The following is a 69,442-nucleotide window of genomic DNA, read 5'->3' as shown; positions in this document are numbered from 1 at the left end:
AGTAGCTGGAATGGGGCAGAGGCTGGAGGAGATGTGTGACCTAGGACCATACATAGGAAGCAAAGTGGCAGCTGTGCCTCAGAGCAAGAGGGCAAAACCAGGAGCAGTTTATGAGAGATTGGGAGATACCCCTTGAGATAAGTAGAAATATTTGTGATGAGGAAGGGGCCTTTAAAAAATATTTCATTTCCTAGATGAAAAAGTGGGAGTTCAAAGGTAGCTAAGCTCATGACACCAAATAAATGTATTTGGTTAATAAAACTCAAGGACAATTTGGCTGCCTTAGTTCATGCAGTTCAACATTAGTTCAGTGCCTACAGGAGCATGTGCTAGGCTGTGTACTTCATGTTTAAGATCTAGTGTAGGACTACTGGGCATATTCCCAGAACAAAAGACATGTGCATCCCAATGTTCATAGCAGCACTATTTACAATAGGCATGACATGGAAGCAACCTAAAAGTCCATCAGCAGATGAATGGATAAAGAAGATCGGATACATCTATACAATGGAATATTACTCAACCACAAAAAAGAACAAACTGGGTCATTTGTAAAGATGTGGATGGACCTAAAGAGTGTTATACAGAGTGAAGTAAGTCAGAAAGAGAAAAACAAATATCATATATTAATGCATATACGTGGAATTTAGAAAAATGGTATGTGTGCTCAGTCATGTCTGACTCTGCAACCTCATGAACTATAACCCACCAGGCTCCTCTGTCCATGGAATTTTCCAGGCAAGAATACTGGAGTGGGTTGCCATTTCTTACTCCAAGGGATCTTCCCAACCCAGGGATCGAACCCTGATCTCCTGCATTAGCACAGATTCTTTACCCACTGAGCCATTGGTATAGATGATCCTATTTGCAAAGCAAAAATATAGACACAGACATAGAGAACAAATGTATGGATACCAAGGCGGGAAGCGGGGGGTGGTGGTGGGAGGAATTGGGAGACTAGGGTTGACACATGTACATTATTGATAATATGTATAAAATAGATAACCAATGCAAACATACTGTAAAGTACAGGGAACTCTACTTAATGCCCTGTGGTGACCTGAATGGGAAGGAAGCTTAAAAGGGAGGGGAAATATGTATACACACATAGCTGATTCACTTTGCTTTACAGTATAAACCAAGACAACATTGTAAAGTAACTATAGTCCAATAAAAATTAATTTTAAAAATCTAGTGCGGAGAAGGCGATGGCACCCCACTCCAGTACTCTTGCCTGGAAAATTCCATGGACGGAGGAGCCTGCTAGGCTACAGTCCATGGGGTCACTAAGAGTCGAACACGACTGAGCGGCTTCACTTTCACTTTTCACTTTAGTGCATTGGAGAAGGAAATGGCAACCCACTCCAGTGTTCTTGCCTGGAGAATCTCAGGGACGGTGGAGCCTGGTGGGCTGCCATCTATGGGGTCGCACAGAGTCGGACACAACTGAAGCGACTTAGCAGCAGCAGCAGTGTGGAAAGTGAGGCAGGCATTCATCATATCACAATACAAATCAAACTGTGTAAGTGCTATGATAAAGGTACAAAGAAGAACACAAATGAGTGACTGATTAATTAAATCTGATTAGAGAAAGTTTCATGAAAAAGGTAGTGCCTGAGTAGGGTCCTGAAGGATGCTAGTAATAAAAAGCTTTGTCATATATTACAAAAGGCATTACTTTAAAATGCCTTTTTATTTACTTAAAAAATTCAAAGTTTCACTAGTAGAAGGAGAAACGTCCCCAGTCTCCTCTGAATGACTGCCTAGTGAAAGTGAAAGTCGCTTAGTTGTGTCTGACTCTTTGCAACCCCATGGACTATACAGTCCATGGAATTCTCCAGGCCAGAATACTGGAGTGAGTAGCCTTTCCCTTCTCCAGGGGCTCTTCCCAACTCAGGGATCGAACCCAGGTCTCCCACATTGCAGGCAGATTCTTTACCAGCTGAGCCATAAGGGAAGCCCAAGAATGACTGCCTAGGGTCCCACTCATTTGGAAGAGCTGTGCAGTGGTGCTGACATCACTGGCTAAGGCAGACTTGGGCTCTTATCAGCCCCATCGATTTCCAGCTTTGTGATGCTGACAAGTTACTTAAACTGTATGCTTTGATTTCCTCATTTGTAGACTAAGGTTAATGATAATATGACTACCTAGTAGGGTAATGGTGAGAACAAAATGAAATAACACATGAAAAGTGTATAATTCATTGTACAGCACATTTTAAGCATTCAATAAATCATAGCTATTCTTTTATTAATGTTTGCATACTGGGCAGGATTCCAACCCTGTATAAAGTTGTGAATTTTAGTTTCAGTTCTTACTCCAAATTGGTCTCTAGGGCTAGGCCAGTGACCCAGATTTTCCACTTCTCAGCTCTCTGATTCATCATAGGAGACCAAGACACTGGCAAGGAAGTTGAAAGACCTGGTTCCCTCACTTCCTGGTTGGAGTTCTAAGGACAAAAGTGGTTATTTCCTCTGTCTTACATTCCTCCCTTTATCTCAGACCTTCTTCCCTTGTCTTGAGGACTCCGTGTGTGTGTGTGTGTGTGTGTGTGTGTGTTTATTCACACTTCACTAGTTAGCTTTGTCTGTCAGCTGTAACAAAAACCTCAAGGAAAGAAAGTATGACCAAGCCTTCAGACAGCTGGTGGTAATTTAATTATACAATCCCCCTTATCCTTTCAACACCCACTATTTATGTGTATCCCATGTTGGAGGAAGGGGAATCATACAAGAAATGTGGTACATAAATTTCTAGGAAAAAGGGGGTTGGAACACTGAAGAAAGACTTGTAGGAATTAACTGGGTACTTTGCTTTGCTTTGAACGTAGATATTGGGCCTTAAAAATGGAAGGGACTGATGTGAGAGTTAATAAATTTCTGGAACCAGAAACAATAGAGGAATAAATTAATCAAATAGTTTTCAAGGCATTCATGACAACTGCACCATCACTAAAACCTGATCATTTACCAGGATGGGACAAGGAGCTCCAGTCCAAGGCCAAGGAGCATGTATCAGGCAACCTAGGCTGCTTAAAAAATCCATGGAGGTTATAACTAAAGGCAGTGATGATTCTGGTTTAGAGCTCAGATTGGATTCTGAATTAGAAAGCATATTGCTAAGGACAAGGCCGCCAAACAGCTATGGTCCCTGTTCTTGTTTCTCATATCACGCCATCTACTAGCTTGTCCCCCAAGTGACCAAGGTGGATTTCTCTGGCTTTAAAATTCTGGCAGACACTAACAATCCCATAACATATATAACAAACATATATGTTATGTTTCACACACACATATATATATATTTTCATATATGTGTATACATATTTATCTACAACATGAATCAGCTTTTAAAACTTTCTATTTTGAGAAAATTTTTAAAAATTTTAAACATATGGCATTTCAATCGTGTCCAACTCTTTGCAACCCTATGGACTGTAGCCTGCTCCTCATCCATGGGATTCTTCAGGCAAGAACACTGGAGTATGTTGCCATGCCTCCTCCAAGGGATTTTGACAACTCAGGAATCAAACCCGTGTCTCCTGGGTCTCCCAGATTGCAGGCGGATTCTTTACCCACTGAGCCACTTGGGAAGCCTATGTTTCATGTTGCTACTACAGCTAAGTATTAGTGTTAGTAGCTCAGTCGTGTCCAACTCTTTGCGACCCTATGGACTATAGCCTGCCAGGCTCCTCTATCCATGGAATTCTCCAGGCAAGAATACTGGAGTGGATAGCCATTCCCTTTTCCAGGGGACAAATTCTTTACCATCTGAACCACCAAGGAAGCCCTGTTATGTTTCATATATATGTATATATACATTTTCATATATGTGTATAAACATTTATCTACAACATGAATCAGTTTTTAAAACTTTCCATTTTGAGAAAAATTTTTAAAAACTTGAACATATGGCAAAGTTGCAAAAATAGTACAATGAAGTGATATAAATCCTTCACCAGATTCACCAATTGTTAACATTTACCACATTTGTTTTTCTCTCTCTCCCCTGCAACACAGTTACTGATGAGACATATGAAAGATGCAGACTCTTCATCCCTAATATTTCAGTGTGTATCTCATATTGCTGCTGTTTAGTTGCTCAGTCCCATTCCACCTCTGCAACCCCATGGGCTGTGGCCCACCAGGCCCCTCTGTCCATGGGATTTCCCAGGCAAGAATATTGGAGTAGGTTGCCATTTCCATTTCCAGGGGATCTTCTTGACGCAGGCATTGAACCTGTGTCTCCTGCTTGGCAGGTGGATTCTTTTGCCACTGAGCCACCTGGGAAGTCATGTATATCCTGCTGCTGCTGCTGCTGCTGCTAAGTCGCTTCAGTCGTGTCCGACTCTGTGCGACCCCATAGACGGCAGCCCAGCAGGCTCCCCCGTCCCTGGGATTCTCCAGCCAAGAACACTGGAGTGGGTTGCCATTTCCTTCTCCAATGCATGAAAGTGAAAAGTGAAAGTGAAGTCGCTTAGTTGTGTCCGAATCTTAGCGACCCCATGGACTGCAGCCCACCAGGCTCCTTCGTCCATGGGATTTGCCAGGCAAGAGTACTGGAGTGGGACGCCGTTGCCTTCTCTGCATGCATATCCTAAGAATAACTAAACTTATTATCGCTGTTACTATGTAAAAGAATATTCCACCTCTCCCAGGTCAACTTTTGTCACCATTAAACAGAATCTGATTGACATATTTGCCTTGAGTTACTTAATTAAAATCAGGAGCTCTCCCTGATAGCTATTTGGTTCAAATTTGCACAACCAAGAGGACGCATCAAAACATCACTCCCAGGACAAAGGCGAAATATACAACAAAGACAAATTCCCTCTTCTACACTTAGAACTACGGAAGTCAATTTCTTGGCAATTTAGACCAGCTGTTTGTCCTTTCTTCCAGCTGGCAAGGGTTCAAAAATATTGAGATAAAGCCTCAGAAAGCCTCATACAATCAAGAAAAAAATTTTAATGAGAAAAATCCCTCATTTGTGTATGCACTTTTGTTTTAATTTTCATCTTAGCATTTAAGAACCAAGATACTGAGCTGTGAAGTTCAACATCAAATATCTGGCAATCCTAGACATAAAATGAGCATACCTCCACAGTCCTTCATCCTTACAAAGTTCAAATAAGTAGAGTGGCTGTAAAAGTTAATCCCATTCTAGGAAATAAAAGCAAAACTAAACAACTGGGACCCACTTAAACCCATAAGCTTTTGCATAGCAAAGGAAACAATAAAAATGAAAAGACAACCCACAGACTGGGAAAAAATATTTGCAAACGATGTGACCAACAAGGGATTAGTCTCCACAATTTTCAAACAGCTCATGACACTTAACAGCATCGAAACAAACAACCCAATCAAAAAATGGGCAGAAGATCAAAATAGACATTGCTCCAAGGAAGACATACAGATGACCATTAGGCACATGAAAAGATGCTCAACACCACAAATTATTAGAGAAATGTAAATCAAAACTACAATGAGATATCACACCTGCCAAATGGCTATCATCCAAAAAATTCACAAATAATAAATGCTGGAGAGAGTGTGGAAAGAAGGGAACCCTCCTACCCTGTTGGTGGGAATGTAAATTGGTATGGCCACTATGGAGAACAGTATGAAGGTTTCTTAAAAACTAAAAATAGAGCTATCATATGACCCTGCAATCCCATTCCTGGGCATATATCCAGAGAAAAGCATAATCTGAAAGGATCCATGTACCCCAATGTTCATTGCAGTGTTGTTTACAATAACTGAGAAGCAACCTAAATGTCCATTGACAGAAGAATGCATAAAGAAGATGTGTTACATACAGACAGTGGAATATTATTCAGTCCTTAGAAAGAATGAAATAAAACCACTCTCTGCCACACGGATGGACCGAGACAGTGTCTTACTGAGTGAAGTATGTCAGAGACAAGAAGAAATATCGTATGACATCCTTCGTATGTGGACTCTAAAAAGAAATAACACAAATGAACTTACTTAACAAAACAGAAACAGATGCACAGACGTACAGAAGGAACTTATGGTTGGGGGTGTGAGGACTAGGGAAGGAGACAGTTTGGGAGTTTGGAATGGACATGCACACACTGCTATATTGTAAATGGATGACCAACAAGGACGTACTGTACAGCACATGGAACTTTGGTTAATGCTCTGTGGCAGCCTGGATGGGAGGGAGCCTGAGGGGGAATGGATACACGTATATATATAGCTGAGTCCCTTCGCTGTTCACTCGAAACTATCACAACATTGTTTGTTAAATGGCTGTACCCCAATACAAAAAATTTTTTAAGTTAATTGCATTCTAGATCATATCAGTTTAGTAAAACAAGAAGCACACTCAATACTAACCACTATTATTCCTTTCAATGAAAATAATCTTTAAATAACAAAAGTATTTCCCATTTTTTAGGCTAGGTCTGTGATATACCATTAGGTATAGAAATACTGTGTGTTAGTCACTCAGTTGTGTCTGAGTCTTTGTGACCCCATGGACTGTAGCCCACTCCTGTCCATGGAATTCTCCAGGCAAGAATACTGGAGTAGGCAGCCATTCTTTTCACCAGAGGATCTCCCCAACCCAGGGATTGAAGCTGGGTCTCCATTGCAGGCATATTCTTTACTATCTGAGCCACGAGGGAAGCAAAGATCACACCAAGTCCTTCTAGCTGGAAATGAACCAGTGACCTAAATTGCTAGCTGACTCTAAATCAAAAGTTGTGATACAAAGAAAAGAATTATTGTATTCTCTATTTGTTGGCTTCATTGTGTTCTCAAGACTTAGGGGAAGGGAGAAATCAAGGCCAGAAGGTCCTGGTGCTGATGGACTGATTAACTGGTTCAAGCTTTTGATTTAAAACTGTGAAGGTATTCAGGGCTGGACTTAAGGTGAGGGGAGGGGTACTCACCTGTGGTGCAAATTTTAAAAGATGACCAGAGCTCAGCAATCACAACAAATGCAATATTTAAGGACAATATTTTAAAAAACCAAATTATCACAAAAAATCCATAATGAATAAGATGTCAAAATCTTAAATAAAGACAGGATCTACTCCCACATTTGCATGATCCTGGGAGTGAGTGCTTCACTTGCTTCCCTGTGGTTCATCCCAGATGGTGTGACAAGAGCTAAACTTATACTCTCTAGTGCTGTGTTCTGCTGACCCTGTTGGCAGTATCTCTCTGTGCATTAATGAACTGCCAGACATCAGGTGGGACCTCTAAGACACCACAGGGCAAAAGCGATTATATGAGCCAAGGCCAGCTCTTGCAACCACCTTGCCAAATAATTTCAAGGCTCAATGGAACTTTTCTGTTTTATAGGGCATCAGGGAAATGGCAGAACAGATGAGAAAGGGAGCTGTTGGAAGAGGGGAAAAAAAGAACAGTTTACCTCATTAGTTGCTGCTAATTTAACCAGAATGGAATTTTCAAGAACCTATGCTTTTAGAAAACCTTGAGCGCCAGGCCTCAGTTTGAGGTACCTGTCCACTCAACTCAGAAGCCAAACCTGCCTCACCTTTAGTCTTCCTGTCACATGAAGTGCTGTTGGCTCCGGAAATCAAAGTAGCCATGTGACATCCTCATAAAGGCTACAGTGAATTCCAGCTGCTTTAGGACACTTCATCAAACTCTGGAGGATAGTGAAGGACAGGGAAGACCGGCGTTCTGCAATCCATTCAATTACAAAGACTCGGACACAACTTTGTGATTCAACAACTCCTTTGGCAAGAGCTGCTCACCCATGAGTACCAGACCTGATGGAGCAACAGTGTAAAGCACCTACAGGCGCCCCCTGCTGGCAGAACCTATCTTACAGAATCAGCCTTACAATGTATTAATCCCTTGTGGGCCATTAGCTGGGACATAAAAGGTCCAGGTTTTCACAGTCACCAACATTCCCCTATGAGTGATCTTACACCTGACCTGCTTCAAAATTTATGTTTCCTTCTAGGCCTTCTGTCGGCACCAGGCATGTGCATGTCCTTCATACAGCTTGCCTAGCTCTGAAACTTAGCCTGGAGAAGTGAACCATTTATCAGGTTCTCAACAGTCCCTTCACCTAGGGCCAGACTCTGTGTCTGGTTTTCTTTTAGGGAAGGCAGAGACAGAACCAGTCATTGCCAGCAATATCTGCCAGGGGTGCTGGGAGAGCTGACTGTGTGAGCCAAGTCCGAGGTTTTTCTTGTTCTGAGGATACAGTCAAAAATCTTTAACATGACATACATAGCTTGGTATAGTCTTCAGCCTCAACTCTGGCTACACTTCTCCTTGACTTTTTTGTGCTTCATTTGTAACAGTCTCATTCCAGAAAGAAGGAATGGAAGGTATAAACCCTGTTGTTCCTCCACTTTCCAGAAGTTCAGGTAAGAGATGCAGACTGTGGTAGGCAATCTCCAAGAGGGCCCCCAATAATCCTTGGTAATCACACTCTTGGTATTATAAAGAGATTTCTTATAAATGTTTGGCTCACATTATTACAGAGGCTGAGAAATCCCAGTATCTGCTGTCTGGAAGCTGGAAACCCAAGAAATCTGATAGTGGTGTTCTGAGAGTTAGAGGGCCCACTGTGTAAGTCCCAGGCCTAGGGACTCTGCTCAGTAGTCAGGCAGAGAGAGAGAGAGAGAGAGAGAAAATTCCCCCTTCCTCCATCTTTTTGTTCTGTTTAGGTTCTCAGTGGATGGGATGGTGCCCACCCACATTGTCGGGGAGGCAATCTGCTTTACTCAGTCTACTGATTTCAAATACCGATTATATCCAAAAACACCCTCACAGACTCACCCAGAAATAATGTTTAGCCCAACATCTGGGCACCTTGTGATCCAGTCAAGTTGACACATAAAATTAACCATCACAGATCCTAAGTTTTGGAGTGGTTGTCTATGCATCAATACGTAACTGATACACATAGTCCTGAACCTTCCCTCAATCCTAGGTCATGCTGCAGAGTTAGAGATCCAGCCCTTTCATTCACAAAGAAGCTATTATTCTTCTTACAGTAAGGAAGGACAAAGAATTCAGAGCCCTTATTTAAGGCTATACAACTGGAAAGGAGATTTATGGCGAAAATGAAGGAAATGGTAAGTAGTTCTTTTGTAGGATCATATATTTTGTGTATTCTATAGAATACACTGTCTAAGCAGACTCTTTTCTTCTTTTAGAAAATATGTGAAACTCATGACAACTCTTCTTATTGAGACAACAATAAATCTGTACATTTTATATTCAATATTTAGTTAGTGATTTCAAAGTCAAGATTTACACAGCAATGAGGCAAAAAGGTGTGGATTGGAATACTGTGGAGACTAAAAGGATGCCAAAATATGGCACTGCTTCTGTCTGTACACTGAGGTCACTTGTTCATGTTAGCATTTCTGTTATTGGCTCTACTTTCTCTGAGCAAATGTTGCATGATTGAATGTGGGTGTGCATGAGCACACACACGGTGGACAAAAGCCCCCCATTATGTGAACACATGTGCCCACTGCTCTGGGCAGTGAGCCCAGTTTGCTCGAAGTCTTTGTTATTTGCCCAGTGTCCCAGATTCTCTTTTGAAATGTGCAATTCACCCAATTTTATTAACCTGAATATGAAGCTATCTGATGCTTTTTGATAGACTCTAGCTCATGTCTAGGTATGGTGTTTTGTTGTAAACAGGTCATTCGTTTCTCTGTGTTGACCTGCAAGCATTTTGCCATTTGAACTGAAAGCAAATCCTTGCAAGGTCAGATTTTAGTAATGCAGGTTATTATTTTAAAACAGATGACATGTTAGGCTAATTTGGAGACGGAACCATGTTTGTCTAAGCTCTACCAAAGGCTTTCTGTTGCTTTTGTTTGCGTTGATTTTTTTTTAAGGAAAAGCAGATCAAGGATCATTAAAAGGAAGGAGATTTTAAAGCATACAAGATGAACAAAAAAAAATTTAGCACCTGCCAATTGAGCACCACCACTACCATTTTTTAACTGTGTGATCTTGTCAAAATATTTAACCTTTCTAAAAAAGAGCAGGGATAATAATAGCATCTTTCTCACAGAATTGTAGTGAGGATTAAATGAGATTATGATTATATGTTGCTTAAGATATGTATAATACTGGTACGTAGCCAGTACTCAACAAATATTATTAATAACAAAATTACACATGTAGTAATGAAACAATGATAATGCTGCTGCCATAGACATCAGTGATCAAACATCTAAATCACAGGATGCTGTTTGGAACTCATTTGAGATCAAGTACAAACCCTATACTTATGAGGTTGCTCTGGCAAACAAGACTGAGAGAGCAAGTAACTAGAAGAGGTTGTAGTATCCTGAGGCAACTATTTCCCTGCCTGCTACACCCTTCCACCAAGAACTGGTTAACATATGCAACCTTCTGGGAAGGGATTTTTTAATATTATACAAGGTATTTTCTTTGGCTCCAAAATCACTGCAGATGGTGACTGCAGCCATGAAATTAAAAGACTCTTACTCCTTGGAAGAAAAGCTATGACAAACCTAGACAACATATTAAAAAGCAGAGACATTACTTTGTTGACAAAGGTCTGTATAGTCAAAACTATGGTTTTCCCAGTAGTCTTGTATGGATGTGAGAGTTGACTTTAAAGAAAGCTGAGCACCAAAGAATTGATGCTTTTGAACTGTGGTGTTGGAGAAGACGCTTGAGAGTCCCTTGGAATGCAAGGAGATCAAACCAGTCAATCCTAATGGAAGTCAATCCAGAATATTTATGAAGCATCATGAAGAACTGATGCTGAAGCTGAAGCTCCAATACTCTGGCCACCTGCTGCAAAGAGCTGACTCATTAGAAAAGACCCTGATGCTGGGAAAGATTGAAGACAGGAGGAGAAAGGGACAACAGAGGATGAGATAGTTGGATGGCATCACCAACTCAATGGACATGAGTTTGAGCAAGCTCCAGGAGATGGTGATGGATGGGGGAGCCTGGGGTGCCGCAGTCCACGCGGTAGCAAAGAGTCGGATACGACTGAGCAACTGAACAACAACAAAGCGTCTCCTCCGAGGGCATGACCACCATCCTTTTGTCCCCTCACCTAACCACCACCACCCTCATGCTGATGGGGGGAAAACTTCAACTGAGGTTTGGCAAAAACCTCGACCAGAGGTTTCAAATACAGCTTAATACAGAGACTCCAATAAGGGGTTTTCCCTCCCCTCCTCTCAACTGCTTTCTGTGCTAGCTTTCTTCTCAGTGTCTGAAAAGTTTAGCAAGGTGTCTGCCAGAAGTCCCAGACCTACATTCTCCTTCAAGTTTCATCATGAGGAAGGCTGCCACTTTCAGGAGACTCCTGAAGAACCCTGTCTGTTCACTTCTTATCAGCTCCACTGCTGCTACCGTGATTTAAATCACCATTTTCTTATATCTATACCATTTACTAGAATAGTTTTCAGAGCTCCCTTCCTGCTTCTACTGTTAGGAGCACTCTTTCACTCCTAAAGTCTGTATTGCAATAGCAGAGTGATATTTTAAAACATTTTCCAGATCATATAATGCTCCTGCTTCCTGGTTTCCCAATGTCCTTAGAATAAAATCAACTTCTTATTATGGCCTACAAGGTCTCATGTACCTAACCCAGCCCACTTCTTCTCCCTTATCTTCTTGCCATTTTCCTTTTTGTTTAACATGTTCCAGCTGCCCTGGTCTTCTTTGTGTTGCTCAAGCATAACAAGTTATTTCTACCTTAGGAGTTTTACAATTGCAGTTCTCCCATTGTCTGCTTCTTGGAGCTTCTTGGAGCTTCTCTGGTGGCTCAGTGGTAAAGAATCTGCCTGCCAAGTTTGATCCCTGAGTTAGAGAGATCCTCTAGAGAAGGAAATAGTGACTCCAGTGTTCTTGCCTGCAAAATCCCAGGGACAGAGGAGCCTGGTGGGTTACGGTCCAGGGATCACAAAGAGTTGGACACAACTTAGCAACTAAACAACAACATCTGCCTCAGTTCCTTTCTAGCCAATGGCTTAATTTTATTTATCTTTTAAACCACTTTATTTGTATATTTATTTACTTGTTTACTATCTATCTCCTCACCAGTCCTGATACAGCTTCATTAAACTTAAGCTTGTGAGGGTAGAGCCTTTATCAGATAATCTTATTCTTCATTCTATTCTAGCATCTAGAATTATGCCTGACATTGAATATAATTTTTTAAAAGATGAATGAACTAAATTTGGCTAAATTCAGTTTCTAAAAAGACAATACTGAAAGGGGAGACCTAGAGAATCAACAGAACAGTTGAAACTGAAAAAAAAAAAAAAACAGGTTCAGAAGGGACAGAAGTAGGGGAAGCAGTAAGAACCCATTGGTCCCAACCATTTTTTCCACTCTTGTCTTGCTCCATGAAGACACGATGTTAATGTAGAGAGTTAGGTTGTACTACTGTACTGTGGGTATCATTACCCTCATCTATCTAGAAGGGGGCAGAATGTTCCATCAAAACTTTAATAAAGCAATAGCAAAGAAGAGGTAATTCTCCAAAGGAAATGGAGGGTTACTGTCCAAGTAAAGGAGGAGTGAATAAACATCTCCCCACCAAAAAATAAAAGAGCCAAAAAAAAAAAAAAGGAAAGAAAAAGAGAAACAAATGTCTGCAACAATCCTTGATGTGATATCTTGTCACCTAGGAGATATCAACTTTACTCTCATGTAAACTAATATATGCTTAAGAAACGCAAATAGATTTTAATATTAACCTAAATCAGATAAAAGCAGAAAGATACATCTGTTTGAACATCTGTTCAAAACCATACAACACACTCAAAAGATATACTCTTAAATGTTTTTTTCTCTTTTATGCTTCAGAAAAATTTAGTGGTCAGGAGACAGTTCTGTAAGGCATCTCCTTCTGGATGTCCCACATGAAAGCAATTCATTTCCCTGATATCTACTTTTCATACCACATTATCCCTCAGTACCTGACATTAGTAATCATTCCATAGTTGACCTAGAAATTTAAGAGTAATTCTTTGTTTCCTTTCTCTTCTTCATTTCCCGTACTTCATTGATTAACAAGTGCCATCAATCCTACCTCAGAAATTCTCAAATTTATCCCTTCTTCACTGTTCCTACTACCACTAAGTTCAGAGCTCATAACCTCAGACCCCAAACCATTCGTAACAGCTTCTTCGTTATCCCGTCTTTTCAGTCAGCCCACTTCACCTCCCCTCCCATACAGCTACCACACTTACAGTTCGAAAACAAAGATCTACAAACATCAATGTCCTGCTTTAAAACACTCTACAGCTCCACACTGCTTAACAAAAACAAAAACCCAACCACCTTTTGTCTTGGTTGGAGTGACAGAACACAATTTATTTTTTATTTGCTTAATTCAGTGGTTCTCTAAACTTGCTGTACATGAGTGCTTTTGTACATGAGGTTAGGACCTCAGTCCGAAGGAGTCTGATTTAATTGGTCTAGAGTGGAGCCTGTACCTCAGTTTTTTTTAAACCTCCCTAGATAATTCCAATGTGTAGCCAGGGCTGAAAAATGCAATTTAAAAGATAACTAGAAAGACAATTTTACTTCCAAACAGCATGAAGTAACAGTGCACATATTTATTACCACACAAGTCTGATGGGAATAACTGAAAACCTGGACAAAATATATGAAAGAAAGATTTTCAGACACTGGATATTAGGCAACACAGATAGTGATCCCAGAAAAGATAAACCAAAGAAGTGAAGCACACAAGTGCCCTAGTTTACTTCTTAGAGAAAGTTTATAGTTGGCAATGATAAGAGAGGGAATCAAGGCAGAGCCTAGTTATCTCCCTAAGTTGAAGTAAAACTAGGAATTTGGGAAGGCCAACATAGCAAATGTGGAATAGCCAAAATGGCCAAATGTGGAACAACCCAGATGTCCATCAGCAAATCAATGGATAAACAGAATATGATACATGCATATAATGGTATATTGTTCAGCCTTAAAAAAGAACAGAGTTCTGACACATGCTGCTACCACACAGATGAAGCTTGAAGACATTATGCTAATAATTTTCCTTAGAAGTTCATCAAACATTTAAGGAAGAAATAATGCCAGCTCTACACAAACTCTCCCCCAAAAATTGAAGAAGAAGGACTACTTCCAAACTCATTTTATGAGGAAAAAATTATTCTTATATGAAATCCAGACAACGTGAAGAATACAAACCAACATCCCCCCTGAATATAGATGCAAAAATTCTTAACAAAATTTTAGCAGCTCTAATCCAACAATATAGAAAGGATAATATATCATGACATAATGGCATTTATTCCAGGATCTCAATGTTAATTTTAACATTCTTAAAAGAATCAATGTAATTTATCATATTAATCAAAAATAAAAAAGAAACATTACATAGCATCTCATTCATATGTAAATCAAACATCCATTCCTAGTGAAAACTCTCAGAAAATTATGAATGGAAGGGGACTTCCTCAATCTGATGAAAAGTGCCTATGAAAAACTTATAGGTGACATTACACTTCTTCTTAAGATCAGGAACAAGGCAAAGTATGTTTGCTTTTACTATTTCAATTCAGCTAGAGGTGCTAGCTGGTGCAATAAGGCAAAATAAATAAATATATAAAAGACATAAATTGGAAAGAAAGAAATAAAACTCTTTCTCTCCCTCCTTTCCTCTTCCTCTCTTTGTGTGGATGACATAAGTTTTATGTATAAAATTCTACAGAATCTACCAAAAAAAATCTACTATAACTAAACAATGAATTTAGCAAAGCTACAGGATTTAAGATCAGTATACAAAAATCAATATAGGGCTTCCCTGATGGCTCAGTGGTAAGAATCTGCCTCTGCCTGCCAATGCAGGAGACACGGGTTTGATCCCTGGTCCAGGAAGATTCCATATGCCGTGGAGCAAATAAGCCCAAGCGCCACAGCAATTGAGCCGGTGCTCTAGAGCTCAGGAGCTGGAATTACTGAGCCCAGGAGCTGCAACCACTGAGCCCACATGCCACAGCTACTGAAGCCCGAGAGCCCTAGAGCCTGTGCTCTGCAACAAGAGAAGCCAACTCAATGAGAAGCCTATGTACCGCAACTAGAGAGCAACCACTGCTCCCACAACTAGAGAAAAAGCCCATGCAGCAATGAAGACTCAGCACAGGCAAAAATGAATAAACGAATAAAATTATTAAAAATCAATATAAACTAGCAAAAACAATCATAAATTGAAATTTTAAAGACATTATCATTTATAAAAGAATTACAAATATGAAGAATTCAAGGATAAATGTCTCATAAGATGTGTAAATTCTATATAGTAAAAACATAAAACATTGCTGAGAGAAATTAAAGAAGAACTTAATGAGGATTTCACAGCCTCACTAATTATTGATGTTTTAGGCCATATAGTTCTTTACTGTTAGAACTGCTCTGTGCAATGTAGGATGTTAACCAGTATTCCTGACTTCTATTTACTAAATGCCAGAATCACCTTTGCTGCAGTTAGGATAATCAAAAATGTGCCCAGACACTGTCAAATGTCCTTTATGAGGCATAACTGTCCCTGTTTGAGAACCATGGACCTAAATAAATGAAGAGATATACCATGTTATGGATCAGAAGACTCAATATTGTTAAAAATATCAATTCTCCCCAAATTAATATATAAACTTCAGTACAATCCCATTCAAATCCCAGCAGACTTTTTATCTGTATTGACAATTGGAATCTAAAATGTATATGGAAATGCAAAGAACCTAGAACAGCCAAATAATTTTGAATAAGAAGAATGAAATTGGAGAATTTGTACTACGTTATCTCAAGACTTACAAAACTATAGTAATCAAGATATTAATAGTAGAGTATTGGCTCAAAGACAGACACAAAGATCAATGGAATAGAATAGAAAAATCAGATATACAGTCACATATCCATGGAAAAAGTGGAAACAGTGACAGACTATTTTCTTGGGCTCCAAAATCACTATGGACAATGACTATGGCCATGAAATTAAAAGACACTTGCTTCTTGGAAGTAAAGCTATGACAAACCTAGACAGCATGTTGAAAAGCAGAGACATCCCTTTGCCAACAAAGGTCCATCTAGTCAAAACCGGGTTTTTTCCAGTAGTCATGTACAGGTGTAAGAGTTGGACCATAAATAAGGTTGAGCACTGAAGAATTGATGCTTTTGAACTGTGGTGCTGAAGAAGACTCTTGAGAGTCCCTTGAACAGCAAGGAGATCAAACCAGTCAATCATAAGGGAAACCAACCCTGAGTATTCATTGGAAGGACTGATGCTGAAGCTGAAGCTCCAATACTTTGGCCACCTGATGCAAAGAGCTGACTCACTGGAAAAGACCCTGATGCTGGGAAAGATTGAGGGCAGGAGGAGAAGGGGACGACAGAGGATGAGATGGTTGGTGCCATCACTGACTCAATGGACATGAATTTGAGCAAACTCCAGGAGATGCTGAAGGACAGGGAAGCCTGGTGTGCTACAGTTCATGGGGTCACAGAGTCGGAAAGACTTAATGACTGAACAACAAATACATGGTCAATTGATTTCAGTAAAAGTATCAAGGCGATTTCATGGAGAAAGGATAGATTTCTTAACAAACAGTGCTGAAAGAACACTATATGCAAAAAATGAACCTTGATCAAAACCTTGTTCTATATACAAAAGTTAACTCAAAATGGATCATAGACCTAAACGTAAAACATAAAACTATGCAACTTCTAGAAGAAAACATAGGAGAATATTTTGTGACCTTGGGTTAAGTAATGGTTTCTTAGTTATATTAATAACATTAAAAGCAAAATCTTTAAAGAAAAATGTGACACTTTGGACTTACTTTAGCAAATTTTTTAAAACTTCTGGCCTTCAAAAGACACTGTTACTAAAATGAAAAAACAAATTGTAGATGGGGAGAAAATATTCACAATGTACATATATAATAAAACTTGTATTTGGAATAGAAAACTCAAATTTTACAATAAAAAAGCAAACAACTCCATTAAAATGGGAAAAAAATTTCAACAAACACTTCATAAAAATATACAGATAAAAATAAAGCACATGAAAAGATGTTCAACATCGGTAGTCAATGGGAAATGCAGATCTAAGATACTATTTCACATTTACTAGAATGGCCATAAGTAAGACAGTAACAAATGTTGACAAGGATGTGGAGAAACAGGGACCTTCATACATCTCTACTGGGAATGTAAAAGGTAAAATACCTTTGACACAGAATTTTGCAATTTCTTAAAAAGTTAAACATCTATCTACCTATTGTTCTACTCCTAGAAATTCATCCAAGAGAAAATAAGCATATGCACACACAAAGACTAGCACTCAAATGTTCATAGCAGCTTCATTCACAATAGCCACATTACAGAAACAACCCAACAGTTAGTGAATCAATAAACTGTGGCATAGCCATACAATGGAATACTTCTCAGCAATGAAAGAAAATGAATGATTACTACCTACAACAGCATGGATAAATCTTAAAATAACTAAGTAATAAGTGTGTGAAAGAAGCCAGGCAAAAACAAAGAATACATACTGTATGATCCCACTTATATAAAATTATAGAAAATGCAAGCTATCATGTAGTGACAAAAGGATCAGTGGTTCCCTGTCTGTTAGTGGGGCAGGAGGCGATGGAAGGTAGGGATTATGAGAGGGCAGAAGAAAACTTTAGGATGATGGACATGTAATGCTTTCACAAATATATACATACATATATATTTCACAAATATATACCTGCATAAATATATATAAACTTTTCAAATTGTACATTTTAAATTTGCCCGGTTTATTCTATGTCAATTATATCTCAATAAAGCAGTAAAAAAAAAAAACAAAAAGAGAGATGGCTAAAGAGACATAATGGCTGACATTTGATGTTAGAAATGCACTGATCCTTCTCTGACACCATCCTTCACCCTTAACTCTGACAGTTGTCTGCTGGTTCCAGGCTATCCACCTAGAATGTGCAATCTGCTAGGCTTCAAAAGTGCACATTATAGAATATTAAACATAGTTCCTTCGCTGTACAGCAGAAATTAACACAAGATTGTAAATCAACTACACTTCAATAAAATTTTTTAAAAGGGGGCAAAAACAAGTGCACATTAAAGCGCATTACCTGCACTGGCAACTCACTTAATTCTTTTTTAAATAGTTATACAATTGCAAGAGGGTCACATCTGAATTAAATCATCATAGAAAAGTTCTAGCACAGCATGGGTCTCACCTGAATAAGGCCTTTTTCCCAAGGCCATACATCCACTTATATCCCTCTGCTAAAATGTACTTCCCACCCAACTCTGGCTTCCTTATCTTGCTAGGCTAGAAAAAGTTCATCTCGTGTGTGTGTGTGTGTGTGTGTGTGTGTGTGTGTGTGTGTGTGTGTGTGTGTGTGTGTGTGTGTGAAGCCCTCTCTAATTCTCTGCCTCTTAGCACTGTATCCAGTTGCCATTAACCACGTGGTTCATATTACCAGCTTATAGGGGCTTTGGCAATGTCTCCCAACCCCATTTCCCTTTCCCCATGATGACTTTTACCTAAGCAAAGTCACCTTGCCATTTGGAGTTTAAACTTGACAGTGAAGACAAACTGGTTCAGAGCAGAAATGTGCAGGCACTTGAAACAGACATAAAGATTCCCAAACCAAACAAACTATTACCTGAAAATATTAGCATGTCAGATAAAAAAAGAAGGTCCACATAAGAAGAGAGGTTGATCCTTAATGACACCATCCAGGGAAGAAAGAACCCGTTTGTATCCTCTGATACTCTGTTCAAAGCTATTTTTCCTTAATTTAGAATTTACTGATTAATTCTCCTGATTCTAAATTTGGGTTTCCCAGGTGGCTCAGAGGTAAAGAATCCACCTGTCAATGCAGGAGAAACAGGAGAAGCAGGTTTGATTTCTGGGCCAGGAGGATCGCTTGGAGCAGGAAATGGCAACCCACTCCAGTATTCTTGCCTAAAAAGTCCCAGGGATAGAGGAGCCTGGAGGGCTATAGTCCATAGGGTTGCAAAGAGTCGGGCACGACTGAGCACACACACAAAACAGCAATTCTAAATCCAAGTTTCACAAACAACCTTTTAATTACAATTTGGCTTCCAAATGTGCCAAGCATGCCAAAAGAACTCACTGACATAAAAAAAGAGGACCTAGTTCCCTAAGATGACTCCTCATTGTAAATTAGTAACTTGCCATCCTGGCTTTATATAGTAGCCATATGAATGTAATAATCAGTCTGAGAAACAGACTCAACAACTAAAGCACGGTTTGCACAATAATACCACCTTGCATGATCTCTCGGGACAGAGTCAGCTTTCCTTGGAGAGATCTTTGCATTTATTTATTTATTTTCCATAGTCCATCTTACTATTATAAAACTTATTCCACACTGTAGTTACATAGGTAAGCGGAGTTTAGAATGATAGGTTCTCAACTACCTCAGGGTAGTTTGCATCCAATTTTGTACTGACGTCTACCATCATTGCTTGATTTAAAAATACTGAATTAAAATGAGCTGCTTTCATATATACAATGGACTATTACTCAGCCATAAAAAGGAGTGCATTTGAGTTAGTTCTAATGAGGGGGCTGAACCTAGAGCCTATTATACAGTGTGAAGTAAGACAGAAAGAGAAAAACAAATATCGTATACTAATGCTTATATATGGAATCTAGAAAGATGCTACTGATGCACCTATTTGTAGGGCAGCAATGGAGACGCAGACATAGAGAACAGACTTGGGGTCACAGTGAGGGAAGGAGAGCGTGGGGTGAATTGAGACAGTAGCATTGAAACACATACATTCCCATACGTAAAATTAGATAGCCAGTGGAAATTTGCTGTACAGCAGAGCTCAAATCACTGGCTCTGTGACAACCTAGAGGGGTGGAGTGGGGTGGGGGCTGGGGGGTGGGAGGGTGTTCCAGAGGGAGGGAACATACATATATCTATGGCTGATTCATGTTGATGTATGGCAAAAACCAACAAAAAATTGTAAAGCAATTATCCTCCAATTAAAAATAAATTTAAATATTAAAAAAATGAGCTGCTTTCTTACATTTTTAGTTGATCGGGAGTTAGAAAACTGGATACCAAAGATACTTTCTCCTAAGTGCAAGCCTCTAATACTCATAAACTTCTAGTACTAGAGCTAAGATAGGTATGTTTTTAAAAGTATGTTGCACATTCCTGGAGATCTGATTTTTAAATGAGGTCACAGTAGCATCAACCTCAGTGAAGTTTCTGACTTCAGGGCATTCCTGAAATGTTTAAAAACATTTCAAGGTTCATCATCACATCAACTAAGATGAATGTAGAGATCTGTCAGATGAATAATTATTAAGGGAATAACAAAAGCGTATCCATCTATTTTAACAATTAAGCCACAATTTAGAGAACCTAATTCTAAGCCACAATTTAGAGAACCTAATTCTAACCCAACAAATTTTTTGTTACGAAGGACAGAAAAATCACATGTTTATGATACAGAGTCATGACTCATTTAAAATTTTGTAATGACAATGCTTCTTTTCATGAAAAGTGTTCACCCTAGCATATATAAAATAGTAAAGAAGAATTTAAAATTTAAATATATTCAGATTAATTTTTTGTTTCAAGCTTTAAACAAATTTCCAAAGTATTGTTGAAAAATATTCAACACACCATCAGTAGAGCATGTTTAAAAAGTAATTATGTTTGGGCTAAAATTCCACTTTATAAAAAATCAAATAATGACTACTTCTTGCCTCTTTCCATCTTTCAAGGCAGTAATTTATCCTGGATTTCTTCATAATTGTGATTCCTTTAAGCACTGTTAACTGAGTAGCCTGACTCAGTTTTCCCAAATAAACAATGAACAGTGTAATGAATAAACACAATTAAGTGTCTGAATAAATTGTTTCCTCATTCACATAGTCTTGAATACAAAGTACAGATCCTATTAATATGCAGATCTGTAATTAATACTCAAAAGACCCAAATTCTGATATTATGCATAGGAAACAGGCCTACAGAAATGAATTTTTTTCAGATCCCCCCGTTAGTTAATGGCAGCCTCCATGCTGAAATCAATATTGCCCTGTAGTTTGATTTATGAGTACTAGCTTCCCATTAAAGGATAAGCTAAAGATGCTCCAACAGGGAGAGATTTATTTCAAGAAGTCAGCAGCACAATCTGTCTCTTGTCCAAAAAAAAAAAAAAAATTATATGGCAGATTTTCATCCTGCTGCTGCTAAGAAAATTTGGGCCTAATGGGTGGGGTCTTCCACGCCAGACCAGTGGAAGTGACTGGGTTTAGGTGGGGCTCGTCCTGGTAGGCATCATCCATCCAGCCAACAGGCAGGGCCTCAGCTCTTCAGGAAAAGAGAGCCTAGGAAGAAGGAACCATCACTACCCCACCCTGCTGCCTGTATCTAAGATGGGGCGGGGAGGAGGACGGGGCAGAAATAAGATAAGGCAGTGCTTTCACCTGTACCCCCACATGCATTTCCCGGTCCTTTATCTTCTTTTAGCTTCCCTAGTGCTTTCAACCTGGCATGGCCTTCTGAATCCTGCGTTCATCTCTTGTTTGACTTGACCCAGCAGGCACGGCCTTCAATCTCATCTCTGCCAACGGAGCCCTAGACTACACGTTAAGCAAAGACCTTAGGGGTAGAGACTGAGTTTCCTATGCTTTAGTCCAGCGCCAATCCAGCGCCACACCTGTATTTCCAGGCAACTCCCTACTGTCTCTCCCCCTCCGCCCCCGCCACCAGCCCCATCATCCCCCAGTCCCTAGCCATGCCCTTCAACCTTCTCCAAACTAATGTCACTCTGTGTCAACCCTCCGAAGCGCCCGAGTCTCCAGCCCTGATTCCCAGCCCCAAAGGCGAAGGTTCCCCTACACCAGCGCTTCGGGCGCCGCCACTCCCGGCGCAGTCTGCAGCCTCCGGGGCTCCCGCGGTGCTCTCACCTCATCCAGGGTGCGGCTGCCGCGGCTGCCTCTTCCTCTTCCTCTTCGGCGGCTGCTGCCCAGCTCCCGGCCGGCTCGGGATGCCGTCGTTCCCGGCCGGGAGACTGCCGCGAGGACGGCGGGATTCGCGCCGCGTCCCTGGACCAGTAGGGCGCGTGGTGCGCCCGGCGGACCGCGCGGCAGCAGCAGCCGCAGTCGCAGCGGCGGCGGCAGCAGGACCCGCAGTCAGTCCTCTTCATGAATTTCCCGGTCCTAACCAGCCCAGTCCTAGTTACCGTCCCTGCTTGGTTTTCCTAAGGTCTTCCCGCACTGCCAGGACGCATCATCTCGGCGAGGATGCTATCCACTCCAGCTGCCCCCGGCGCGGTGCAGACCTGGGAAGACCAGGCCTCCTCCGCGCTGCCTCCGCCACCTGCTCCGCCCAGATTGCCTCGGTCCCTCTCCCACAAACACTCGCCGCTGCCTCTGCACCCTCTGTCATCTCCCCCTTCTCTCCCACCCATTACCTCAACCTGGAGAGCTTTTCATTTCCAGACCTCCTTTCTGTGTTCTTCCTATCTGCTCCATTGTCACTGTCCTCAATTTCCAACCTCAAAAAGTTTCTCCTCTCACTCCTCTCCATATTTTCCTGGGTTTTGTCCTCCACCCTCCAAATCCATCACCCTCTTATATTTTACATTATTCTCTCCTCAGAATCATTACTTCTCTAGGTTTGTTGTCTAGCCTTCTTTCTCTCTTTTAAAATCTTTCTTTTCAATTTTCCCTTTAGTTATTATAAAAACCTTTCTCATAAACAACCTCAATTTTTCTTTAAATTGAGACTTTCTGATTGCTATTTTCCATGAAGAGCTCATAGTAAAATATATATAACTTGGTATCTGGTATCAAATCAAAAGCGTGTTTTCATGGTTTAAAAAAAAAGTTCATTGATCAAATAAATCTTCCACTCAATGTTTGTTCGGAAAACCCGTTTTCTTATATTCCAGTCTTTTCTAAGAATGGAAACTGAGTCTCCAGCAAAGCAGAATGCTTCTACTGTACCATTCTATATCAGCAGTCTCAGCTTACTGGTTCCACTTAATGAGTTTTGGACTTTACCATGGTGTGAACATGAGATGCGTTCAGTGGAAACCAGATCTAGAATTTTGAATTTTGATCTTTTCCTGGACTAGAGATATGGGGTAATACTCTCTGGTGATGCTGGGCTCCCAGTCAGGTACATTTATAACCACTCTGTACCCATACAACCATTCTGTTTTTCACTTTCAGTATAACAGCCAATAAATTATTACATGAGATATTCAACACTATTATAAAATAGGCTTTGTGTTAGATGATTTTGCCCAGCTGTAGGCTGATTAGGTGTTCCGAGCATGTTTAAGGCAGTCTAGGCTAAGCTGTGATGTTTGGTCAGTTAGGTATACAAAATGCCTTTTGACAAGATATTTTTGCTTTATGATGGGTTTATAGGGAGGTAACCCCATGGCAATGGCACCCCACTCCAGTACTCTTGCCTGGAAAATCCCATGGGCACAGGATCCTGGTAGGCTGCAGTCCATGAGTCACGAAGAGTCGTCGGAGACGACTGAACGACTTCACTTTCACTTTTCACTTTCACACATTGGAGAAGGAAGTGGCCACCCACTCCAGTGTTCTTGCCTGGAGAATCCCAGGGACGGGGGAGCCTGCTGGGCTGCCGTCTATGGGGTCACATAGAGTCGGACACGACTGAAGCTACTTAGCAGCAGCAGCAATCCCATTGTAGCGCTTCCTTGATGGCTCAGTGGTAAAGAATCTACCTGCCAATGCAGGAGATGTTGGTTCTATCCCTGAGTCGGGAAGATCCCCTGGAGAAGGAAATGGCAACACACTCCAGTATTCTTGCCTGGAGAATCCCATAAACACAGGAGCCTATCGGGCTACAGTCCATGGGGTCACAAAAAAGTCGGACATAACTTAGTGACTAAACAACAAGAAACAAAATCCCATTATAATTTGCAAGGCCTGAAAGGGACAAGGTTTATCTTTTAGTGGGTAGTATGGATCCCAAGGTTCATAGGCAATAGTCATTATCATTAACTCAGTGAGAATCAATCTGAACACTTCTTAAGTCATTTTTTTCCTCCAAAATCTGCTATTCATTCTTCTGGTTTATTAACTCCAACACTACCATCCACAAAGTTGCTTGAGCCCCCAAACTAGGTATCATCAGAGATGTATCTTCCTCATGCAACTCATCCGGTCTTTAATTCCACTTCTTGACTATTTCTTTAAGTGGTCTCTCCCATCGTGATTCCAGCTGCTTCCAGAAAATGACACTATCAGGTATCTCATCGTTCTTTCTTTCAAACCTAACTTAATCTGTATCTTTACATATCTTTATTTTCCCCCTAATCTATCTTACTGAAGCCATTTATGACTCTCATCTCTACTTTTTGTTCTTGTTTAGTTGCTTAGTCATGTGCAACTCCTTTCTGACTCTTTGGACTGGAGTCTGCCAGGCTCCTCTGTCCATGGAATTTCCCAGGCAGGAATACTGGAGTGGGTTGACATTTCCTTCTCCCAGGGGTCTTCTTGACCCAGGGATTGAACCTGTGTCTTCTGCTTGGCAGGCGGATTCTTTACACTGAGCCACCTTGGAAGATCCTTATCTCTACTAGAAAATTCTTAATTATCTTTTGTTGGCTTAATATTTTTTGGCCACCCTTTTTCTGTTAGCTCCATACTGAGCCTATAAACATGTTCACATTTCTTCATCCCTAAAACAGAGACTTCTTCCTCTAAACTCTATCATATCTTCCATTTCCCTTCCCCCTCTAACCACCACCATATCTCTCATTTCCCTTCATAACCAGTTTGCTTACATACACTGTATACATTTGATGTCTATGCCTCTTGACTTACATACATTGTTTACCACTTAATTCTCTGAAATCTGGCTTCTAATCCTATTAGGCTGAGCACCGAAGAATTGATGCCTTCAAACTGTGGTGCTGGAGAAGACTCTTGAGAGTCACTTGGACAGCAAGGAGAACAAACCAGTCAATCCTAAAAGAAATCAACCCTGAATATTCACTGAAAGGACTGATGCTGAAGCTGAAGCTCCAATACTTTGGGCATCTGATGCAAAGAGCTGACTCACTGGAAAAGACCCTGATGCTGGGAAAGATCAAAGGCAGGAGACAGGGATGACAGAGGATGAGGTGGTTGGATGGCATCACCAACTCAATGGACATGAGTTTGAGTGGACTGTGGGAGATGGTGAAGGACAGGGAAGCCTGGGGTGCTGCAGTCCATGGGGTTGCAAAGAGTTCACTCGACTGAGCAACTGAACAACAATACTATTATTTAGTAGAAGTTGCTTTCCTAGCAGACCCGCACTTTGGCTTTGCCCATAGACTAGAGGTAGATTTTATCTAATATACAAATTAAAAGGAGTGGTGTTCCCAAATTTAAAATGTATATGCCATTTTCATTAGTTGAGTCAGATAAAAAGTTCAGTGAAGTCACAGCAAACTCAAAAGCTAAGAAGTATTGAAACATCCAGTTTTAGCTAGGATGGAGGAGCATGTATCAGAGTGACTTTTTCCACCTTGGGTGGGGGAGTAGGATACAATAGAATATATAAATACTTATAAATATGTAAGTATTACATATATATATATACACATACATACATATAAATATGTTGTTGTTCAGTCACCCAGTCATATCCAACTCTTTGAGACCCTATGGACTGCAGCACGCCAGGACAAAAAGATATAAATATAGAAAAATACAGAAACAACTCTTGGAAGGAACTGATGAGTAACCTAAGCAGGCAGGATTTGAATCTATGATTCTTAAGGAGAGAGAAGCACATGAAATGAGCTCCATATTCATCCTGGGATTTCTTTCCAAATCAAGTGCTAGAGAATAATCAGGGTTTCCCAGGTGGCACTAGTGGTAAAGAACCCGCCTGCCAATGCAGGAGACATAAGAGATGCAGTTTGATCCCTGGATAGGAAAGATCCTCTGGAGGAGGTCATGACAACCCAGTCCAGTATTCTTCCCCAGAGGATCCCACGGACAGAGGAGCCTGGCGGGCTACAGTCATAAGCTCGCAAAGAGTTGGACACAACTGAAGCGACTTAGCATGCACATATGCCTACACCAATAAAAATTTTTTAAGAAAAGAATATTACTGTATATGTTGAGAAAATAAAGTATTGATTCAAAAGGAAAAACAAGCTTATTTCTTTTGTTAGATTTACCTACATATTTCATTTATTTTGGTGCTGTTATAAGTGAAATTACATTCTTAATTTTATTTTGGAATTATTAATTTCTAGTGCAATTACAACTGATTTTGTACCCTACAATTCTGACAAATTCACTTATTAATTACAATTTTTTGTGTGCGCTCTTTAGAATTTTCTATGTACAAGATCAAGCCATCTGCAAATAGATTTGGAGTTACTTTTTCCTTTCAAATGTTGTTGGCTTTATTTCTTTTTCTTGTCTAATTGCCCCAGTAAGAACTTCACATGTAATGTTGAGGAGAAGTAGGGAAGTGGACATTTTTGTCTTGTTCCCAATTTTAGAGAAAAAGCGTTCAGTCTTTCACTTTTAAGTATCATATTAGTTTTGCATTTTTTTATAAATGTCAATTAATCAGGTTGAGGAATACCTCTTCTAGTCCTAGTTTGTTGGTTGTTTTTAAGAGAAAAAAGTTATATTTTCTCAAATGCTTTTTTCATTTTTTTGAGATGAACAGTTGAGTTTTGTCCATTATTCCACTAATAGGTACATTACATATATTGATTTTCATATGTTAAGCCAACCTTGTGTTCCCAGGATAAATCTCATATCATCATTATTGTATAATCCATTACTTGCTTCTGGGAAAAGTTCACTACTATTTTGCTACTTATCTTTATATAAGGTATATTGGTCTGTCATTTTCATTTTTTGTGAAGTCTTTGAGTAATAGTGGCCTCATAAAATGAGCTAGGACATGTTCACACTCTCCTTTTTTTTTTTTTTTTGGTAGGGGGAAGAGTTTGCAAGGTATTAGCATTCTTTAAACAATTGCTAAAATTCACAAGTTAAGCCAGTTGGACCATAACTCTTCCTTGTGTGAAGTTTTACTACTGCTGCTGCTGCTACTACTGTTGCTGCTGCTGCTGCTACTACTGTTACTGCTGCTGCTGCTAAGTCGCTTCAGTCGTGTCCGACTCTGTGCGACCTCATAGACGGCAGCCCACCAGACCCCGCCGTCCCTGGGATTCTCTAAGCAAGAGTACTGGAGTGGGTTGCCATTGCCTTCTCCAACTATTACTATTACTACTCATTAAATTGCTTGTTATAGGTCTATTCAGGTTTTCTGTTTCTCTTTGAATCAGTTTAAGTAGCTTGTGTTTTTCTTGGAATGTGTCCTTTTCATCTAGTGTATCTAATTTGTTGGCATACAATTATATATAGCATTCCCTTATAATCCTTTTTATTTCCATGGGCAATACTAATATGCCCTCTTTCATTTGTAATTTGACCCATGTATTTTAATTTGTTTAAAGAAGGGAGGATAACAAAGACTAGTAATAACTGAAAGCTCTGACCCCTAAGGTTGTAAAGAAAATCACTCAGAAAGAAAGTTGTTTGCTCATTTCCGACACACAAGTATGGATGCTGCTGCTGCTAAGTCGCTTCAGTCGTGTCCGACTCTGTGCGACCCCATAGACGGAAGCCCACCAGGCTCCCCTGTCCCTGGGATTCTCCATGCAAGAACACTGGAGTGGGTTGCCATTTCCTTCTCCAATGCATGAAAGTGAAAAGTGAAAGTGAAGTCACTCAGTGGGTGTCCAACCCTCAGCGACCCCATGGACTTCAGCCTACCAGGCTCCTCCGTCCATGGGATTTTCCAGGCAAGAGTACTGGAGTGGGGTGCCATTGCCTTCTCCGCAAGTATGGATAGAAGAGAGTAAAGAAGCAGGAGGTGAAGAGGTATAAGAGGAGGAAGCCAAACAACACTGGGAACAAGAGCGTAGCCTTGGGCCAGGGTCCTGGTTCCACCACAGGGGACACACGTAACAGAATCTTTGAGCTCTTTACAGAACTAAAACCTCCAACAAAAGGAAGAAGATGTTAGCATTCTTCATTCCAGAGAAGACCACCTGAGATTAGATTAAAAGAACCAGAGAAGCTCATCAAGAGACTACCAGGTCTAGACTCTGCTTATACACCGTGATCTTTATCAGCATCCCTGCCCTTGAACCATTGCTATAAAACTGCACCAAATTCTCCCAAATGGGGAAACACAGTTTTTGAAGGATAAGCCCAAATTCTGTCTCTGAAATTCGATCCAGCACTGGTGCAAAGAGGCTAAGCTTTTGGCTTTGCCAATTGTGAATTACGCTGTACGTGCTCATTCCAGTCTGACTCTTTGCAAACACATGGACTGTACCCGCCAAGCTCCTCTGTCTATGGAATTGTCCAGGCAGGAATACTGGAGTGGGTTGCCATTTCCTACCCCAGGGGATCTTCCCAGCCCAGGGATGGAACCCATGTCTCTGGGGACTCCTGCATTGACAGTTGGATTCTTTACCACTGGTGCCATCTGAAAAGTCCTGGAATATTGTATACAACCGATGAAGAATTGTCTCAATCCATGAGTATGCCATTCATTCAGTCATCTATTCATCAAACATTAACTGAGCATTTGCTAGGTTCCTGGGGGAACAGGGCACTAGACTCTGGGGGATAACAAATGACTACTGTTACTGCTGTAAAAGATTTTAGAGGCTATGAGGGTAAAAAAGAAATCTGTTAAAACTTTTAAGTTCAATAAAATATTTTAGATCCTATCAAAACTATTCCAATTATCCTCACAACCCCACTATCTCAAAATCCAAGGGATGGGTCTGGTGGTCTCTGCCTAGCTTTCCCAACAAAGCAGGGAAATCGGACAAAAATAAAGAAAGTTTCATGAGGTAGCGTCTAAAGGCAGGGAGTAGTTTGCTTAGGCTGGATATTTGAAGCAGGGTATCTAAGGTGGTAATTATTTTAAATAGTGGCTTTCACATTACTTACAGTGTGCACCTTGTTCATTTTTCCTCCTTCCTCACCCAAATCCTAACTTTCACTTTAATGTCTGGACCAACTAACTGTGTGTGGACAACATAGGTAAAGATTGTGAACGAACTTAAGGTTGAACAAAATGAAAGTTCTGCTTTATTGGAGCTCACATTGTAGGACAGTTTAGTCAGTGAACTGATAATTCAAAATAACCACCAGCTCTGAGGGCATCAACATATTCGCAGCCTGATCACCGCTTCCCAATCACCAGTGCAGCCAAGAGAACCAGGCTCGAGGTGGGGCCGACGGGCGGGCGCCACGATGGAAGGCGGGGCTCGTTCTGGGTGTCCCTGGAGGTAGCCAATGGCCACCTGGGAGACGGAGCTTTTGAAACCGACTGGCATGGAAACTGACCAATCAGAAGCTAATCTGGATAAACTGCAGAAGTGGTACCAGCAGAGTTTTGGCGCAGTTTGATAGGAGGTGCGGGTTGAAGAGCGATAGCTCAGATAAGCTGCTATTTGCTAATCTGTAAGAAAAGGTTTCAGTTTTTAAACAACTAGTTCAGCCATACTACCACATATGCCTGATAGCAGCCCAGAAATAGCGCCTTTTTTTTTGTCTGCCAAGAGCATCACTTCCTCCTGAGGAAAAAAAAATTTTTTTTCATTTTTGGAATTATGTAATTCATACAGGAGCTGCTGTTTACTTACAGACAGTGTTTGGTCTGGGGGTTGATACGGGCCACAGGTTTCTGGGAATGTTATTATTCATCTTCATAACCTAGCTCAGTGTCTGGCATACAATTAGGCACTCAGGAATTGTTTAAAAATAAGTGGACACAAGCCTTGAACTGTTGCTTTCTTTGATCTCACGTGTAAAGTCTCTAACCTTCTGACTCTGCCTTAATGGAAAGCCCCATTCTGTTTTAGCAGCTTAATTTAGATAGGTGCTTTATTTCGTTTATTTGGATACGAAGTGCTGTTCTGATATTCAAATTTCTGTTTACCTCCCCCCACCCCTCAGTACAACCTTTACAAATTCCAAGATTCTTGAATTTGACCCATTTCATAGTGTTGTCGGGCTTCCGGCGTAGATCAGTCAGTAAAGAGTGCGACTGCAATACAGGAGACCTGCATTCGATCCCTGGGTTGGGAGGATCCCCTGGAGAAGGAAATTGCAACCCACGCCGGTATTCTTGCCTGGACAATCCCATGGACAGAGGAGCCTGGCAGGCTACAGTCTATAGAGTCGTAAGAGTCGAACACGACTGAGTAACTAAGCACACGGGAATAGTGTTGTCAGGTTTCAAGCAGACATCGGGCCTTGGGGAGAGCCTAGATCCAGGAACTACAAAGAGGCTGGAATTCCTGCTCCAAATTTGCTTCTCTATGCATTCTTCTCTCTTTGCTTCTCTCATCAACATAGCCTTACCCTTAATTAAAATATTGGTTTTATCAATTTCCTATTACTGGAGGCTGAATGACAATGACCATTTGACACCATGGTAGAAGCAGCATCCTTGTTGAGTGGGAGGAAGGGAAGTTAGGTCAGGTTACATCTTTGAGCTATTTTAAATGTAAAATATTATGATTTTGTCAACCTAGGCTCCCATATACACAAGGATTGCCTTCCATTTCACTTTCTCACTGTGTTAAATAGCACCATCAGTTTGTCTTGTCTGTATGCCTGTCCATCTTTTGTGTGGAGTCAATCCTCCCAAAATCCTCTCAAGAAATAACAGTTTTCTCCTAGTAGCTGTAGAGTTGTAGAAAAGGTAACAAAACGTGAGCTCTTTAACCTATGGTTAAATGCTAAGATGGAATCGTATCAGGATTAGGAGGATAGGTTTTGGAGTTCAACAGCTCAAATCCTAGTCCCATTACTACTAGCTGTGTCACTGTGGAAAAATTACTCTCTGAAGTTTTTTCTTTAACTACAAAGTGGGGACCTACACTTTCTCACTATATAATCACAAATATCCTGAGAGGCAGATAATATTCTCATATTAGAGATGGGGGCACCAAAGAAAAAAGAGATGGTAACACTTCTTCAGGTCGAGTTGTCTAGAGGTTTCTCCAATACCGAGTAAATGAAGAGTTACTGGAAGTTTTGCAAGACTGTCCTGATCACAGCTTTCAGCAGGGTGACTGATCTAGGTAATTTCTGAGATCCTGTAATATCACTTACTCACATATGCAATTAATATTTTTTACCAGAATCTGTTTAAGGACCTGGGCATACAGCATACACAAGCAAAAAAAAAAAAAAACCCATACAATACACACACACACACACACACAAAGAACTCTGCCTAAAAATATAAAAATACAGAAAATAATTTGTACTGGATATAAAATATATATAAAAACAAAAAAATAAATATGAAAATATATCATCTGATTGTCAGTTTTTTCATATACCCTTCATCTAAGTACCCATTAACTCCTGCCCTCCTTCCCAGCCCTCTCCCCCAACTTAAACTATCAGAAACTAGAAAATTCTATTTCAGTTTGTGTGCCACGCCCTCTCACGGGTCAAGGCTTATTCAAAGCTGGAAATTCAGAAAAGTGGCCGGGGCCTTAGCAGTTTCTGAAGGTGTAAGGAGAGATCACGGAACTAGTGTGCCTGTAGTTGTGGTTCCCGATGGGAAGCCAATTCTGGGGACCGGTAGTGGAGAGCTCTAGAGCTTGTTTCCGGCCACCTCAGCGGGAAGCGGAGACGCGAGCAGCTGTGTCTCCGGCAACTGAGGTAGAGGTTTAACTGTTGTCCCGGCGGAGCAAGTCAAGACACATCTACGGCCGTCTGGGCCAGTGTTGGGTCTCCGTAGCCTGTAAAGATGGTGTTGCTCACGATGATCGCCCGAGTGGCGGACGGGCTCCCGTTGGCCGCCTCGATGCAGGAGGACGAACAGGTGAGCTGCTAGATCCTCAGGACCCCAAGTTCCTGCCAGAGCGCTATGCTGTCCGCCCCGGATTCCTTGTTAGGACGCGGGAGACCCCTGAGTCTTCCCAGGCATTTCTGAGTCCTCTGAAGTGCGTTTTCTCTTTTAACAGTGGAGAAAACTACCTGGAGAAAACTAACCTTTGCTGAAGGCGGGGATAGATTTTTATCTTACCTATTTCTTATTAGAAAAACACTCCGGAGAAGGCGTAGGTTTGGCTAATTGTGATCATCCAGTGTTCTGTAATTCTTATGGACTCTGCTAAAATTAAGGGTTTCTGATTTTTTGCTGTTAATAAGGCTGACACGTCCTGGGGAAAATCAGCTCCTAGTTCTTTAACTCCTTTCTGTAGCACCTGATCCTTGACCTAGCTTGCTGACATCTATTGAAAGCAGATGTGGTAATATTGCCACATATATGCACCTGTTTGAAGTTCAGTACAGTACTTTCTTTCAAAGTTATGTCCAATTCCCACCTCCTTCAGTAAGCCTTACTAAATTCTTATTGTTGGAATTGTGACCCCTGTGTTATATTTCTATAATGCCTTGTACTTTTGCCTTTGTCTTTCAATAAATTAAATTTCCTAGTAGGCAGATGACAAATCTTGGTTATTTTTGTATTTCCCATAGCTTTTACAATAGCAGTTTTAGTATAATAGGTGGTCAAAAATATGTTGCATTGATTAAAACAAACAAACAAAAAGTCCCAGAAAAAACCCCTAGATAGCTTCACAGGAAAAGGCTTTGTGCCTTAAAATCACAAGGCAAGTTTCTGGTGTGAGACCAGTTCCTGGAAATAAGGTTGGGGAATTCTGGAAGAAAGGAGGCTGAGAATGAAATTTATATAATTTATTTAAATTTGTTTAAAGTGATCAACTTTATTTTACTTTCTTATACAAGTAATTAAAAAAAAACTTTCAAGGCCTAAAAAAAGTTGAGTTCTAGAAAAAAATATTTTGGCGTATTTTTTAACCTTTCATTCATATATTCATGAAAAAAACCAACTCTCATTAAGCACTTCAGGTGTGCCAAGCATGGTGTTCATGCAGGGGCTTAGGGAACATAGTCCCTACTTTCATGGAGCTTACAGTTTAGTGGAGAAGCCAGATCACTAACAGATAACTGTAATGTAGATAATTGCTGTAGAGGAGAAAGAAGTTTCTGTGATTGAATATGAAAAAGGTATCTAAATTGATTTTTGGACATCAGGAAAGTCTTCCCAAAAGGAATGACATCCAAGCCAATATTAGTGTCTCCTAATTGAGAAAGCTTCTATTTGGTTATATGCCCTTTTAGGTTTGATTTGCAAATACGTTTACTTTAACTTTTATGAGAACAGCGATACAGATTGTGAAGTTGTTGTGTTGCTTAGTAGGTTATGCTGAGTGAAATATTTTCTATTCACTACACAAAAAAAAGTCTAAGCTAATATAAAATCTGAAAAATATAGCATGCCCTGAACTTTGAATTGTGAAGTATTTTTCTCTTCTCCAGCATTAAACATTTTCTTGGACTATGCAGAAGGAGTGAAATTATTAAAATGAATGCAGAACATGATTTGAAACAAAGGAGATGGTGTGAGGAAATGTTCCTTGAAGGATATGAAATTTGACTAAGAAATAGTTTTTACAAGGGAACAGAAATCTGGTCAGTTTTCCAACTATTGCTTTGAATTCCAGTGTGGGCAAAGAATATAAAGTAGATCTGAAGGTCTGAATATCAGTAGGCCCTTATTCTTTGCCTTGACACTTAATTGAAAAAATTAGTTGGTTATACTGTGTGTTTCATAATTCCAAATTAGGTATCAGTCTACCAAGATGGGTTGCTTTAATTGAAAAGGAAAGATATTTTACACAAAAATATTTTTATGATGGTAATTCTGTAGTGATTTCCTTTAGCAGTTTTGGCTTTGAATGATAACGTCCTTTCTAAACTTTTAACATCTGCAAAAATATATATCTTTGACTTATTTTTTACTATTAAAATGGAGCACCTTACATTTAGAGAGAGTGCCTATGCATGCGTGCTAAGTAGCTTCAGTCATGTCCAACTCTTTGTGACCCTATGGACTGTAGCCCTCCACTCTCCTCTGTCCATGGGATTCTCTAGGCAAGAATACTGGAGTGCTATGCCCTATTCCAGGGAAATCTTTTTGACCTAGGGATTGAACCTGTGTCTCTTAGGTCTCCTGCATTGGTGGGTGGGTTCCTTACCACTAACACCACCTGGGAAGCCCATAGAGTGCCTGCTATATACCAACCATTCCGCTAAGTCTGTTAAATGCATGGTTTCATTTAGTCTTCATACCAGCTATTGTTGTTTCGTTGCTAAGTCGTGTCTGATTGTTTGTGACCTCATGGACTGTAGCCTGCCAGGTTCCTCTGTCCATGGGATTTCCCAAGCAAGAGTACTGCAGTGGATTGCCATTTCCTCCTCCAGAGAGTCTTCCTGACCCAGGGATCGAATCCATGTCCCCTGCATTGACAGGCGGATTCTTTATTGCTGAGCCACCAGGGAAGCCCTTATATCAACTGCTAGGATGGGTACTGTTATTTTCTACAATTACAGATAGGGAAGCTCTGAGGCTAAGAGAAGAAAAGTCTCTTTAAGTCACACAGCATAAGTAGTACAACGGAATTTTTCACTGGGATTCCTTCCTTCCCCTTCCCCTCCCTTGTCCCTCCCTCCTTTTCTCCCCTTCCTTTCTTCCTTATTAACCTACAACCGCTGTGTTAGTTCCAGATGCATAACATAGTGGTTTGATACTTCTGTCATCAGGGTTTTTAACTTTGGCACTTTTGACATTTTGGAATGGATAATTGTTTGTTGCGGGAAAACTGTCCTGTGAGTTGCTGGATGTCTAGCCGTATCCTTGGCCTCTGCACCTTACATACCAATAGCACTACCACCACCCTCCCTCCAGTTTGACAACCAAAAATATTTCTTACATTTTGCATGTCATCTTTGGGGAGGATAGGCAAAGTCACCCTTGGTTGAGAACCACTGTTTTGGTTTTTAAAAGAAAATTTTAATTGAGGCATAGTTGATTCACAGTGTATAAGTTTCAGGTGTGAAGCATAGTGATTCACAGTTTTTAAAGGTTAGACTCCATTAGTAGTTATTATAAAATATTGGCTATATTCTCTGAGCTGTACAGTATACTCTTGTAGCTGCTTATTTACTTTATACATAAGTAGTTTGTACCTCTTAATCCTCTACCCCTAGTGTGCCTTTCCTTCCTTCCCTCTCCCCACTGGTAACCACTGGTTTGTTCCTTTTAATCCAAATCTGTCTGATTCTACACTGGAGCCTTAGTACCTAACTGTTACACTTTACTGCTTTGTTCTAAGATATTTTAATAATGTATTTACTTCTTGGGAGTCTGGAAATTACTTTTTAAGAAATGGATATCTTGATCAAATAGTTTTATAGTTAAGTATCTTAATTGTCCAGGCCAAATACATATATTCTTTCAGTTATTTACATTAATAATAGATTCTATATTTTAGGTAGTTACTCCATGCTAGTCCCTATACAAACTGTCTTGTTACTGTAGATGAACAGTTATTCAAGTAATACAATAGAGCATTTTTTTTTTTAAAGATAAGAGTACCTTATGCACTATTTTCTCTATGCTTTAGCTAGAAATACAAGCCTAAGGTAGAGAGATGAACTTTTCCAAACTACACTAAGTGATACTCTATTTCTCCCTTTCTGATGTATTTCTCCTTTTCAGTTGTTTGCAATTTCTTTACCTTTCTGTTCTACCTCAAAATATACCCTGTTGTCTTCTCTCATTGTGTCTCAGCTCTGTGGACTTAAAGAAGGTGTAGACGTAACTGAGTACAGAGCAGGGAACTCCAAGAAGCAGATGGTCTGTTGTACTGTTAAACTGCCACACTCCCTCAGTCATTGAGGGTTGATTAATCATCTTACTGTTATGGCTGTTAGAGAAAGATGGTTGGTTCTTGGTGCTGCTGCCCTTTGATCAGTAGAGCTTAACAGGGATTTAAAAATGATAAGGGCTTAGCTAAACATTATTGTAAAGACGAAAGATGGCATTTGATACAACTACAACAGTCATAAAGTGAAAGTCACTCAGTTGTGTGTGACTGTTTGCGACCCCATGGTCTGTAGCCCATCAGGTTCTTCTCTCCATGGGATTCTCCAGGCAAGAATAGTTGGAGTTGGTTGCCATTACCTTCTCCAGGGGATCTTCCTGACCCAGGAATTGAACCTTGCATTGCAGGCAGATTCTTTACCATCTGAGCCATCAGGGAAGCCCACCAGCAGTCATAGGTAACAGCAATAAAACGGATTGTGGTTGTGTGGCAGTTTACTACCCTGTACCTCCTATATTTTATGTACAGAACCGCATCCTAAATATACTGATGATCTCAAGTTTCAGAATTTGTGAATACTTTCACATCCACTTTATTATTGGATTGCTAACAGCTGTCTTTCCTTTATACTGTGTACAAGTTTCATCAAGTCTGTTTTAGACGAAGTAGAAAACAGAATTAGGACATCTAATTAACTATTTTTAGATAGGCTGGCTGACTGTGGGCCCTTTGTGACTGTAATCTTAAAAGCAAACCAAGGGTTTATCTCTAAAGCCATGATTATGTTGTTATGTGAGATCTATCAATAGTTCAGAGTTGCCATGTAGTCTTGAGCATTTCCCATGAATTAGATTTAATATTAAATAGTAAGATATCACTTGGAATGTGGCTTGACCATCACAGAAGCAATTTTAATTGTAGAGGTTGTATAGCACGCACAGGAGTAGGAGCTTCAGGGGTAGACTGCCTGGGCACAAATCCTGGCCCCTCCCTTCCTGGCCCCAAGTGCAGATAGGCAACAAGTAGACATTGATGAATGAATAATTTTCTCAACATAAAGTTAATTTGTGACTGTTGTAGAAAATTCAGTAAATACAAAAGGACCAAGAAGTTAATGGTGATTTTTGTTTTTTTTAACTAAAGTAGTGGTAAAATTAAGTAATCCCTACTTAAATTATACCCACTTGGTATCTAACTTTAATCTTTGTGTATATGTTTAAAATTAAATAATGGGTAATAACTAATAATAATTAGGTAATAACCTAATTTTTTCACAGTGTATAATGAATGTCTGCTCATATCATTAAATATTACACATCATTTTGATGGTTCTGTATATAATGGTTCCATTATATAAATATATACTATATGTTATGTCACCCATCCCCTACCCTATTATTGAACATGTTTTTTGTTTTTATGTTTTTGTAGTTGTTTGCTTAACACATATATGATGTGTATGTATACTTTCAAAGATGTAGAATTGTTAATAAAACACTGTGCAAAATTTTATAATTTCCAATACATATTGTCAGAATGACTACCAGAAAGACTGTACCAGCATCGTGTTCCCAGGAATGGTGATGCTAACTGAACCAGCAGTGTAAAATGTTGGTTGGCGTGTCATAATTCCTATGTAGGTATGTCCCCAGTACTGTACATTGGCATCGTTGGTTTGTTCGTTGTAAATTCCTGAAATCGTAGCATGCTTTTGGCCATTGTCTCTGTGTTTCTCTCAGATTGCAGTAATGTTTACGATGCCTCTTATAAAGTCAAAGGATTTGTACCAATCTTCATTTGACCAACAGTTTTTTGCCATTTTTTTAAATTCAAGTGTAGTTGGTTTATATTATGTTAGTTTCACACTTAGAATATAGTGCTTCAGTATCTTTATAGATTATACTTCAATTTGTTATAAAATACCATTATTCCCTGTGCTGCACAATATATCCATGTAGCTTGTTTATTTTATACATAATAGTTTGTACATCTTAATCGCCCCTACCACTGTCTTGCCCTTCTTCCTTTCCTTCTGCCTAATGGTAGCCACTAGTCTATTCTCTATCTGTGAGTCTGTTTCTGATTTGTTATATTCGTTTTATTTTTTAGATTCCGCATATAAGGGATAAGACAGTATTTGTCTTTCTCTCTCTGACTTATTTCACTGAGCATAATACCCTCTCCGTCCATCCACGTTGTTACAATGGTGGAATTTCATTTGCCATTTATTTATTTAACTATTTCCTTTAAAGGTCTCCCCTGCCTTTAGCTGTCAGAAAACTTACATTTAACTTTTATGTTTGTATTTATTTTACTGATACTAATGTCTGAGTCCTGCCTCCAAAACACTGATTTAATTGGTTTTGGGGTGCAGACTGAGCAGGAATAGTGTTTTTAAGATCCCTAGGAGATTCTAGTGTGAAGCCAGAGTTGAAAATCATTGATCTATGTTGATATTATTTCTTGGCACTTTAGTAGCCAAGGTTTTATCCCTGGGTCAGTAAGATCCCTTGGAGAAGGGCATGGCAACCCACTCCAGTATTCTTGCCTGGAGAATCCCATGGACAGAGGAGCCTGGTGTGCTACAGTCCATGGGGTCACAAAGAGTTGGACATGACTGAGCAACTAATACATTTTTAGTAGCCTCTGCAACTTTATTTCGGAGAAGGCGATGGCACCCCACTCCAGTACTCATGCCTGGAAAATCCCATGGACGGAGGAGCCTGATAGGCTGCAGTCCATGGGGTCGAGAAGAGTCGGAGACGACTGAGCGTCTTCACTTTCACTTTTCACTTTCACGCATTGGAGAAGGAAATGGCAACCCACTCCAGTGTTCTTGCCTGGAGAATCCCAGGGACGGGGGAGCCTGGTGGGGTGCTGTCTATGGGGTCGCACAGAGTCCGACACGACTGAAGCGACTTAGCAGCAGCAGCAGCAGCAACTTTACTTGCATCCCTTGTATCTATTATCTTCCCTGGTGGCTCAGAGGTTAAAGCATCTGCCTGCAATGTGGGAGACCTGGGTTCGATCCCTGGGTCGGGAAGATCCCCTAGAGAAGGAAATGGCAACCCACTCCAGTATTCTTGCCTGGAGAATCCCTTGGACAGAGGAGCCTGGTAGGCTACAGTCCATTGTGTCACAAAGAGTCGGACATGACTGAGCGACTTCACTTTCTTTCTTTCTTTCTTTCTGGTGTCTATTGTTGTGGGGTCAGATATCTTCGGAATGCCACATAACAACATTGCTTAAGCAAACAGATTGACTCTACCACTCAAATTTAGGAACATAAGATATTGGCATTAGTTCAAAGCATGTGATGGTATTCACTCTCCCTAACTGGCTGGCCAGTCGTGAGAAAAGCAATATATATATTGGCATTACTGTTTAATACAATAATGTCACTATATATTATACTGTTAATTATTACAAAGTGTTATTAATATATAACAGTATATATGGTAATGTAGGAGTATTTCTCAGGCAAACAGCCTTATAAGTCATTGCCATAAAAACAGTGTTAAACTACAAATTGATACTTCTAATGGTCTCTGCCTGGTTCACTTCATACTTATTTACTTCCTTATTTATATTGAAATTTCCAGCTCACCATTTTTTATTTTATTTTGAGTTATGATTGACATATACCATTATATTAGTTTCAAATGTACAATATGATTCAGTATTTGTAGACACTGTGAAATCACCACAGTAAGTCTATGAGAGAGTTACTCTCCATCATGAAAAAATAGTTATGAAAATGTTTATTCTTTTTTTTTCTTGTGATGCAGACATATAAGTTTTACTGTCTTAGCAACTTTCAAATACATAATACTGTATTATTAACTACAGTCACCATGCTGAACACTGTATCCCCATGACCTGTTTTATAATTGGAAGTTTGTGCTTTTTGATTCCCTTTACTCATTTGGCCTACTCCCCCACCCACCTCCCCTCTGGCAGTCACCAGTCCATTCTCTATCTGTGAGCTTGTTTTTTGAGCAAGATTCCACTCTTTTTTAATGGCTGAATACTATTCCGTTGTGTATATATACTGCATCTTTTTTATCCATTCATCTATTGAACACTTATTATAGGTTATTTTCATATCTTGGCTATTGTAAATAATGCTGCAGTGAGCATAGCTTAGGATGCATATATCTTTTTAATTTAGTGTTTAATTTTCTTTAGATAAATACCTAGAAGTTGAATTGCTGAATCATGCAGTAGTTCTGTTTTTAATTTTTTTGAGGGAACCCCCCATATTTTTTCCATTTTGGCTGCACCAATTTGCATTCCTTCCAACAGTGCACAAGGGTTCCCTTTTCTCCACACCCTCACCAATGCTTGTTATATCTTGTCCTTTTGATAATAGTCATTTTAACAGGAGTGAGGTGATATCTTAGTGCGCATTTCTAGTTCACTATTTTAAATATAGGTTAAAATCCTATACTTATATGTTTGTTTATCTGCCAGTTACATGATTTTATTTTTGCTTCCTTGGTTTTATTCTCAGTTCAGTGGATCGCTGTGATCCACTAAGTTCTACTTTGTACTCTCTCATAGTTAGACCTTAGGTCCAATCCCTGGGAGAACCCAGTATACTTTTCTATTTAAACGTTTAGTTATTAAGCATCTACCAAGGAGAGACTGTGTTATATCTTTCAATTTAGAATAAATAATGTAAAATAAAATAATTCCTTCCCATCACATAGCAGCAATTGTTTATTTCCCCCAGTATGTGGATCAATAAAGTATATTTGCTTCTTACTCTTCATGCACTTCTTTTCCATTTTTGTCTAATAGGTTATTGAGATATGATTTTCTCCTTTTGAAATGACTCTGCTCTTTCCCCCAGTAGACTTTTTCCTCTCTTTAAAAAAAAAAAAAAATTGTGAAATCATTTAGAAATTGTTTGGGAAAATATTGCCTGTAATTCTGTCATCCAAATGTTACTATTTTCATTTTTTTAATGAACATATCCCTTGCTATCCAGACGTTTGCATTCCAAACTTGGAAACCAAATAGATTTATTTAGTAAAGGATATTTTGACTTTCCAGTCTTCATCCTGACTCTTCCTTGTTTTTACCTAGTTGCAGTTACAGTGTTCATAGTAATTTACAGTGATGGGTGCACACACGTAGTTTTGCTTATACATCAAATACTGTAACACTTTATGGAAGATTTTGCATGATATTTCAGCATAAAAATGAGATTCATTCATTCTGTCTTTCCCAGGACTTTCCACTGAGTACAGAACATGTGTGATTCTGTGGCAGTAACCATGCAAGTGAAGTGGGTTAGGAGGAGGGCACTGACCTCACAGTGGAAATGGATTCAGCAAGTACCTTAAATGCAGTTGAGGATTGTATTTTTGCTTTTTAGAAAATAACTAATGTGACTTTGTTGAAAAACTCAGGGTTTGGGCTCCCTTTTTTCTCTGAAAGTAGGCCACTTTTATTTTGTTAAATCTTATTAATGTTATTAACCTATAAATGAAAGACCTTATTTACATAGCGTCTTCAAAACATGATACTTCTTACCAATTGCTACTGTTTTTTTTGTGGAACATTCTTAAATGAAGGTGTCTTCTTTCAGTCTGGCCGGGACCTTCAACAGTACCAGAGTCAGGCTAAGCAGCTCTTTCGAAAGTTGAATGAACAGTCCCCTACCAGATGCACCTTGGAAGCTGGTGCCATGACTTTTCAGTGAGTATAATCTTGATTTCTTTGTGATGATTTAAGTATGAAATACAGTAATTACACCTGAGAAGAATGGTAACTTTTTTCAAATGCAAAGGTAATTTTGAAAATAGAGTCACTCTGTGGAGGCAACTTTCCTGGCTCTAATTTTGCAAAACTGAAATCTTGGTTGCTGTATTCAGTTTGTGTACAGTAATTCACCCTGTTATCTTGTGTCCAGTAATGCTGTATGTATCATGCAGTAATAGATAACTTTTGCTTTGGGAGCTTCTTAGAGCCAGACACACATAGATTAGTACACTTGCTTAAACATTTACTGACACTGTAACTTTGAGCAACCCACATATATTTTACTAGGCCTCGGTTACCTCTATAAAATAGGGAATCATAGGTTTATGAGAAAATCCCTGTATATCACTTAACATTTTGTCTGGCACATAGAGAATAGTCAATAGGTATTATTTATTATTTAGAGAATAGAAAATTATAAAAGATAATTTAAGAGCATCTAATCAGTGGTTGGAGAAGGGCATGGCAACCCACTCCAATATGCTTGCCTGGGAAATGCCATGGACAGAGGGGCCTGGCAGGATACAGTCCATGGGGTCGCAAAGAGTCAGACATGACAGCATCTAAACAACAACAACAACGACAACAAATCAGTGGTTGTAGACAATGCATACAGCTGAGAGAGGGATCAAAGGGATTTTATTGGGTCTCAAATTACCTACAAATAATTGGTATTAAGTGTTTAATTATATGTCAAGTTTGAAGGTGCTAAAACAGGCAGGATTAAAAAAGAAAAAAGAGGACAAGAAGATCAGAGGAAAATAAGAAAGGATAAGCTAAATAATCCTTAGTATGTTCGGAGCTCAGATACTGAGATAATATAGACCTAGGAAGAACCCATTGTGTTTAACTCAACCAACCAACCTTCTACTCATCAAGAATAAGCAAACAAGTATACAGAATCAAAACCAAAACAAGACTCTGGCCTATTGGTTAAGAAAATAGTGAACATTAGGTTTTGTAAGTTATTTCAACATTAAATAACGTTCAGTTCAGTTCAGTTGCTCAGTCGTGTCCGACTCTTTGCAACCCCATGGACTACAGCACGCCTGTAGTCCTGATGGCCTCCCTGTCCATCACCAACTCCCAGAGTTTACCCAAACTCATGGCCACTGAGTCAGTGATGCCATCCAACCATCTCATCCTCTGTCATCCCCTTCTCCTCCTGCCTTCAATATTTCCCAGCATCAAGGTCTTTTCAAATGAGTCAGCTCTTAGTATCAGGTGGCCAAAGTATTGGAGTTTCAGCTTCAACATCAGTCCTTCCAGTGAACACCCAGGACTGATCTCCTTTAGGATGGACTGGTTGGATCTCCTTGCAGTCCAAGAGACTCTTAAGAGTCTTCTCCAACACCACAGTTCAAAAGCATTAATTCTTTGGCGCTCAGCTTTCTTTATAGTCCATCTCTCACATCCATACATAACTACTGGAAAAACCATAGTCTTGACTAGATGGACCTTTGTTGGCAAAGTAATGTCTCTGCTTTTTAATATGATGTCTAGGTTGGTCATAACTTTCCTTTCACATTATTTCCTTTCTAAATAATGTTGCTGCTGCTGCTAAGTCACTTCAGTCGTGTCCAACTCTGTGCGACCCCATAGACGGCAGCCTACCAGGCTCCCCTGTCCCTGGGATTCTCCAGGCAAGAATATTGGAGTGGGTTGCCATTTCCTTCTCCAATGCATGAAAGTGAAAAGTGAAAGTGAAGTCGCTCAGTGGGTGTCCAACCCTCAGCCACCCCATGGACTGCAGCCTACCAGGCTCCTCCGTCCATGGGATTTGCCAGGCAAGAGTACTGGAGTGGGGTGCCATTGCCTTCTCCATAAATAATGTTAGAGATGCTCAATTATAATATAGTATTTTTTATCTTTACTATGGGTTCGGAACAAATGACCTAGGAAAGATCTCATGGAATTGAAAAGAGATTTTCTTCTGCCTCCTTCTTTATAATCTTATCTCTTCCCTTATTTGCATCTAAGAGCTGTTTGCTAAAGATGTATTCTTTGCCAGACCGTGTATTAAGTCTTGCCTTTAATATTCTTAGCTTGTCCTCTTATTATAGCAGAGAGAGACACATATGCATACTGTACTATAATACCTAGGACAAGAAGTGCTATAGAGCAGAAAAAAGGAAGCAAGTTTTCAGGAAAGGGGACTCCATTCTGTGGAGTTCTGGGGTGCCTTAGAAGCCACATAGAAGGGAAAGGGATGGGGGATGTGTGTAATGCTTTGGACCCTTAAACTCCTACTTAAACTAAAAAACTTCTGACTTTATTTGCTATACATATTGGTCTTCTGGATATAATTTTGGCTCAAATAAAGAGTGCTGTGGCTACAAACTCATTTGAAAACCACTGAGTAGCCAGCCTCTTTCCAAAAATATCTCAGACATGCAGTAATATAGCCTCCTCCAGACTGCCAGGGATGATATGATGGACATGAGTTTGGGCAAGCTTCGGCAGTTGGTGATGGACAGGGGAGCCTGGCATGCTGCAGTCCATGGGGTTGCAAAGAGTCAGACATGACTGAGCGACTGAACTGAACTGAAGGCTGCCAGGGAGCTCACTCTCACAAGAGGAGTCAGTTCTGTTATTGAATAATTTGCAATTAATACAGAGTTCTTCTACCCTAGAAATTAGGAACTATTATTAGTCCTGAGATTGGTATTTTCTGTACCCAGTAATCATTGTGACATTAACTTCTAACTTTTTAGTGTTCACAAAAATTTCTAGTTCCACAGTTCTTACAGATGGAAGAAGTTTAAATGTGTGTATATTATTACTTGTTTACTATACATGATCAAAGGGCAGATGGAGTCACACCCCTAAGTTTTCAAGAAAAAGTCTTAAGTATTAAGATATTTTAGTTGAAGAATTATGTGATGAATAAGTATGTCTAAATACTCCTTTTGGAATATGCTTCTAATAATGGGAAGATGTTTGTTTTCTAATTCTAGTGATTTATGGTTTGTAATTGACTTTCTGATTTCGGCTTGAATATTTTCAAGTTTGTATAAGGAATTTCCTGGTGGTCCAGTGGTTAGGACTCTGCCCTTCCCTTGCCAAGGACCTGGGTTTGATCCCTAGTCGGGGAACTAAGATCCTGCAAGCCGGGTAGAATAACCAAAAACAAAGTTTGTATGGCACTGAGAGTCTGTTTCAGACTGTTGGGAGTGTTATTAATCTACAACAATTTTTCCTTGCTTTTTTCATTTTTGTCTCTTCAGTTACATTATTGAACAAGGAGTATGTTATTTGGTTCTGTGTGAAGCTGCCTTCCCTAAGAAGCTGGCTTTTGCCTACCTAGAAGATTTACACTCAGAATTTGATGAACAGCATGGGAAGAAGGTGCCAACTGTGTCTAGACCCTACTCCTTTATTGAGTTTGGTAAGTTTTTGTGCCTTACTTCTCTGTCAGGGGAGTAGACAGTGTAGAGAAGCTAGTGATATAATTTGACTTTTTTTTTTTAAAGCTTATCTAATGTTTTGGATTCTGCCTCTTCTCCTATTCCATGTCTTTTTTCCTTTTGAGTGAATGAGGCTTCCTTCACATAAGTATTAATAATTTTCTCTGGCCTTTCGATATTTTCCCCATAGAGCTTGTTGCCCTTTGCTCTTTTTTGTAATTTGTTTTGATTCTTCATTAGGGTAAAAAACTGCCTGAAGATCCAGATTGACATGTAATTGCTGAGTTCTTCTTTTTCCCAATTCAGTGTCTTCACCCCCACACACACATACACTCACAGTGAGACCCATTTTATGGAGATCAGAATTTGGAAATCAGAAAGAGTGGTGTTTTGTTTCTTTTAATAGAACAAGATCCTCTAATTTAAGTACTAAAAGATACGTGGTATTGGGGCACAACAGTTCCTATAGGCAGAAGCATTGAGCATGGGTGTCCATATTTGTACAAGAATTATAGAAAGACTCATTGCTCAGAGCTGGTAAAATATAGGATGGCGACATATCAAAGGAAATGTCCTGTAAGTAAAAGAAAGGAGAACAAGTATGATTAGATTACATCATTGACATTTTTAGTTAAAAAATAAACTGGTTTTGAATACTACCTCTGGATTTCTGAAGTGTTTCAAGTTTGCTAGATAAATGAGTCCTCTTGCTTTGTAGAATTAAAGAAAATGTATTATAGCAAAGCATTACAGTGTTTCAAAACTAAACTCTCCAAGTGCTAATTTTATCATGTCTGGTTTTGCAGTTTTTATTTTTGTAGGCGATAGAAGTTCAGTAAAACCAAGAAAAAAATAAGACTGCTGTACCAAAGTCACACAGGAAATAGTTGGTACCCTCAAATTAGCTTAAAAGATTGTACACAGAGATATGAAAGGGTTATAGATGAACTGTAAGGTACAGTAACCTGAGACCAGTAGCATGGTAATTGTTATCAACCCTAGGCTTGAATGGATAAGAGCAGTTTCTGGAACTGGGAAGGAGAAAATTTATAGAAGAGGGCAATTTCAAAGGAGCAGTAACTTTTGGTGGAGAAATACTACCAGCCCAAGATGACTTCTCAGGGAGGAGAGAGAGGAATGAACCACTGTCACTGTCCACTCTCATTCCCTGCTCTTGGGGTGTCCGCTTTGGCTGAACCTAATTGGAAGCTAGACAGCATGAAACCCACTGATGTAATTCATGCAGGTTAGCTTCCCAAAGCAGAAGGCAGGGTGCAGAAGGGTGGGAGGCAGTTTAAAGGGGCAAATAAAGGGTAGCCAATACATTATCTTTAAGATTTTAGCTAAAAGTTGAAAATATAATCTTTATTAATTATTCTTTTCATAGTTTTATGATATGCAGACATTGGCAAACATGAATGAGCGTGCAGTTTTGTAGTAATATTTCGGGAAATTCCCTGTCACACTTGATACTCATTCAAGAGTCTGGTTAATCATGGACAGTTGCAAAACCAGGACTAAACTCAGAATATACTCTTACCTACTTCTTTGATGGACATGAAAAAAATTGTTAACAGTCACTTTTCTTCATCATTATAGATACCTACATTCAGAAAACCAAGAAGCTTTACATTGACAGTCGTGCTCGGAGAAACCTAGGCTCCATCAACACTGAACTGCAAGATGTGCAGAGAATCATGGTGGCGAATATTGAAGAAGTGTTACAGCGGGGAGAAGCGCTCTCAGGTATCTAAAAGCAGTACGAGTCTTATGAGCAAGTGGCTCTTATTCCACAGGCAAGGATAGCTTATTTGGGGTTACTGTTTATGCTGTCAGATTCTACCTAGTACTATTAAGAATTCATTTCTCCAAAGTGGATTATTTGACAAGCTTCCAATATGATATGTTTCTTCCTAGTGTGGTTAGTTTCTATTGAGTTGGAACAGTGTAAAGTCTCATTCCATGTAAGAAACAATTACTGTTTCCCAGGTATTTACCAAATTTGATTAGTATTTATAGAAACACATAAGTTAAGGAAAATGAAAAGAGGAGTGAGAGGACATTGTCAGTGGTTTATGGCAATGGTTTCATAAGTAGCTGCTTCAGGAGACTTTACTGCTGCCAGATCAACTGTTATAAAATACCATTTCATCAAGGCGTTCCTCTGCAGAAAAACTTCTAAGACCTGTGACTACAAGATCTAGTCTGGTCTCAACTTACTTTTCATTCATCCAGTTACTATTAATTGAATACTTATAATGTTCAAGGCAGGCTTCCCCAGTGGCTCAGCATTAAAAAATGTGCCTGCGGTACAGAAGCCACAGGAGACACAGGTTCCCTGGGTCAGAAAGATCCCCTGGAGGAGGAAATGGCAACCCACTCCAGTTTTCTTTCCTTGAGAATCCCATGGACAGAGGAGCCTGGTGGGCTACATTCCATAGGGTCGCACAGAGTTGAACCAACTGAAGCCATTTAGCAGCCAGTGTGCAAGGCACTGTGTTCTCTATTGTGGAAGATAAGGAGATCGCAGAAGTGTTTCATTCTCCCTGGTTCACAAACATTCTGCCTCAGCCTGTTCAGTGTCTTCATCATCCTGGACCTTCCTTAAACTCTAGATAAGAACTGCCTCTTCAAAGAAGCCTTCCCTGATCCTTACAGCCCCTGACACATTAATCTCCTTACTCCTTCAAATTCTTAAACACTTACATATTTTACGTAATGTAAAAAAGCATGTAATGTTTTTTAGCACATGGGGTATGTGTATGTGTGTGTACTAATTTACCTAAAATATATAACTAATGTTTAGATGTTACCTAAGTGTTTAATGTGAGCATATACGCTGTTTTATATCTATTTTATATACTTATTTTATTTCTTTCACAGTAATCATCACAGGTAGTTGCCTTAATGTATATTTTTAACATTCAGGCTTGTTACATATTCATGATTAAATGCATGCATGTGAAATCACTTCAGTCATGTCCTACTCTTTGTGACCCCATGGACTGTAGCCCGCCAGGCTCCTCTGTCCTTGGGATTCTCCAGGCAAGAATGCTGGAGTGGGTTGCCATTCCCTTCTCCAGCCATTCCCTTCTCCAGTGAATAAATGGGTTTTCCTTTATTATGATTTTAACCTTCATGTTTATAGTCAGCAATTGTCCCAGTGTATAGCTTCATACTCTTTAAACATCAGTTTTTGGATAAGTGAGTCTATATATAAATTTTCATCGTAGCAGACTCACAGGTTCTACTCAGGACAAAGTAAACCAGTATAGGAAACTTTTTTAAAGCCAAAATTTATAAACTGTTCAATTAATCAAAAGTGTATGGGATTTCCTTCTAGTGCTTTGCTAATTGCTGTAGTGTTGATATGCTGATTAAAAATGAAGTACATTTTTACCCTTAAGAAACTCCATGTGATTGGGAAGATAAGAAACATTGTCACAGAGTAACAGACATCAATTGAACATTTACATTGTGCTAGGCAATATGGTAAGGGGACTTTACATATATTTTATTTATTCTTTAGAGTAATCCCATGTGAAGTCGATGGTATCAAACCAGTTTTACAGATAAAGAAGCAAAGACTCAGAAAAGTAGCTTACTCAAAGCTAAAAAATAGCTTACAAAAAGTAGCTTACTAGCTTTTTATACTGCTAGTACTTGGCAGAATTTGTTGGTCCATGGAGTCCTTGTTCATCTTCAGAGAATGATAGTTGTAAATCATTATGTAGATTTATACTGGCTGCCCAGGTGGCACAGTGGTAAAGAATCTGCCTGCCCAATGCAGGAGACGTGAGTTCATTCCCTGGGTTAGGAAGATCCGATGGAGGTGGAAATGGCAACCCACTCCAGTATTCTTGCCTGGGAAGTCCCATGGACAGGAGCCTGACAGGCTATAGTCCATGGGATCACAAAGAATGAGACACAACTGAGCGACTGAGGACATAGATATATAGACAATAAGAGCTAAAAGAATGTAGAAGGAAATAGATAAGTGAACAGGAAAGATTTCTTGAATTTTGATAGATTAGGAAGGAGTGAAGAGTGATATTTTAAGAGGAAGAAAAAGCATATCTGAACAGGGCATAAATGAAGACAGTGGGAAGATTCAGTTCAGTTCAATCGCTCAGTCGTGTCTGACTCTTTGCGACCCCATGAATCGCAGCACGCCAGGCCTCCCTGTCCATCACCAACTCCCGGAGTTCACTAGACTTCTTCCTCTTTAGGCTTCTCCATAATAAGAATCTATCTTTTATACTTTTTTCTCTTTTTGTTTTAGAGCTAGTCAGCTTTGCATTTAAGACCCAAGAATAGTTCCTGTGTAAGATCAAATTGTGCCTTTTTTACTACCTAAATATACCTGTTTCTTTTAAGGCATAGGTTTTATTTTTTTATTCAAAGGTGTGTCACTCTACTGCAGTGTAGATTGCACAAATACAGGGATCATGTACGTTTTGATCATAACTGTACCCTCTAGCACTCCTCATGGTGCCCACAACATAAATATTCGCTAAATAAGACTTCTCCAAGCAATAGCTTTGTTTTTATGATACCATCTGTTTCCAATGTTCATATGTAAAGAAATTCTCATAACTGTTGCTTACTTTATATGACCTAATATTTATTTCTCTTCCCAGTTTTTCTCAGCAGATTTAGATTCATTTAGCAAATACTTATTTATTGAGCACTGACTATATGCCAGATCCCGTTCTAGGCGCTAGGAATATAGTAAGAAACACTGTAGTAGTTAAAAACCTCTGTCCAGTCTGTCAAACTGACTGGAAAAATTCCTTGCAGTGTTGTCATGGCTATTTCTCATCCCTTAACTGTTTTTTTGCATGACAAGGTGCTTTTCTTACAGGACAAGTTACTAATTTCGAAATGGCTGACATGCCTGTGTTATTAAGTAATGCCACATTTCTCAATCAAAACCAGCCCCTATTAAGCAACTCCAAATAGCCCAAAAGCATTCTCCAAGGAAGACCAAATAGATTCAGATTGCAAAATAGTTTCTCAAAAATTTAAAGAAGTGAAAAGTTTGATTAGAATTTATGCCAAACTCAGAGTTTGTTTTTATTATTAAAAATATGTCATATATTTTAAGCCAGGTTTAGCTTATGTGTATCTGGTTATTTCTCTAAGTGCTTAGTTAACAATTAAAAGAAGATAATGACATTACAAATGTTCGTATAGGAAAAAAAACTTTGCAGAAGATTCTAAAAAGCTTAATTTAGTAGATATTGGTGGTTTTCTAGCACATGTGATTGTATTTTCGTTGTAATACAGCTTTCCTATGTCTGCTAAAATACAATTTCTGATAGTGTTATCTTCATAATAATAGTCTTTACCACGTGAAAAGTTTTAGAAATTTGGTAGTAGTCACTGTTGAGATACAGGTTAATACTCAGTGTCTGGTTCATTGAATCTTCTGCTTACCTGAATTTTTCATCTTACCTGGATTATCATTTGTCAAAATATGAGAGAATATGATTTAAACCATTAAGAGATTATGAAGATAGTTGCTATCAGCTAACATTTATCAAGTGTTTACCATCATGTAGGCATTGTGCTCACTTTACAGATATCCTATGGTATGGTTACTATTATTATATATTCCCTATTTTTATAGACAAAGAAGTTGGATCTTAGGCTGAATTGCCCAGTATCATATGATTGGTACAGCTGAGATTTGAACTAGGGTCTGAGGCCAGACCCTGGACTCACTCTACAGCCTCAAGAATTTGAACATAAGTTTAACTGATTATTTGAAAATGCATTTTAGATTTTACAGTGCTTTGGGATCATGAGTTAATCAGTGTATACAACCTTACACTTCAAAAAAAAAAAGATAATTTAAACTTCATGATTTGAAGTAGTGCTACTCATTTGGGTTATTTTTGTTCTTAATACAGTTGATAAAATACTTTAAGGGACTAATTAATGTTATCCTTTTTTTCCCTTTTGACAGCATTGGATTCGAAGGCTAACAATTTGTCCAGTCTGTCCAAGAAATACCGCCAGGATGCGAAGTACTTGAACATGCGTTCCACTTACGCCAAACTTGCAGCAGTAGCTGTATTTTTCATCATGTTAATAGTGTATGTGCGCTTCTGGTGGCTGTGAAGTAGTGAATCCAGTCACTGGCAAGGGAGAACCTAGAACCCGGCAGGTGTATGTTTTCAGGAAGCTGAGCGCACAGAGATGTGTATTAGAATCCAAGTGGAACTTCTGCCTCTAAAGACCTTGCAAGAAAAAACATGTCCTGAAAATGAAAGATTACACCTCATTTAGTGAAGCTTAGCCCTATGTAGAAAGTGTCTTTCCGGGGCAGAGGCTTTCTCTGGGTGCTAAGCCATATACATTAGGGAACAGTAGATTATTTTATTTGTTTTTTTCCCCTCCCAGTGTTTTACATTTTTCAAACAGCACTGACTGGGGCATTCTCATTCTCTAATGGAGCCGTCAGTGAGATTTGGCTTAACCAACTTATGCTAGCAAGTCTGAAACCCTTCAGAGAAGGCAGTCCTTCAGGAAGTTTTTTGACTCTGTTTAATCAACATTCCTTTCGTTGGTGACATTTGTGATTTTCAGGAATCTGAGTTGTTTGATGGCCTTTTAAACAAGACTCCAGTATGTGAAGGTTAATTGCTGTGCTGCAAGATACCCTGTCTATTGGCCCCTGTAGAAAGTTAACCTTGTTTTTCATTTATGATAATTTGCTTATTGCACAATTGCTTTAGGGTTAAATGAATTATATTAAGATGCCTTGAAATTATATTATAGCACTCCTTGATTAAGAAGCAAAAATGTTTTCTGTCATTTACTCTTAAAAGACTTAAAATTAGTTTGGGACATTCTTGATTTTATTTTTCTGCATCTGGTTTATATTAATATAAGAGTGAGTATAGCATATAGCCAGAGGCCCCTGACTTAGAGGGAAGACAGGCCAGCTCATCACTACAGCTTTGTCCTCTTTCCTCACTTCTTCACTACGATTTTCCCCACTCTTCCTCCTGCCACAGCTTGCTAAGGTTTTTTAAATTGCTCTGAGCCCTATAGTTTCATCTCCCATAAGTATCCTCTCAGTATATTCTCAAACTTCAAAATGGAAGATAATCAGTTGCATAGTTAATTAAATTGAAAATTTTCAGAACAACTACTCAAACTACTAAACATACTTATCTAAGAAAATCTGAGAGCACCTCATATCTGCTTCAGTTATGTAATTCTCTAGGAATGTTCTAGAGATAGGCAACTCATTTACAGTACATTCTGTTAACAAATAAAAGTACCTGAATTTTCCCTTTTTTGCTCAGGGATGATGAGAATTTCCTTTTACTTTCTGAGGTAGAATTTTTTAAATAGGGAGAATAGGCCTTTTAAATATTGTCACAAGAGTCTACAATATAACCTCTAATTCCTACACATACTGCAAATATTTCTTTAAATTGTACAGGAAAATGAACCAACTTCTTACTTCTTAAGATCTTTGGAAAGAACTTTAACCAGTAAGCAATTTTATAACTCAGGATCATCAAACCTACTGTTCTGATTCCTGATAGAGAAAAAAAATTTTTTTTTCTTTAAAACAAGGCAAGGAGAAATGCTTATTTTATTCCTGATAATTTATAGAACTAGAATAAAAATTTTTTCTTCCCACTTTGGACCTCTCTCTGCCAATTGGAGTTTTGTGCATGAAATAAGAAGTTACTTTTTATAGAGAATAAGTGCTTGAAGTCCCTAAAAGTCTTGTCCCTAAGTAATGATGTTGGTAATAAAAGCCTTTGAAAGGCTGAAAACCTGAATAGTAGTACCATAGCATTTGGTACTTCTGTAGGAGTGGAGAGTGAGTGGCAGCTCGTTGTTGAGAGTTGCATGCTGCAACCAAGTGGTCAGCAATGAAATAAATACTTCTAGAATGTTCCCTTCAGTGTGAAGCTTTGTTATCTACTATAGTTAATTTACATGCACATATTCTTCTAGATACATTCCTACCTAAATTCAGAGGGTTAATTAAAAAATGATATGGGGTAGGGGATGAGAAACAAAGAGATAAAGTAGTTAATGATTATGATGGCAGAAAATGAGAGAGCAGGACTGTCATGGCTCCTACTTGTGTTCTTTATTGGAGGAAGTGCGAAGATCTAATTAGGTGGAATCAACCAGCAACCAGACAGACATCTAAAATAGAACGTGATAAATGCTGTTCAGGGTTGTCGAGGGCACATTAAGAAAGGACACCTAATTTACTGTGGCAAGGAGGATGGTAAGAGAAGGAGAGTGTGACTTCCCTTACAGAGTCAGTGACTTGTGCAAAGTCATGAGTTAAAAGAATGAGATTTGGGGGGATCGTATTCCTTGGTTTGGGTTTCACTGGTGGCTCATATGGTAAAGAATCTGCCTGCAGTGAGGGAGTTCGATTGTTGGGTCAGGAACATCCCCTGGAGAAGGGGATGTCAATTACGTCTGACTCTTTATGACCCATAGACTGTAGCCCACCAGGCTCCTCTGTTCATGGAATTCTCTGGCAAGAATACTGGAGTGGGTTGCCGGGCCCTTCTCAGGATCATCCAGACCCAGGGATTGAACCTGGGTCTCCCGCATTGCAGGAAGATTCTTTGCCATCTGAGCCACTAGGTAAGCCTGAATGGTGGTGGCCACACAATTAAGGCTTTTGGTTAGTGTATTTAGCAGAAGTGACTGAGCCATACATGGTTGTCTTTTTAGCTCAGCAAAAGGCAAAGACAGAGGTCGTACAGATGTTACTACTATAATTGCACATTAACTAATTGAACCAAATAGCTTGTACTTTTAAAAAGTCCCCAAAGAAGAGTTTGTAGCATGTGTGACATAGTTTGAGGTAGAAGGAGCAAATTGAGTCCCACATCCTTTTAATCATTACAGGTAGGGTTGACCCAACAGTCAACTGTCTTGAGCAATTTAATCACTCTGTTTAATAAAGTTTATTTCAAATGCTGTGATTGAATCCATGTTTTAGATTAGAAAAGTTGTTGGAAATTTGAGTTCCATATCCTCATCAAAACTGGACTAATTCTTTTTTTCTTCCATAACCTTCATTAACTGAGCACATTATTAGGCATTTTACATGTCTTATTACAGTCCCCTCATAACCATTTTCCCAGGTTGCCCAAGGTCACATAGCAAGTTGAAGTACCAGCTCTGATAGGCCTCCAACCACTACATATACTGTTTGTTCCTAACTTATGATGTAGACGTGTTTGTTCTAAGCACTATCTCACTTTGTCCTGTAGGGTTATTTTTATTTTTTGGAAAAGGTTTTTGTTTGTATATATATACAATTTCATTTTATTATTTCTATCTTTTTCATTTCCTTATCTGTCATTTTTCCCTTTATTCCTTTTTAGTAATTTTTACTCTTGGGTTCTTGTTGGCCTTTTCTCATTCTTGGTTTGTAACACTTTTTATTTGCTCCTTTTACATTTGATTTTAATGTTAACTCAGCATTTTTCTACATCTGATTTACTTAAGATTTAGCAAAATGATTTTTTAAAATCTCCCTCTTTTTCTTATGTCCTTTTGCTCATTCTCTTCCCCCGCCCCCCTACATTTTCTATTCCTTTCCATTTTACTTCATTTCCCTAGATGCTGCTTTTACTTAGGAGTTACTGTTATGCTACAGCTTTACTTCTGTAAGTGAGAGCTTTAAAATGAACTGTTAGACTTACTCATTATTTTTATATCTTATATCTTAATTTATCTTACCTTCTTGATTTCATAACATACTGTGTTCTCTTATCAGTCAATGCAGATATGCCCCTGGTTTAAGGAATCCCTTTACACAGCATTACAAACACTGCAAGAATTCTTCAAGAACAAGCTCCTCTAGTTTGTCTTCAGTATTTGGGGCTTCAGCTCTCACTTGTGTTACCGATGGCTCCAAATGTACCTGTCTGTGCTCACACTGAGATCTAGATCCAGTTATTTTGCTGCTTGTTGGATATCTGTGTTTCGAGTATTCCGTAAAACTTTAGTGCACTTAAAACATCTTACTGCCTTCAAAGTTAAAACCTATCCTGTGCTTCCTAAGGCATTTCTAACTTTTAGACATCACCTGCCACTCCTTTACCTCAGCTACAAGTCAGGAATTGCATATGACTCCTCAGTTTTCTCCTACTACCTCTCAACTATTCAAACTTGGTTTTTTTAACCTCCAAAATAGGCATCATTTATCACTTCCTTTCTTTTCAGCCTAAGATTCAAGTTCTCGTTCAAGCTCTTTAAGTTGGTCTCCTGCAGCAGCCTCCTTCCACATGTCCCTCTTTCATCCCAATATTACTAAGTTATTAATACCAAAGATGTTCATAAAGAGCCAATCATGCCCCATTTCCTATAGAATAAAAGATTGCATACCCCAGTCTGCCTTCCACAGTGTGACCTCATATCCTTTCAGACCCATCTGCCACTCCCCACCACCTCTGTCTCATCCACACCTAATTCTCTAGCTTTCTCTAATCAGTCAAGTTACCCCTTTACCTTGGCTCATTGGTACCTTCTCTCCAGAACTTTTTGTGTGTGTACCTTATTCCTTTTCATTTCCAAACTACTAAAGTTCTGCTCATCTCAAAGACCCAGCTCTAACACCTCTTTTGTAAAGCCTAACATTCTCACATCCTCCTTACTACCAACCTGAGAGAAGTTGTGGTTTCAGACCTCCCATAGCAACGTGCTTGTATTTCCAGCATAGAACCTACCAATTAAAAATAGCAGTTTGTGTGTACTTGTCTCCTTGGCTGTATACCATGTGAGTCCTCTAAGGTGAAGACCTATTGGTAGTCATGTCTTTGAATCCTTGGCACTCGGTACAGAGACCTGTTGGAGGGACTCACAAATAATTGTAGAATGAGTGCCATTGAATTATGAAAAACTTAACGCACGTTTTCTAGAACTAGACTGTTTTTCAAGTCATGGCTATACACATAATTTTAATAGAAGTGGAAAACAACGTGGGGTAAAATGGTATAGGCCTAATAAGGGGATCGGAAGGAAAGAGGCACATTAAAAAGTCAGAACGAAAGAGACCAACAGGAAGATAAGGAAGAAAGATAAGATAGCAAATGAAATTGGTTCTAGGCAGAAACAATTTAAAGATAAAAGAGTGAAGAGTGGGACGTGGAATCAAATTAGACTTGAAGTGAAAGCACAAAAGTCAGGGCAGACTTGGTCTGGAAATGTTTCCTGTTGACCTCAGAGCCTATGGTTGCTTTTATGTATAATGCATAATATTAAATGAGCTTTTCATGTCACTTAAGTTCTTACCAATTTGTCATCAAAGTGACTCTAGTGATAATTACCTTGACCCAGATGCCATGTAAAGTAAGACCTTATTTACCATGCAAGAAATAAACTGGCTAAAGGGTTAGTTTTGCCCAACCGATAGTGGTTTGCACCCGCCAGACTTCTCTCAGGGATTCCCACACAAATAGTGTAGGTAGGCAATGAAGTTTGATCTACAGTCTAAGGTGGCTCAGTGGTAAAGAATCCTCCTGCCATTGCAGGAGCCCCAGGAGATGCAGGTTCGATCCCTGGATCAGGAAGATCCCCTGGAGGAAGAATTCTTGCCTAGAGAATCCCATAAACGGAGGAGCCTGGTGGGCTACAGTCCGTGGGGTCCCAAAGAATGGGACATGACTGAGCAACTGAGAATGCATGCACACACAGTGGGGCTATACTGCAGTATTTAAGATGTGTTTGCACAGTCCACTTCTCAGGCAGTGACTTGCTGTTTCCAGAAGAGGGCAGCAAAATTCTAATCTGAGGAGTCTTCACCACTTCCTCAAAGTAAAGCAGTATTTCCTTGAGAGGAAAACAACTGCACTGTAAAGAGAACAACAGCCCTTAAAAATGAATGATCTTTTAGGTGACAGATGAGGGAAATCCCGATACTATAAATGCCATAACAAGCAGTCACTCATTTCAAATAATGTTTTCCTTCTCCGTAATCTCTGAAGAAAATAATTGGGGCTGTTTCTTTAATCTCATTTTAACGATTTGACCTGTGTAACCAGAACCCATCCCCTCATCCCCAGCCCATTTAACCCCAGATTTTCACATCTCACACTGCACTGGTTTTTAAATAAAAATAGTTTTAATAGAAAAGTAAGATGTTCAGGCCTGATTCTTTCAAGATGTCTGGCTAAGTCCAAAGAATGATTTCCGAAGGTGTCCAAATGTCTGTCGTGGAGTTCGTGCCATTTGGAGCAAATGTTATCTGTATCATCTGTGTCTGATCTTTATTTTTTTATTATTTCAGTTTGTTTTAAAATATCCTTGTGCTTTTAGACCTTCTAAGGACTCAGCAGCTAACGTTTAAACTCATCTTTTTTGTTGTTGTTTTTGAATTGTTCTTAATAGCGTATATGGTACTCTCATACTTGTTTCACGTGAGGTTGATAGCCACAGCCACCGTTTTACAGATAAATTTTCTCATCTGTAAGCAGAATAGCTGCTCTTTGCTTAGAAAAGTGCAGGGAGGTGCCTCAGATGACAAGAGAGTCCCGAGGGGAGGGTATTTTCCCTTTCCTAATAAATGATAGAAGAGCTGATTCAGAATCTGATGCTTTTTTGGTCTGCTCTACTACAATCAGATGGGGTAGAAAGACTTTCAGTTACAGTTTTTCATTTTCTTCTGCTTTTGTTGGTTTATTTCTGGCTCTGTACTTTTGAAAAAAATGATCTGTTTCTCGCTCTACCCCCATTTTGCCACCTCCAAGTCAGAGTCTTCTTTCCATTCCGGCTAAACCTCTTGCTGTTCTTAAGAATTGCATCACATTCTTGGCTTACTGTAGACCAGCACCCCCACATTGGCACCAGGGAGTGTATGGGCCTTCTTTATTGGTTGAAAGTTCTTGTCTGGTGAGCACACAATATGTCACTCACTTCCTGACTTCCAGCCCTGGTTGAATTTGTCTCTTGGAAAAAAATACATACTTCTCAGACTTTTGTTTGTTTATAATTCCCCTTTACTTTGGCCATATCCTTGGAATGAGCAAGATTTGCCTAAGTGGAAGCCATGTTGAAGACCTTTTGAAGTAGGGCATATGTGTGCCTCAATGAAGGAGCTACCTTATTGTTCCTAATTCTTCACTTCACCCTCACTTTCAACCCAGTCTAGTCAGCATTGGCTCCCACAGTGCTGAAGAGTTGAAAGGGCTTTCACTAAACACAGTAATCTCCCCCCACCCCCCAATATTACCAAACCAATGGATACATCCGTCTCTTATCTTACTTGACTCTGCACAGCTTCTGATGCTATTGACCTCCTTGACAGACTCGCCATCTTCCTTTGGTCTCCACAGAGTTATTATTTTCCTGCTGTAATCGTGGCTCTTCAATATCCTTTGCAAGTTCCTCTTTTCTAGTGTTAGTGTTCCTTAAGACCCATCCTATGTCAGCCTCTTTCTTTTATACTTTCTCTGAGAAGTCACATCCCCTTTCATGGCTTTTGTTGAGATTTCTATGCCAATAACTTCCAAATCTCTACTTCTCCTAACTCCAGACTCAACTGCCTTCTAGAATCTCTCCACCTGGAAATTTCTGAAACCATATTAGCACACTCCCTTCAAACTATTCCTCCTCTAATGTTCCTCATCTAAATATGTCACAATATCCACCCAGAAGCTCTAGCCAGAAACCTAGGGTACATCCTTGATTACTCTTTTGCTCACCCTCCACCTTCCATCAATAACCAAGTCCAGTAAAATCTAATCCTTTGGATTTACCCACTCCCTTTATCCCTATCTGGCCTAAGTGATCACCTCTGGATTTCTACAGTTCTTGCTAGTTTCTTGCCTCTAGTTTTTCTCCCCTTGGATCATTTTCTACCAGTCACCAGAAAGTTTTTAATAAATGTAATTCTGATAAATTCGCCTCCTTTGTTTAAAATCATTTACTTGCTTCCCACTGTCCTTAGGCTAGAGCTCAAACTCCTTAGTGTGGCTTATAAGCTCTTCATGATCGGCAACCTGCCTACCTGCCATCAGTCTGTGCTCCACTCCCACCGGATTCCAGTGTTTCAAATACGTACCGCTTCCTCTTGCTTCTTGACCTTCACAAATACTCTTTCCTTTGTCTGGAATGCTGTATCAGAACTTCAAATATACCTAGTCTAAATACTACCCCCAAATTGTCATTTCTCTGATTCCTCAATCATAATTGAATTTGGACACTTAATTCTAAATTAACTCTTGAATTAAAACCCAAATTAATCTTATCCCAGCTGATGTATTTCTTATTTCTCTGAAAAAATACCATCCAAGGATATGTTCTAATGAAAAATGTATTTGAACTAATTAACTTAGATCAGGATTGACTTTTACCATAGCTGAATATAAACTGGAACATATTTTTTAAATTACTGGGATGTTTCCTTGATTATTATTCATCATGACATTCTGTCTTTGGAATTTTTTGTTCATTTCCAGTGGGCTTCTACTGCTCTCCTGTCTTCCCTCTCAGCCCTTCCCCTCTGGTTACCCTACACTTGCCCCTCATTGGATCCAGTTTGCATGCAGTGGTAGCTGCTGTGGGGCTGCGGTTAAATAGAACTGCTCAGACTGCAACAGGAAAGCACTGAATCGAAAGCAAGGGAGAGGAAGCACAAACCGATACCCACCACAAAGCTGCTGAGTGCCCAGCATGACCCAAGCCGCACCCTCTGATGAGGAGTCTTGTGGAGGAGTAAGAAGCCACAGAGTTTAATAAATCATCAGCACAGCCTGTTCTCCACTTCCCGTGATCCAGCCTTCCTGGGTTACATGAATGTCACCAAATTCTGGCCTAGGAAAGTGGGTGATGGCAGAATAGCCACGAGAGAAGTAAGGGGTAGGGGAAAGCCCCTCAGATGAATGACTGTGGACCATTTATCTCAAACTGTCCATAGGGTCCAGCTCTGTAAACAGAAAGAGCCCTGGTATATGAGTGTTTCAAAGGAGCTGTCTACTTGAGTGATTCCCAGATGTAGGTTCCCATGTTCTCTGAAATATCTTTCCTACCTGCCTTAAAAGCTGCTTAAGTACTGGCCAGTACTATTTTATTTTATAGCTGAAGATAAGGCCCTTGTGAGATGCAATCAGAAAGCTTTAAATTCATGTCAAGATATAAATGACTATTTTCAGATTCTCTCCTGACTTCGATGGAGGGAGAAAGAGAAGGGAAGGAGGAGAGAGCATCACAGATGTATTCCCCCTACTTTATGAATTAGCCCATGCCTGCCCTGGTTATTTATGTTTGTTGCCTTTGCTATCAAAGGAAATGCTATGGAGAGGGAAATGGCAGCCCACTCCAGTACTCTTGCCTGGGAGATCCCATGGACAGAGGAGCCTGGCAGGCTACAGTCCATGGGGTCACAAAAGAGTCACATATGGCTTAGTGACTATCCCACAACAGCAACCCTGTGGTAGCCAGCCTCCAGGGAAGCCCTCAGTGATCCTTGCCTCTGTTTATACCCCCAGGTAGTCTCCCCACACTGAGTCAGAGCTGAATTGTGTAGCCAGTTAATGAAGACAACTATATACAACTTCTGAGGATAGGTCGTTAAAAGTCACTGTGGCATTTGCCTTGTTCTCTGGGCTCACCTTTCTGGGGAAGTTAGCTGTCATGCCATGAGGACATTCAAGAAGCTCTGCCAAGAGGACCATGCGGGAGTAAGGGAGGCCTCCCACCAGCGGCCAGCACCATGTGACTTGCTAGCCATGTGATTGGGCTACCTTTAATGTAATTCTCCATCCCCAATCAAGCTTTCAAATGATTGCAGTCAATATCTGAATAAAACTCATCAAAATAAAAAAACAAACTCCTGAGCCCCCCAAAACCCTGGCTAAACCCACTGAAACTATAAGAAAATAAATGTCTATTGTTTTCTAAAAAAAAGGAAACACTAATTCTTCAGCAGCCAGAATTCTAGGGAAGGAGATGAAAAGTGTGGAGAAACGTGTAGTAACTAGATCTAGATTTTAAACATTTGTGAGGTTGGGAACTCCTTGAAATTGCAGAGTCTCACAGTGACTCAGTCCTTATTACCTCAGAATCTGGGGAAGTGAGATGGGCCCCGCTTTTGCAGCTGGAGAGGCGGAGGACAGAAACCAGGGGTTGCCATCTTGGTCTGCAGGAAAAGCTGTTTTGCTTGGCTGGAAGTGGGCACTTGTGTCTTCACAGAGTGCCAGACTCACACTTCAGATAACAGAACAGGAAATACGGTTAGTGCAGCAGGGAGGGGAGAAAGAACTTACTGTGTACCCAAGACTATTAAGCTACCCAGGGGCCTCTCTGCATCACACTTTGCTGTCCCTTAAGCAGCGGGGACTGACTATGGGGAGCTCTGGGAAGCAGGTGAAATGTGTCCTGGAGGTACATCTCTTTCTCTGGCAGCATTCTTACCCTTCTTGTCATGTTCAGCTTATTCTCTTCAACCCAGAAAACCTTCCAAGATCTAGATCATCAATGAAATTTCAATGGAGGAATATGGGCACCTTGATAGGAGGTGAGGGAAAGAATTCTAGAGTGGATGGACCATCTCTCTCAGAAGGCCAGAGCCACAAGTGGTAAAAATGTGACCTCTGTTTTAGTAACCCCAAAAGCAGTGAGTTGGAAGGGATCCTAATCAAGGGAAAAAGGGAACGGGGCTGTAGTCAGATGACTTTGTTTTGAAACTCTCCTCCCTCCTCCTTCCTTCCTTTCCTCCCAGAAAGGAGGAGAGGGGAAGATAGCCATAGAATGGAATGCTCCTTGAGGCTCAGAGGAATGGGGCCAGCTTCCCAAGCCTGAGTGCCCTGCCCAGGGGCTGCCCACTTTTTTCAGCAATCAAGGCTTCCTGCTAAACCCTCAAGTTGTGTTTAATAATTATCTGTGATCCAAGCTGCAGGGGCAGAGTGACTTTGCTCCCCTGGTGCCATCTTTCAGCTGGTGACTTGCCTTAATACATTCCATTCCTTAACGAAATTCTAATATGACTACAAAGAAGGGGAGACAAGGAGTGTGAGCTAATTTCTGAAAAAAAATTTACTTATGAAAAGAAGAGAGAGAGGTTAGTTAGAGGGCATGTGGAGTAAAGAATGGATTTCTTCTTTTTTTTTTTTTTTTAATGAAGAGAGGTTTAGGGATGTACACAAAGAGTGTAGTAAGAGATCTTGAGCAAGTTACTTCATTCCTAAACATTGATTCTTTCATCTGGGGAAAACAGGAGAAGTTTCTATGAAGATTACAATTAAAATCAAACCCACAGTAACAGCTTGTGCGCTGCAAAGCCCTTTTAAATATGTTAATTATTGTAACTATTATCATCTAGTGACTATACAGATGAGTAAGCCCTGGTCACAGCTGTTTCATCTCTGTCTCTTATACCCTGTATGACAGAGCTGTGAGGAAGAGATGAGCTCTTGAGTAGGCTGGGCCAAGACACACAAGGAAGAGGCTAATTAATAGTGGTGTGATATGTTTCTTGCCATGCTTTGGACCTTTGATGGTGTCCTTTGAACCTTGGATGGTGTCTGTGTGTGTGCACGTGCGTGTATGTGTCTTACACGATACTTTGCTACCAAATACTACTAAATGTAGCCTATTCTTCACCTTTAACTGTATTCTTATTTTAATTAACATATATTACTTTTAATTCTTATTTTAAAAACATATGTTTTAGATCTCTCCAAAAGGCTCTAATTTAGAGAAAACATTTTTAGAAATTAAAACTACCCTTCTTGAAATGCAAGGGAATATACAAATAATATTTAGATATGAATTTTTGCTTAGACAAAGGAGCATTTTCCTAGAAGTTACCTGCTGTCAATCCACAGCTTTTGCAGGAAGGGTTAACCTCTTATCTTTTCTGGCTATTTGCAGGATTGCATTATAATTTTGCTTTGAAGCAAAATTGGCCACAGTAATCATGAGTCCTTTAGCAAACACTTCCCATCAACTCTACCCAGGATTATACACTCAGCGAAGCAGTCTTTATCCTCATTATCATTTGCTTTGCCCCTTTCTTTGAGCCATCTCACCCCCATTCCTATACAATTTGCAGTAAAACTATCCTGCAAATTCCACTCCCACATTTCCACCCACCTCTTCCCATGTGGCTTCCTAAATTGAGGTGATTTATGCCTTCATTTCTTGGTGCAGCTCTTTACCTATCCCTTATCATCCCTCCTCCACTCCTTAGTCCGTATTCCTCTTCCCCTGGCCCCTCTGCACCTCCAGCATTTATTACTACCAACCCCTCAGGCCAGTCCATAGCATGCTCCTTCATGTATTACACAAACAAATGTTTTGAGGGTACTGAACAGAACAACCTGGTGTCTATTTCCAATAATGAATAAAAATAGCTGTATTCACATATAATTTATGTACTGTAAACTTCACATGTTTAGGGTGTACAATTCAATGGTTTGGGCTTCCCTCGTGGCTCAGTGGTAAAGAATCTGCTTGCCAATGCAGGAGACACGTGTTCAATCCTTGGGTCGGGAAGATCCCCTGGAAAAGGAAATGGCAATCCACTCCAGTATCCTTGCCTGGGAAATCTCATGAACAGAGGAGCCTAGTGGGCTAAAGTCCGTGGGGTCACAAGGAGTTGGACAAGACATAGCACCTGAACAACAATTCAATTGCTTATAGTATGTTTGTAGAGTTTTACGTCTGTTACCTTAATTAATTTTAGAACATTTTCATTATCCCCCAAAGAAATCTTATACCAGTTAATAGTCACTCAATATTTTCCCTCACCATTTCACCCTTTTGTGCCCCCTAATTCTAGATAACCAATAACATACTCTTTCTTTTTATAGATCTGCCTCTTCTAAACATTTTACATAAATGAGATCCATACATTAGTGGTCTTTTGTGACTGGCTTCTTTTACCTACATGATGTTTTTCAGGTTCAACCATATTGTAGCATGTGGTATCTGTACTTCATTTCTTTTTATTGCCAAACAATTTTCCATGGTACTGAATATTTTCACTTATCCATTCATCTGTTGGTGGACATTTAGGTTGTTTTCCTTTGGAGGCTATTATATGAATAAAACTACTATGAACATTTATGTGCAACTTTTTGTATGGACATAAGTAGTTTTTTGGGGGGGGGATAGATACAAGGTAACTCTACTTTTAGCATTTAGAGGGACTGCCAAATTGTTTTCCAAAGTGGCTGCACCACACTTCTTATTTTCTCATAAGCAGTATATGAGGTTCCAATTTCTTCATATCCTAACCAAAATTTGTTAACATCTGCCTTGTTCATTAAATCTAGTCTAGTGAGTGAGAAGTGGTATTTCATTGTGATTTTCATTTTCATTTCCTGAATGACTTTTCATGTGCTTATTAGCTATTTGTATAAACATTTTCTTTGGAAAAATATCTATTGTACTTATTTTTAATTGGATTATTGGTCTTTTTATTATTGAATTGTAAGAGTTCTAGATACAAGTCCCTTATCCAATTTATGATTCACAAATATTTTCTACCATTCTATGGGCTGCCTTTTCACTTTCTTCATAGAGTCCTGTGAAACACAGAAGTTTTTAATTTTGATCAAGTTCAATTTATCAATCTCTTTTATCACTTGTGCTTTTGGTGTTGTCTCTAAGAACAGCACCTAACTCAAGGTCACAAAGATTTCTTCCCATGTTTTCTTCTATAAGGTTAATAATTTTAGCACCTACATTTAAGCCTAAAGATCCCTTTTGAGTTAATTTTTATGTATGATATTTGGTAGAGGTCCAAATGAATTCTTTTGCATGTGGACATTCATTTGCCCCAACACTATTTGTTGAAAGGACTATTCTTTCCCTATTGTCCTGACTTTTTGTCAAAAATCAGTTGTATCACTTTATAGATTACTAATTCTGTTTCATTGACTTACATGTTATTGTTGTTCAGTCACTCCTTCATGTCTGATTCTTTGCAACCCCACGGACTGCAGCATGCCAGGCAACCATGTCCTTCACCATCTCCTGGAGCTTGATCAAACTCATGTCCATTGAGTTGGTGATGCCATCCAACCATCTTGTCCTCTGTCATCCCCTTCTCCTCCTGCCTCCTATCTTTCCCAGCATCAGGGTCTTTACCAGTGAGTTAGCTCTTTGCAGCAGGTGGCAAAGTATTAGAGCTTGAGCTGCAGCATCAGTTCTTCCAGTGAATATTCAGGATTGATTTCCTCTAGGATTGACTGGTTTGATCTCCTTGCAATCCAAGAGACTCTCAAGAGTCTTCAACACCAGTTTTAAAGCATCAGTTCTTCATCACTCAGCCTTCTTTATGGTCCAACTCTCACATCCATACATGACTACTGGAAAAACCATAGCTTTGACTAGATGGACCTATGTCAGCAAAAGAATGTCTCTGCTTTTTAACACACTGTCTAGGTTTGTCATAGCTTTTCTTCCAAGGAACAAGCGTCTTTTAATTTCATGGCTGCAGTCACCATCACAGTGATTTTGGAGCCGAAGAAAATATGTCTGTCCTTATTCTAGTACCACACGTTTTAAAAATGATTACAGGGTATCTTTTTGCAATTTATTTATTTATTTTTGTCTGTGTTGGGTCTTTGTCGCTGTGCTCAGGCTTTCTCTAGTTGTGGTGAGTGGTGGGCTACTCTTTGTTGTGGTGTGTGGGCTTCTCGTTGCAGTGGCTTCGCTTGTTGCAGAGAACAGGTCCTAGGGCATGTGGACTTTAATAGTTGCAGCACGTGAGCTCAGTAGTTATGGCACATGGGCTTAGTTGCTCCATGGCTTGTAGGATCTTCCTGGACCAGGGATTGAACCTGGGCCCCCTGCATTGGCAGGTAGATTATCATCCACTTTGCTACCAGCGAAGCCCCACACCGTCTTGATTACTGTGGTTTTTCAGTAAGCTCTGAAATCAGGAACTGTGAATCTGCCAACTTTTGTTTTTCAAAATCATCTGGCTATTCTTTTGTTGTTGATTCACTTTTTAATTTGTTTTTTAATTAGAGGATAATTGCCTTACAATGTGCTGGTTTCTGCCACACAACAATGCAAACGAGTCATAATTGTGTGTGTGTGTATATATATATACACACATATACAGATATATATATATATCTGCCCTCCCTCCCTTTTGAGCCTCCATCCCCCTGTCTCATTCATCCCACCCTTTCAGGTTGTCACAAGACGCCAGGTTAGGCTGTGTTATTTAGTAGTTTCCCACTAGTTATCTATTGTACACACAATAGAGTATATATGTCAATGCTACTTTCTCAATTTGTCCTACCCTCTCCTTCCCCCGTTGTGTCCACACATTCTTTCTCTACATCTGTGTCTCCATTGTGTGTGTGCTCAGTTGCTCAGTTGTGTTGATTCTTTGCGACCCCATGGACTGTAGCCTGCCAAGCTCCTCTGTCCATGGAATTTTCCAGTCAAGAATATTGGAATGGGTTGCTATTTCCTACTCCAGGGGATCTTTCCAACTCAGGGATTGAACTGGCATCTCTTACTCCTCCTGCACTGGCAAGCAGATTCTTCACCACTGCACTATCTGGGGAGTCCATGTCTCCATTCTTTCCCTGCAAACAGGTTCATCAGTACCATTTTTCTAGATTCCATATGTATGAGTTAATATATGATATTTGTTTTTCTCTCCCTGACTTCACTCTGTATAATAGGCTCTACATTCATCCACCTCTTTAGAATGACTCAGAATTCATTCCTTTTTATGGCTAATATTCCATTGTATATATGTATCACAACTTCTTTATCCTTTCATCTATCAATGGACATCTTGGTTTCTTCCATGTCCTGACCATTATAAATATTGCTTCAATAAACATTGGGATACATGTGTCTTTTTGAATTGTGGTTTTCTCAGGGTATACGCTCTGTAGTGGGATGCAGGGTCATATGGTAGTTTTACTCCTAGATTGTTAAGGAATCTCCATACTGTTCTCCATAGTGGTTGTATCAGTTTACATTCCCACCAACTGTGCAAAAGAGTTTGCTTTTCTCCACATTGTCTCCAGCATTTATTGTTTGTAGTTTTTTTTTGATGATCGCCATTCTGATTGGTGTGAGGTGATACCTCACTGTAGTTTTGATTTTCATTTCTCTAATAACAAGCGATATTGAGCATATTTTCATGTTTATTGGCCATCTGTATGTCTTCTTTGGAGAAATGTCTGTCTAGGTCTTCTGCCCATTTTTTATTGGGCTATTTGTTTTTCTGACATTGAGTTGTATGAGTTGCTTATATATTTTGAAGATTAATCATTTGTCAGTTGCTTCATTTGCAATTATCTTTTCCCACTCTGAGGGTTGTCTTTTAATCTTGTTTATTGTTTCCTTGGTGAATTTTAGGATCAGTTGAAATTGACAAACTGACCCTAAAATTTAGTCCCCATTTTTAATAAATTATTAAAACATTTTCTTACATATTTAAGATGAAATTGGATAAGAAGGACCAAGCAGGTTCACTTTGGAGTTGTGAAAAGCAGGGTGGTCCTTTGAAAGGGAGACCAAACTGATGGAGGAGGGGAATACGGGAGCCAAAAAGTTTGGTGAACTTCCCACCCTAGTGAGAGGAATGTTTGTTCAGAGGAGGCAGTTTGATCTAGCACCAGGGGACATTGTAAAAGATAATTGAAACTGTTAAGTCCATTGATCTCCCCAGAAGAATAAAAGATCTCCAAATAAGCGGTATTGTTAGTTTGTTGATTCTTACAGAAGAAGATTCTCATCAAACTAGGTGGAGCAGCTGGCCCTTTCTTAGAGATGTAAGACAAGAAAAAAAAAGAAGAAATTCCTCCCTGTCTTTTCTTACCTCTCTCTGTGGCCAGGCCTAACCTTTATCCATTATTGTTCCCCTTCCCCTTTATAACTTCCCTGAAAAGAGAGGGAGGGGAGGGAGAAAAAGAAGACAACCATACAAGGAGAGAGGGCTAGAGATGCTGGGGTAGGTGAGGAATCCTGGAGCACTGAAAATGAAAGACCTTTAAGGTCCTGCTGGGCTTCCCCAGTCGCTCAGGTGGTAAAGAATCCACCCGCAATGCAGGAGAGCTGGGTTCAATCCCTGGGTCAGGAAGATTCCCTGGAGAAGCGCATGGCTACCCACTAGAGTATTCTAGCCTGGAGAGTCCCATGGACAGAGGAGCCTGGTGGGCTACAGTCCATGGTGTCGCCAAGGGTCGGACAGGGCTGAGTGACTAACACAACAACAGCAAGGAGCTGCTAACAGAGCCCACTATGGAACGTGACAAAATAGAACAAGAGCCGTGGGATGAGCACATTCTTTGACTCAGGAACCCAACTCCTGATAGCTTATCCTGAGGAAATAAAACATGAAAAAATTGGGAGTGGCAATGTTAATGAGGATGTTATTTATAATAGCACCAGCTGAGACAACCTAAATCTCTAAAATAATTGTTTTATGACACCATAGTATTGTAAAGATGGTAGATAATCATTCCAGCTCCGTGATCAAAATATCACCTGAAGGGCATCACATCCCACCGCATTCTCTACCACCCCGGGCTCAAGTCACATAATCTCTCACCTGAATTATTCCAGGGGCCTCCCAACTCATTTTTACGCTTTCACCCAACCCCTCGTGTACTCTTAACAAAGTAGTCATCGGAACCATTTAGAAAACTTTAACATGACTATCCTCTATGCAGATCAGGAAGCAACAGTTAGAACTGGACATGGAACTATAGACTGGTTCCAAATAGGCAAAGGAGTATGTCAGGGCTGTATATTGTCACGCTGCTTATTTAACTTATATGCAGAGTACATCATGAGAAACGCTGGGCTGGAAGAAGCACAAGCTGGAATCAAGATGGTTGGGAGAAATATCAATAACCTCAGATATGCAGATGACACCACCCTTATGGCAGAAAGTGAAGAGGAAGTAAAAAGTCTCTTGATGAAAGTGAAAGAGGAGAGTGAAAAAGTTGGTTTAAAGCTCAACATTCAGAAAACTAAGATCATGGCATCTGGTCCCATCACTTCATGGAAAATAGATGGGGAAACAATGGAAACAGTGGCTGACTTTATTTTGGGGGGCTCCAAAATCACTGCAGATGGTGATTGCAGTCATGAAATTAAAAGACACTTACTCCTTGGAAGGAAAGTTATGACCAACATAGATAGCATATTCAAAAGCAGAGACATTACTTTGTCAACAAAGGTCCATCTAGTCAAGGCTATGGTTTTTCCTGTGGTCATGTATGGATGTGAGAGTTGGACTGTGAAGAAAGCTGAGTGCCGAAGAATTGACGCTTTTGAACTGTGGTGTTGGAGAAGACTCTTGAGAGTCCCTTGGACTGCAAGGAGATCCAACCAGTCCATTCTAAAGGAGAATGGGTGTTCTTTGGAAGGACTGATGCTGAGGCTGAAACTCCAATACTTTGGCCACCTCATGCAAAGAGTTGACTCATTGGAAAAGACCCTGATGCTGAGAGGGATTGGGGGCA

At 39.7% G+C, this 69,442-nt stretch overlaps 1 protein-coding gene across 1 annotated transcript; it reads left to right on the top strand.

The window, feature by feature from the left end:
- The first annotated feature begins 31,725 nt into the window (after window positions 1-31,725).
- SEC22B (SEC22 homolog B, vesicle trafficking protein) lies at window positions 31,726-53,963 on the top strand. The gene is made up of 5 exons (XM_086392161.1): window positions 31,726-31,937; window positions 41,405-41,514; window positions 44,805-44,965; window positions 46,584-46,730; window positions 50,956-53,963. The coding sequence occupies exons 1-5, from the start codon at window positions 31,863-31,865 to the stop codon at window positions 51,108-51,110; spliced, it is 648 nt and encodes a 215-aa protein (XP_086248287.1). The 5' UTR covers window positions 31,726-31,862; the 3' UTR covers window positions 51,111-53,963.
- The last annotated feature ends 15,479 nt before the right edge of the window (window positions 53,964-69,442 follow it).

Source organism: Bos grunniens, chromosome 3, assembly GCF_055505025.1.
Source record: "Bos grunniens cultivar Pamir isolate PY7600 chromosome 3, Bosgru_T2T1.0, whole genome shotgun sequence".
Lineage (NCBI taxonomy): Eukaryota > Metazoa > Chordata > Mammalia > Artiodactyla > Bovidae > Bos > Bos grunniens.
Note: the sequence above shows the minus strand (reverse complement) of the source record. Positions and strands in the feature narration are given on the sequence as shown.

Coding starts and splice junctions, on each gene's coding strand:
- SEC22B (XM_086392161.1), top strand. CDS start 31,863: ATGGTGTTGCTCACGATGATCGCCCGAGTGGCGGACGGGCTCCCGTTG. Junction 44,966..46,583: donor CTACTCCTTTATTGAGTTTG/GTAAGTTTTTGT, acceptor TCATCATTATAG/ATACCTACATTCAGAAAACC. Junction 46,731..50,955: donor GCGGGGAGAAGCGCTCTCAG/GTATCTAAAAGC, acceptor CCCTTTTGACAG/CATTGGATTCGAAGGCTAAC.